The sequence below is a fragment of the Lissotriton helveticus genome, chromosome 8 (assembly GCF_964261635.1).
Source record: "Lissotriton helveticus chromosome 8, aLisHel1.1, whole genome shotgun sequence".
NCBI lineage: Eukaryota > Metazoa > Chordata > Amphibia > Caudata > Salamandridae > Lissotriton > Lissotriton helveticus.
In genome coordinates this window covers 673,180,531-673,252,619 of record NC_136069.1, presented here as the reverse complement: position 1 = coordinate 673,252,619, position 72,089 = coordinate 673,180,531, and positions in this window count along the sequence as shown.

Genomic DNA, 72,089 nt, shown 5'->3' with positions numbered 1-72,089 from the left:
AAAACCATAGGAGAAGTGATCCAAACTAAAATAACAACGTAAATACAAAACGGGATTAATTAAAATCACAGGAGCTGCACAATGGTAAAGCGCTGCAGGAGAGATGCGCTAAGCTGAAAATTGATTTGCAAACGTGGCAATGTAATTCATAAACGGATATGTCGAACACTGCACGTGAATGAATAACACCATAACAAGTTGAGTACATATGAAAGAGTTAACATGGTATGACAAATACAATGGTTGTAAAAATATTATGCTGCTACCGATTGCCTCTGACACAAACAAACAGCTCTTCTAAGTACTAGAACGTTTTTAGAACGTTTTTACATACGTAAGGAACTTTTGAGAATGCATGTGGTTTCTGAATGGAAAATGTGGAACAAATCATTGGGTATTTTATTGTCACCCATAACTTAGAGCTGGCCCCAATAGAAAGAAGATGCAAGGCCTTATTTATGAAGCCTTGCAACAGTTTTGCACTTCCGTTGCGTCACTTTTTGTAACGCATCGGCGGCGTAAGACATGCCCCCTATTTACAAGGCATTAATTTTTATGTCCTGATGATGATCCCATATCTAAAGGGGATCAAAACGTCGTCGACAACTTACACCTGATTATTTGAAAATTTGTTTATTACGAAATCACACAAAGTGTACCTAATTGTCTGTTTTAACTGTGAATAATTGACAGACCGTTTGCTTTTGCCTTGCATTTATATGTTTTCCTGTTTGTATTCATGTGGTAGTTGGACACAGGCTGTGTCCTACTTGGAAATCGTTGAACAATTTCACTACATTTGAATATAACAACTATTAAATATGTCCGGCTGGACATTTAATATAGATTTCAATTTTGGTCTATATTTATTGTTGCCTTGTTATCTGATCTGAAGTTTGGGACCTCTGTCTCTTGTAATACCCTTATTTACAAAGTGACGCATCTGAACAGATGCATCACTTTGTAATTCCCTGCGCTACATTATACCTGCGTCAGGTATAATGTATGCACGGTGGGCAATCCCACGTAAGTAAGTCTCGTAGAAGTGACGCAGAGAAATCTACGAGATTTCACTGTGGCACTTCTAGGGTGCAATTGCATCAAATTCATACGCCTAATTCACAGAAGGCATAAGACTCACGCAGGCCCTTTTACATGGAGCTTGCCCCATGTGAAAGGCTACATTGCTGGAGTTGTGTCACTTTTGAGACACACTCCAGCAATGTGTCACTTTTGCTCCTACAGATACGTCAGAAATACTGACGTATCTGTAACTCCTTGCGACATGATGCGTCATACAGTAAATATGACATATCCATCATGTCGCAAGGAGGGCACACTGACAAGTTACGCATCGATGCCTCACTTCTCATAAATGAGGCCCTGAGTATTTTTATCTAGACTATGACCATTTTTAGCATGTTTCAAATAATGATTATTGAACAACGGTAAAAAGATAAACATATCTTTCATACTTCCCTGAAAATGGTTGAAGTAAAAAATGTTTTCCTATGTGTCAAATTATCAAAGATCAGTTATCTGATTTACATTGCTGATAAACAAAGGCAATGATGTCCAACAAAATGTAATTTAGGTATTCCCAGAAAGCATGGAGACATACATGATAGAATTAGATTCTTCTTGAACTAATCATGCATTTATTTTTTGTAACAACTTTTTCTTTAGCATTTTGTTATAAAGAAACATGACACACCTTTCAGAGTCATCATAAGTAAGACAATTATTCTGAGGAATGTGGTACACATCAATGAGCCTAACATCTACAGAAGGGTTGATCAAGCAAAGTCTAACATTGTTCCTCGACCCACGATTGCTGCCTCTCATACAGATTTGAATATTACGTATTATGGAAAAATGTACAGCAATAGAAAGCACCAGCAGAGCAAGAATGTATCTTGCTGGCGGCAAGCTGTGTAAGTGTTTGGTTCAAGGTGGCTCACCCTGTGTTTCAGAGGTGGGCATTACCCGTAGTAACGAAGCCCTCAGTGTTTTGGACATCATTAGGTGTAATCCCCCATTCTATGCTGTAGTAGTATGTAAGTGGTAAATGGACAATACGTTGTATTGAATTTCTTTCTCCACCACATATTAAAAGAAGGTGCTTTAGGCTGCTTTCACATCTGTACTATGCACAGTTGTGCTGCTAAGAGTAGGTGGTTAAAAAGCCCCCCTCGTGGAGTTGAAGTGTTAAAGAGCATATCTGCTTTGGGATCGCCCAGGAGGACCAAGAGTGGATCGCGGGACAGTATACTTTGCCTAGGACCTCGTCCTAATATGTTTAAACACTTGGGCATGTCCATCATGTGTGTGAAAAAGTACCCTGTTCCCTGCATCCCTCCCAACATAACTCCAAGATCCAAAACATTCTATGCAAGTGCACTGGTGTTGAATAACAAAGCATAAGAATTGTGTAGGACTTCTATTTGTAGAAGAGACAAATGAAGAACTTATACGCCGTCTGCCATATCGCTCTCCCCAAGTTTCATCTATGATATCTGTGGTCAATTCCCTTTCGCATTGCTTGACGTAGGCATGTTTCTTTGTTGGGGTGAGATTGAGTATATAACGTTATAGCCACAATATGCCCCTATGCTTAACATTAGTGAGGTATAAGGATTTTATAGAAGTCACTTCCCTTTGCATGGCTAAGCAGGTGGAGGGTTGTCCGGACCAGTGTAGTGCTTGCCAAATCTTATAAACATCCCGTCCAGTCAAGGTGTATGTTGCATCAAGGTCTACATTGGTTCTCAGGTCCCCATCCTCGTAGAAGTCTCTCATCTTGGGAGATCAACCCAATCCCAACAAAAGGAAACGGGGTGGGCCCTGCCTGGGGGAAAGTCTTTATTGTGAGCTAGAGGGGTAAGAGGAAAAGGACAGGACAGACAAGCGTTCTCACCAGTAAGTTAGTGAGAGGAGTTGGCCTAAAGGCTAGGGCGGTGGACCTCAAATCTGGGGAACTGGGTTCCAGTCTCGGCAATGACGCTGAACATCCTGTAATTCTGGGCAAATCACTTAATCTCCCCGTGCCTACCAACAACAAATGAGTCCTCATGTAATGCAACTGGTGCTATGTAAAGCGCTCTGACACCCAATTCGGGTCAAGTTCGCGCTATATAATAAAACTCAGTAAAATAAAATAAAAAAGACAAAGTTAGGAGTGTGGAGGTCAATGCAAGAAGTAGGGGGGCGATGTCCAAGCTGACAAAAGGAGCCACAAGAGGCAGCCGTGATTGTGATACAGTGAGCTGCTCTCACCCACCTCTATCCCAGTACTACCTTACCAGCTTCACTAATGACAGCTACTGCCTTGTGAAGCGGGCAGTCTCCTCTGCTCTTTGTTAAAATCATAGTCCCCATCATTTCCCTATCTGTCATCTCTCTCAGGCCGAAGCTAAGGTGTCTCCGCTGCTTCAATAGTCCCTTCCCTTGGGCCATTAGTAAGAGGCCCAATGCAGCACTAGCACAGTCCCAGCAAGAGAGCATGGGCCGCAATGCAAGCAAAGAAGGATAGCAACGCTGCCAAAATGGGGATTTAGTTGCTATCTCACACTTCTGGGCCTCTGTGTCAATGTATCTGTTGCACACATGATATTTACAGCCCTGCAATGCAGGCTTCCTCATCTGTCCCATCCACAGGGCCATCACTCCTAATCCTGAAGCCCAAAATAGGCTGCCTGTGCTTTTTTGTAAGAACAAATAGAAAAACACATCTTACTCCCTGTTGCTTGGGCCCTGTGCCACAAAGGTGGCATGGAACCTAATTCTGGCAAGGAAAATGGGCCCCCTCCACTTTTGTCAGACACCACAAATGAAGTGCAGTGGCCCCTTCAAACCCTTGGTTTCAGTGCCACTGCACCTACTACACTAACAGTAGTGGTGGCGCTTTGTTAAAAAGAATTTTCCTCCATATCTTGTCACCTTCCTCAGGGCTCCTATCTGAGAAATCTATTTCTGTCTTTTAGTAGACTAAAATATTATCCCCCAGATAGCACCACTCCTATGGACCATGTATTTAACGTTGTCCACGTATCTCGCTCCATTCCTCTCTCGCCTTGGCCATTTTTCTGAGGCCTCTGGAGTCTGGACAATCAGGGCTCTGCTTCAGAATGCAACCCTGCTGGCCTCCCTGTCATCCCTAAGATCACCTGAAAGGATCTCTGCATGTTGAGGTGGCCAGGATATATGGGGCCAGATGTGCCCTTGCTTTTTTAATTTTACAAAAACTGTTCCACAACTGTCCATGACCCGGTAATGCAGACCTTGAGGTACCTCTGGGAGAAAGTAGAAGGGGAGAAGATGGGGGTGTCCGGTGGTGTGAATGCAGAGAATTTAAGAACAAATAGATCTTCTCACCAAGGTGCCATCTACCTGAAAGAAATGCAGATCTGCGTATTTAGTTAATCACCAAATATATGTCTGCTTGGGAACCGGTATAGACTTTAATTGATAAAGTCACATGAAGTTTAACGATGTTAAAGATTTATTCTCTCTGAAATGTGACATAAAGGTTTTGGGGGTATATTATCAAGGGGCTTTATCTCCGCATTTTTGGCTTTAAAAGCCAAGAAAGCGGAGATAAAATTATCTCCCTATTACCAAGCTGTCGCTAACACCAGTTAGCGACAGCTAATAGGAGATAGTGACCATCTTGGGCCCCGCTTTGCATGTCAGTGATATTTATCACTAATGACATGCAAAGTGGGCGTGCCAAGATGTTAGCGACTGAAAACAGTCGCTAACATCGCTATCTCCTATTACCAACTTTTGGAGATATTCGCGCTAAGCGCGAATATCTCCAAAAGCTAACACCTGCCCTGAGCAGTTCTTAGCCATGTTAACCAATGGGAGGTGGATAACATGGCTAAGAGCATTTGCTCGATAATGCATGAATATCGCTGACTTTTCAGCGATATTCATTCATTGCGGCCGTTTTTTATCGCATTTGCGATCAACCTTGCTAATAGCAAGGTTTATCTGCGATAAAAATCGCCGATGTGCGGCGATAATTTTTGTCTCTAAACAAGTTAGAGACAAAAATTATCTCTATTGGTTGGTAATATACCCCTTGGTTTCTTGAAATTATCCTTCTAATGGACGCTTATAAAAATGATTACTTTAAGTAAAGTGTGATTACCTAATACTTAAAAAAATACTTTGAAAGCACTTGTTTCATTTTGAATATTTAATAATTTTGTGGCAGCTTATCTTATACTCTGTGTAATTTTGTTTTAAAATAATGACTTGAATATTTATTCATAGAGCTTTCTGTTCCAAACTGGGAATATGTAGCATGGTTGTGTTAACCATTTTGAGGTTTAATAATGTAAAAGACTGTTTCACACCGATAAGTTTAAATTGCATTTATTTTCCTTTGAAAGTGTGGGTTATTTTATCTGCTGTTACTGGAAGAAGAAAAGTAGTTATAAAATATTTTTTTCTTTGTAGTGATGTCTTTGACTCCACCACCAAGATCACAATTTTCATACTCTTTTTTGTTTGTCCTTCAACTACTGCTTGTAAATGAACACATACAGGAAATTGCTAAATGGTCAAAGTCGCACTTCCAGGTCATCTTCATTCACAAGTACTAACTGAGGCACTTGCACCCTCCTGGGACAACAGCCGAGGACCCCCGGGGGACGCAGCCCACGGTTTGAAAAGCTCTAGAATATAGAGATCCGTGGCTAAGAGGTTACATGAAGAATGGTGGAAGCAAAATGACTTCCTTGTTCTCCTGCCTCCCTGAGATATGTCCAGACAAAACAGATACTAAGTCATGAAATATAAACAAAATAATACAAATTTAGCTACTGGGCGTATCAGTACCTTGCCAGAGCACTGGCATACTCAAAATATATCACTTTTTCTTCTTAGAATGCTACACATTTTTTGTCATTTACATTTAGTTAGAAGAAGATCTAAATGCACACATTGACATATTACATTTATATTTATTGTACTATTAATCTAACAAGGCTGCCTATATTTTATGTGAGACTGTTAGACCTGGCACCATTGGCGTGGACCTCCCTTCCATTTTTTCACTGTCGCCTCCGGTGTTTTGCTAGGTTTTTGCTCGTCCAGATGCTTTGGGCACTTTGCCACTGCTGTTCAGTGCTAAAGTGCAAGTGCTCCCTATTCGTAATCGTAAATATAGCTTTATTCGATTTTCATATAAAATCATAAAAGCACAGCACATATATCAAGTCATAATCACAATTAATAAATACTTACATATGCACATACAAAATAAAAACAAGTGTGATAGTCGGACAAGTAAAAGAATTTCAGATGCTAAACATTTTAAAGTGCAATATCTGGTGACTGAAATGAAGAGCAGGGTAGGACCCACAAGAGGGATGCTTTACCACATGGATTTCCGCAACTTTATGACAGTTCTTAAAAAACAAGATACCGCAAAGATCACATGCTCATCTTCAAGTCTTAACAATCTTGAGAAAACTGGCCTGCAATTTCTTATACCCCAGCGATTTAGGAGAGGTTTCAAGTAAAGTTTTCTGGGGTTAGAATAAAAAGTGCAAAAAAACATTATGTGCAGATTAGACTGTACTGCGATATTGTCGCATGTGCAGGACAGCTTAGTGGTTGACCAATTGTTCATATCTGGTAAAGTTACCATGCGATAAAAAAACCCAAGGCGTAAACGGGACAGGAGCATTCTATGATACGGACTAGGATCAACATTTAGGTACATTTGCAATCCTTCGTTGGGGGTGATTTCCTGGAAGTTTAAGATGGTTTGTTTATGTTTTTCAGAATTCCATCTCAAAGTTTCCAGATGGGTGGCTAGTGTTTTTTTGAGAACTGATCTTGAAACCCCATCCAAAGATCTCGGGTTTTCATAATATTCTGGGTGCCCTATCTCGGTAAGTAAGGATCTTACATACAATAGCCATCTGAAATTTGCAACCCCATCTAGGGCTAGGCAGTCTTCTAGAAGGTCCCTGTTGAAACTGGCTTCACTTGTGGTCCATACCTTGTGCCATAAAAGAATAGGGGCCATCTTAATTATATCGCTCAGGTGCTTAACTCCTGTCTCGATATGCGTCATGAATGAAGATGTGGTTTTTGGTGCTCCCAAAAGATAGCTAATAAATTGATTCTCACAGCCCTGCAGGGATTGATCCTTCTCGATGCCCCATAATCCCGCCCCGTAGGTGGCTGTGGACACGCACTTCGCCCGATATATCTGAGTCAACTCTTTGATTGGTTTGCCACCCACTCTGTTGGAAAAAGCGCGCAGAGCGCCTATGGTGCGAATGAAAGCCAGTTTCCTAGCTTCAATCGCCTGTTTCCAACGGCACTGCCTGTCAAAGAGAACACCCAGGTAGCAAAACTTATCTACAGTGGCTATATTCTGTTTATCCAGGGAAACATTACAGGGAGCCCTCTTTCGCTTATTGGTGCATGGCATAGTATATGTTTTGGAAATGTTCACTTTAAGTCCTCTATCCTGCATATAACCCGCAAATTTAGTCACCGCCCTCTGCAGTCCCACTTGAGTCTGGGACATTAAGGCCGCATCATCGGCGTACAGAAGTATTGGCACTGGTAAACCTTTCACACTGGGGTAATCATTTGGGAAGAGGGAAAGATGTTGACCCACTGAGTTTATGTAATATGTGAATAGCCTTGGGGCCAAAATACATCCTTGTCTAACCCCTCTTGAAAGGGCAAATTTATCGGTACATTCCCCCTGCTTGCCATATCTCACTCTTGCCCCGCAGTTGTTATACAGCTCTCTAATAAAGGTGATTATACGGGCATCAATACCCATCTCGCCCAGCGTGGACCATAATAACATATGGTCCACGCAATCGAAAGCGGAGCTTAAATCAACGAAGGTTATAAAAAGCGATCCACCCCTCGCCTGAGTGTATTTAGCAGATAAAAGGGCCAAGTTTAAGCACTGCTCGGCTGTCCCTATGCCTTTCCTGAACCCATATTGAAGGTGTGACACAACATTGTGCTCCTCCTCCCATTCCTGAAGTCTCTTTAAAATAATCCTGCCTGCTATCTTCATTACACCATCCAATAGGGATATTGGCCTGTAGCAGGCAGGATCGTCTCGGCTGCCCTTTTTAAAAATGGGGACCACTATTGCGTCCGACCATGTATCAATAAACCCCTTTTGGTTACCCTTATTCAGCACGTTGGTAAGCAGGGGAGCCCAGAAGTCCGGTTCGGCTTTATACACGTCTACCGGGGTGCAATCGGGCCCCGCTGCTTTACCTGGTGCACTATCCCTAATTGCATCCTGGACTTCACCAACTGAAAAGATTAAGTCAATCTGGAATGAGCAACTTGGGGGATAAGAGTCCCTACTGATTTCTGTAGTTTGGGCTACAGTGGGGCTCGGCCCTAGGGGTGTAATAGTGTCAGCTGGCTTTGTGTGCTTATATAGTTGCCTAAAGTGGGTTAGCCATCTTTCACCCGTTATTGCCAGGTCTATTTTGTTACCACTGTTATTTGGGTGGTATAAAGTTTTGACCATCCTCCAGAACTTAGTGGTGTTTTTCTGGGTGGATGCTTCTCTAAGTGTAACCCAGGCTTGCTTTTTTAGAGCCAATCTTCTTTCTTTTAATGCACGTTTATATAATTGCCTGGCGCTGCGGATAATATGAGGGTCCCTTAGTTTATGGGCCAACACTTTTTTTAAAGCTTTTAGTGCTTTCGTGCACTTCACATCGAACCACCCTTCACTAGATGTGTTATTGTTGTTCACTACTCGGGTCAGCATATCTTTGATACGATGTTGAATGTTGACAAAGGCTGACATGACAGTCGGGGGGTCCGCGTGTTCCTCCAGGCAAACATTAACATCAATGGCACACTCAGAGAACAGTTTTTTCAGGAACTCACTTGGTACAATCTTCTCCCATTTTACCACATAGCCATTTGTTTTAGATAACTCAATCCTATATGGATACGTGGGAAGAATACCTTTGTTATCATACCGCCCCTTTACGTTTACACCAATTGAGAGGGGATAATGGTCGCTAAAAACATCTTTGCCAACCGGCCACGAGGTCAGAAACCCAGGATTAACAGTGTTTATCAATATAAAATCAATGGTTGAGTTACAACCTCTACCAAAGAAGGTTGGCTCAAACTGCGCGGGTGCGAAACAGGTCTGATTGGCAAAACAAAGGTCAAACTTAAAAACAAAACCATTTAACAACATCCCCATCTTTGTGTGAGAAAAATGAGTTGGATTGTCCGCCCCGAAGTCTGCGAGACCACACAAGGAAGAATCAGAATGTGAACAGATCGTACAATTGAAGTCCCCTGCCCATAATATTATTGCCCCCTTAAAGTGGTCAACGATACGCGTCAACTGGCGCAACATATTGGACATGGTGGGCTCCATTTCACTATCGGACATGTTATTATAAAAGTTTACCAATACAATTTTCTCATTCGTGCCCCAGTTAAAAGATAGAATTTGAAAATGGGTACTAGACAGAAAGTTATGAATCTTAACCTCTGCCGTTATTGAGACATAAACACAGAGTCCACCCTTATTATGGCCCTGTGCTGACGGCGTAGCTGAAGAGTAAAAGGTTTGATACCCAAGGAGGTGCAGTTCTTCACAACACCATGTTTCTTGAAAACACAGGATGTCGTGCATGTGTATGGCGTCTAACCAGGCTTTGTTGGAAACTTTACTAGCTAGCCCCGCCACATTCCATGAAAGAAGAGAATTGAAATAGGGTACCTTGCTAATGACCACATGTGTGCGGCCTTCACTCACAAGAGATCTTTGTGATTGCAGAGTTGGTGTGTTTGAAGTAGCAAGAGGAATCATAGGGGTAGGGATGGTGCGATTATAGGGAGATAATTGGGGCTGATGGAAAAAGATGGCAGGTATCAGGAGATCCCCCTGAGAATCTGTCCCCTCCCACGTATTGCCATGATGCCTTTTAGACGGGCTGGATGCCGAATAGTGGGCAGAAGCGTACTGACGGTTCTGGTAGCCCACATGCAGCTTTTCTGTGTTAATAGACTCGTAAAGTCATTCGTTGTCGTCCAGTCCAGCGAGAGGGTTATAAAGGTTGGACAAGGGTATGTTCCAGGAGTCCTTGGGGTTGTAAGAATTTAAATCACCCCAGTGCGGAGTAGGGTTATGAACATTTTTCGGTGAAAAGGGTAGCTGGCATGAGTGAAAACAGAAATCATTGGAGGTGTCACGATGATTCTGACCCTTTGCCATCAACGTGTGATCTAATCTGTCGGGGACATGAGGTCTGTACGGTATTGGAGCATGGGCGAGCATATAATGGGGAAGAGGAGTGTTAAGGCCCGTGTGATATCTTTGGAATGGAAAAGAAGGTGTTGTGGGACCAAGAGGGGCTTTTGGGCGCCATTTACTACCAGGATGGTAAGGTCTAAACCGGGCTGGTGGATGCCTCATCATGGCCTCAGGGTAAAAGTAGCTTAGGTTATGGGTTGAGATTCCCCCCTCGCCCGTCCCGGGATACCAGTCACTGATGTATGTGACCAGTCTGTGATCTTTAAAGTTGACTAAGATCACATCACCTTCGATGTCCTTGGGTCTAGTACCTACCCAGTGGCATCGCCTGGCCGAGACGATATCACCATTTAGGTGTGGGGGAAGTAGTCTATTTTTCCTCAACCAATAGATAACCTATAGTGCTCCCTATTGTAAATTGATGTATTGGATTAGTGACTCCATGATTGGTTTATTTGATTTACTTGTCAGACCCTAGTACAGTGCACCATGTGTGCCCAGGGCCTGTAAATCAAATGCTGCTGGTGGGTTTGCAGCACTGGTTGCGCCACCCACAGAAGCAGCTTTTAAAGTGTGGTTCAGGCCTGCCATTGCAGAGCCTGTGTGCAGTCTGGGAATGCCATGTCGACTTGGCAAGTGCACCCACTTGCTAGTCCCTAACCCTTCCCTTTTCTACATATTAGTCACCCCTAAGGTAGGCCTAAGGCAGGGTGCATTGTATGTAAAAGGTAGGACATGCCCTGGTGTGTGTGGTATTTCCTGATAATAAATTACAGGCAATTTCGTTTTTCACTATTGTAAGGCTACCTGTTCCCATAGGCCAGGATGGGCAGGTTGATTATAACGTCTTATAATCCTAACTGACCCATGGATCAAGGTAGAAATTCGAGTTTAGTGTGCCTGAATTCAGAATGTTAAAATACATCTTTTAGTCTGGGTGATTTTTACATTCTGTGTTTGAAAATACCACTTTAAGAAAGAAGATATTTTCTTGCCTAACCATCCAGCATGCCTCTGCTAAGTTTGTGTATTCCATGTTTGGTTTGCGATTTACAGGGGGCTGGAGAGGACCTTGCCTCCAGCAGTCTGATGGGTCATGGCTGGGCCGAATAGGACCTGCATTAAATAGAGAGTAGGGGGCGGAGGTTTACTTTCACTGACCTGAGCCCTTATAGAATAGAGAGTAGGGAGAGGAGATTTCCTTTCAGCTACCTGGGCCAGTTCTGCTCTCAAACAATGCTGTCTTCACCTCCTGCCAGGAAGCTGCACGTAGAAGGACAGAACTGGTTTTGGCTGGGCACAGATTCTCTCTGCCTTCAGAGAACAAAGGATTTACTGGTATAAATATTGGGGCCCAGACCCCAGAACTTTGTATCATGTTACAATCTAGCAAGTGATTAATGCATCCTCTCTATTGATGCCCTTTGCCTTGCTGCTCAATCTATGTGATGTCATCTGAATGTTGAGAGTGTATGAGTGGAAGAAGGAATCATTTGTTGTGGAAGGGCTGAGGGACAAGGAGGCTGCTCCTGGTGGGGCATAGTATGAGTCATGACTTGGATCTTATCTGAAGAATAAAGCTGTGATCCTAATATACATCACTGGACTAAGTATCTTTCATTCAAGTGTAACACTCACGACGATTTTAAAGAACCTACGTGCTACTTTTATGGAGATTGGACTTTTAAAAACAAAGAAATTGAAGGAAATTAAAGTAAATGAAACTACAATCTGTGGATTTGAAGAAACCTGGCTCCCCTAAGGCCCCACCAGTGACCAGAACATCGGTCAGTCCCATCGTCGAAGTGCCAGTTAATGATGGACTTAACAACTAACACCCTTGAGGAAAGAGGTATTTTCTCTGCCTTGTGGAGGAAAGCATTGTGTTGAGGGAAGTTCTCATTGTGCAGTGCCTACAGTTTCTAGCCCTGTTACCGGTGTGTGAAGTAAGGCTGAGGAGATTCTTTGGCATGTCTTGTGGAGGAGCGTCCGTTCTTAGGAGTTCCTTATGAGTGGCATATCTTGAAGCGTTGGTAGTGTCTGCCATCTGGAGTTTTCACACTTCTGGTCAAGATTTCCCGCACTCCCTGGGTGAGGGGCATCATGTGCGCTGCAGAGTTTTCCCCCCATATTTCCTGCAAATTGCCAACTGTACAGTGCGGGGTGTGCAGTATTTGGTGGGACACTCCCACGTTGTTGTCTTGTTGTTGAACTTATACACAACCAATTTTTCTCTTACTACGGGTGTTTTCAGTGACAGTTTACCCGTGGTGTAGCTGTTTAAAAATTGAGGTGCGTGTCATGTTTAGCACGCGCAGTCTTACCTGCATCTCGGACAGCTGTGATGTCTCCATGGATCCTCTCCGACATTCTGGACAGTGCCCTGTGGATTCCTGTTCTAAAGCCTGCATGCAGCAACGTGCAGAGAGCCATCAGGCACGTCGTCACCTACGTACCGCCATTTTAAGATTAAAGTTTTGAGATCCTATGACTTTCCTGCATGATTTTCATACGCGCTACCGCTACGTTGTTGTCCGAGACAGCACAACTTCTTCAAGAATTGTCAGTGGCATTTTTCGGTAGCGGCGATATGAGAACTGGTTCAGGGCTCTTTCAGAGTGGCGGTGATTTTATCCACGGTTACCGGTGGGCAAGCAGAGACACATAGAAGTTTCCTTTTCGTTTTCGCTTGTCATAAAATGGACCAGTCATTTTGACTGTTTTTCTAAACTTCTTGAATGTGACATCCATGTTTTTGCCATGATGTCTAATGCCATACTAATGCATTCTTTGATTGTTTCCCATGCCTATGAAGCTTTACTAAGTTGTGTCAAAAGTATTCAAACTGATGGTTGAATGTTATCATATGTATGTCATAAGGAGTATAAGGTGCATGTCCTGTAATTGTATGCAGTAGGAGGGATTAAATACGTAGTATCCCAAGTCCTGCAGTTTATGCAGAGGAGAGGGTGTTGTTCTCTCCCAAGTCCTGCAAGTGTGTGCACCACAGTTGTGTGTACGCAAGTGTATGCACCACTGTTTTGTAGTGCAAGTGTGTGCATTAAGGGGGTTATGTAGTATCCCTATTCCTGCAAGTGTGTACAGTAGAGGGTTTGTCCCTAGCCCTGCCGCTGTTTTGTAGTTTTCCTAGTTTTGCAAGCGTGTGCAGTAGAGGGTTTGTCCCTAGTCCTGCCGCTGTCCTTGGTTGTGGGTTGTAATAGGTTCATCACCCTGTAAGCAATGTGTCCTGCAAGTATATGCAGCGCAGTTTTGTGTCTGCAAGTGTGTGCAGTAAAGGATTTGTTCCTAGTCCTGCCACTGTTTTTTAGTTCCCTAGTTTGGCAAGCATAAGCAGTAGAGGGAGTGTGATGTGCCCCTGGTCCCTGGTCCTGCCGCTGTTTTGTAGTATCCCTATTCCTGCAAGCATGTGCAGTAGAGTGCTTGTCCCTAGTCCTTCCTCTGTCCTTGGTTGTGGGTTGACGTAGGTTTGTCACCCTGTAACAATGTGTCCTGCAAGTAAATGCAGCGCAGTTGTGTGTGTGCAAATGTGTGCAGTAGGGGGAGTTCTGTAGTTTCCCTAGTCTTGCAAGCGTATGCTGTAGAGCTTGTTCCTAGTCCTTCTGCTGTTTTGTAGTTCCCTAGTTTTGCAAGCGCAAGCATTAGAGGGAGTGTGATAAGTCCCTAGTCCTGCCGCTGTTTTGTAGTATCCCTATTCCTGCAAGCGTGTGCAGTTGAAGGTTTGTCCCTAGTCCTGCCAGTTTGTCACCCTGTAGGCAATGTGTGTCTTTATCCCTTGTGGTTGTAATGAGAGTTTATGTTCTCTCACTGTTTGGGAATTTGAGAAGACTCCTAAGCTTCTCTGGATTTACCATTGTTTCTGGGTGGGGGTTTATCTAGTACCCTGTGTTTAAGGGTTGTAAAATTACCCTTAGAGTGTGAGCCTTGGTGTGTTAGGCATGCGATTAGAATACAACACTTTTGTGTTTCTCTCATCTTTTCTAGATCAGATGGGGATGTGGTGTTTGACGATGTTCTTGAAGATTGATGTTATTCTTGAAGCTTTATGTTATTTTTATACAGCTTGTTGATTTTCCTTATGTGTGAATGTCCACCTCCGCGCATTTATTCATTGTTAGTCATATTTCACGTATGTACCATGATCTTGCCTGCTTGTAATTTTACAATTTTGATGAGGGGGATGTGCTATAATCTAGCAAGTGATTAATGCATCCTCTCTATTGTTGCCCTTTGCCTTGCTGCTCAGTCGATGTGATGCCATCAGAATGATGAGAGTGTTTGAGTGGAAGAAGGAATCAGTTGGTGTGAAAGGGCACAGCGGCAAGGAGGCTGCTCCTGGTGGGGCATAGTATGAGGCATGACTTTGATCCGATCTGAAGAATAAAGCGGTGATCCTAATATACATCACTGGACTATGTATCTTTCATTCAACTGTAACAGATCACTTCTGGGAATCAAGACAAACCTTTGCCAAGGAGAAGAACCAAGAAACCTGAATGAGGTGACTGCCTCTGTGCTGTGCTATTTCTGGGGTTGGCCTGCAGTGGTTACTATATTTGCCAAGGAAAGGAGAAAAGGACTTCTGTAAACTTTTCATCATCTTGAAGAAGAATCTCCATGGGCTTGAAGTGTGCTTGCCTCCTGCCTGAAGTCTCAGGGTTACAAGACTTCATCACCAGCTTCCCTGAATTTCCTTGCTGGGAATTCAACCTGCAGAGAGGTGCCTACTGTTGTTTGGGCCCTCTGAGAACACTGTGTGTCCCTGGGAGCTGGAAGCTCGACACAATGAGGAGAAGTGTGTCGCCGCCGCAGCAGTTGCTGTCGTGTTGCCAAAGAACCGTGCCGCAGCTGTTTGCCTTCGCATCACCAACGAAGCGTGTCTCATCACCGGAGAAGCATGTCACCGTCGCAGAGGTCGCCGTCACATCACCGGAGAAGCATGTCGCAGGGCCTGTCACGGCTCAAAAGTTACCGAGTTCGACGCATGGCCGTTGTACGTGCACGCATTGCATCCAATGTTGTCTCATCGCATCGAGGGGCCATCTTGTCTTATTATCACCAGGCGGCAGTAAGAAACAACACATCAATTCCTCACACAGTAAGGAAGCGACGCATCACCTCCCCTGCGCTGCAGTAAGGAACGAACGCATCCACTCCCCTGAGTTTAGGGAACAGTGCATCAACTTCCCTGAGACCCTTTTGTTTGTATTGCGTGACGCATCCCAGGTACTTTGAGAGTAAAGTGTCACATTTACCATCTACATTGAACTAAGCTATTTTCTACCATTTTTAAAGACTTATTTTAATTACAGTATTGTGGATTTTTATTGTTTGGTCTTATGTTAAGTCTAGTAAAGATGACTTATTTTTCTAAACTGGTGAAGTGACCATTTGTACTCTTTTCACTGTAGTACTGTATGTGTTCACAAATGCTTTACACACTGCCTCTGAGATTAGCCTGTCTGCTCTTGCCAAGCTACCAAGGAGGTGAGCAAGGGTTATCCAGGAGTGTACCTCCCTTTCCCTGACTGGAAGCAAGTGCCCCTACTGGGTCAAAGGTACCTATCTCTGCCAACTAGAGACCCCCCATTTCTAACAGAGACCATAGGACAGATTTATTACCACTATGAGCTGGTGCAAAGTCACATGAAGTGAGACAGAGACGTAAAGTGTTGGTTGATAAAGAATTTACTTTGCTGCGTAAATCGTTTTTTGCCCTGGAATGTAACCCTAAAAGTAAAGGAAATAGCGCTTTAGATTACATTGCATTAAGAGGGCATTGCATCTGTGGTACAAAGGCATTCCCGTGCAACCACACAAGGGGGCTTTTTTACAAGTCCCTTGCGCCACCCATACATCACTTTTTCCCATATTAAAAGTGACACCCTGGCGGTGCAAGAGGCTTGTAAATAAGCCCCATGATTTCTGATGCAAAATCCTATCTACTAGCAATGTTAGAAAAAGCGTTGCATCAAAAAATAACGCTTCCTCAAGGCAGGTGCTAACAAGGAGAAATTATTTTTATTCTCCTAACCTTTCACACATTGCATGTGTGCTGCATTATACAGCACCCATACAATATGACGTGGGAAACATGTTAAAAGTATTGCACACTGAAAGACTACCCTTGTTTTGTTTCCTATAGAATCAAAGCTTTATAGAAGGGACAGAGAGCCACCATCCAGGGTGGTTGAGGAAAGTTTCTGCTACCAATTGTTTCCCTGCACAAAAATGTTGTTAATGTAAAAAAAAAGAGGTTTGGACATTTGGTCTGAGGGAAAACAAGCAATACCGCTTTAGTTGTGACCTATATTTCACGGCAGACCCTAAGAGCTTTTTTATAAATGGTTGCTATATTGAGCGAGCATTGCCGGATGCCCTTGCAAACTGTACTTAACAAGCAGGCTCATTTACAAATCCCTTCTGTGATCTTAGAAGGAGCTCAGTGAAGACGATTACGTTTAATCAGTGGAATGAGTAACACAAGAAGAACAGTAGCTGAATAAGTCTATCAATCAAAGTGAGATAAATTGTCATGCATGATTAAAGTCCTTAATTGGACAGGCATTATCCAGGTAAGCTTAATTTAGGATGAACAAAATAATTTCCCTGAAACTTGTGTGAAAGAAATCAGACTTTTATTTGACTAGGACTTTAGGGTGTTCTACCTATGTTATGAATGAAGCGACAAATTAAGGGGCCTTTTATCAAGAACAGCATTAAAATTATTGCCGGTTTAGTGGCAGGAAACTGCCGCTAAAGCGGCGATAATAGGCTTGATAATTCCCATAGAAACCTAGGTTCACACCAGAACCTGGGTTTTTATGGGAATTCACAAGGGCATATTATCAAGCTCATTATCACTACTTTAGCGGCAGTTTCATGCTGCTTAAGCACTGATAATTTTAACGCCACTCTTGATATTATGCCCCTTACTTTTTTGGAGCAGAATTAAGACATACATTCCTGAATCAAGACAAGGGCAGAAGTGTAGCAGTCAACAGGAATTGCCAAAAATATTAAACTAAAATGATAGACAATATTTGACCCGAAATTAATACATAATTGAGACACAGTTGAAACGCAATTCAATCGGCAAGTCATAGACAAACTAGGAATGCGGATAGACTGATATTTTAAATGTACTGACCACAATTTAAACATAATGTTCCTTTTGCGGAGATAACAATCAAGTCGCAGATTTACAGGAAAGTGACGCATCTTTAGAGATGTGTCACTTTCCCTGCGCTACCCTGAGAAACCCATACGCCATCATGGATGTGCCATATTTACAATATAGCGCACAATGGCGCAAGGACTGACAGATGCATCAGAAGTTTTGACGCATCTGGTTCTGATGCATCTGTTGGCACAAAAGTCACACATGGCTGGATCGGTCTTGCAAGCATGACGCAACTCCAGCAATGTATGGGGAGGCCTATCCTCATTGTGCTGCGTCAGCCCATATGCCTTCTCCAAGCAGGCGTAAGGTTTTGATGCAGTGGCGTCCTAGAAGTGGCGCAGTGAAATCTTGTAGATTTCACTGCGTCACTGCTACAAGGCTTTTTTTGCGAGTGAACGCCCACCCTGCATACATTATACCTGATGCAGGTATAATATGACGCAGAAATTTACAACGTGACACATCTCCCTAGATACATCAGGTTGTAAATGGGCCGCATTTTTACACTGCCTCTGCGTCACAAAAAGTGATGCAACAGCGGCGCAAAAATGAAGTAAGTGGCTTGTAAATCTTCCCCCAACTATTTAGCTCCTCGTGTGGGTCTCAAACTATAGAACACATCCAAATGGGACTTTATAATCCCATGAAAAGGTTTCTCAACAGACAAGGAGAGATGTAATCAAGTATTGACATTCCTTAATCTAATAATTTCTCAAAGGTGTTATATGGATGCATAAAAATAATAGACTGTAAATCAAGGGACAATGCAAATAAACAATAAAAAGCAGTGTCTGATTTGCTTAATTTTCGGCAATTGCGTTAGATACATTGTCGACCTGTAACCACTGTTAGGGGCTTACTTACAAGCTCCTTGTGCCGCCAGTACCTCACTTTTTAAAATGCAAAAAAAGTAATGTACTGGCGGTGCAAAGGACTTGTAAATAAGCCCCTTATTAATGTGGCGCGGAAACAGTCCGCAGTCGAATCCATCCGCAATAGTTTGCTCACAAATATTCATCTTTTGGATTGCGATTCCGATGTAGAATTTTCCTCCAAATTTTTGAATAATTCACAATACTACCAAACTAATCTTTGTTTTATATGGCATTGTGCAATCATTGCTTTGTCAAATGCATGCGCATTATCTACAATTAGTTGACGCTCAAACCAAAATCTCTTCCCCTGTCGATTTTAACAATTTTCTTGTGTCTGTCTTGTCTCCACTTTATCTAACTCATATTGGCTTTCCCCAATGTCTAGTTTCATACTTCAACCATATTGTATTGAGGGACATTTATCCTTTCACTTTTTGCTGCCCTCTCGACTTAGAACTAATGTGTTATATCAAACCACCTGTCCAGATACTTCTCCCCTTCCAAATTCGTCTACTTGCTTTTTCTTTTTTCTTTCTTCCAGCAACTTTGAGGCACTTTTACAAGAAAGTGATGCATCTATAGAGATGCGTCACTTTCCTTGCACCACACTAAAACATGCTTGCACCACCATGGATGCACCATATTTACAATACAGTGCACTATTGCGGAAGGATTGACAGATGCGTCAGAAATTCTGACGCATCTTTGGGGCAAATGTCTTGCATTCCTTGAATTGTGCAAACTAGTTGGATGAGAGGCAATCTGTAAATACGAACAATTTAAGTACATAACAACACATCATTAGAGGCAATTGCAGATAGTCAAGATAGTCGTCTCTGGTCTCTTTATTTTCAGATGTGCTCCACAAGATAGAACCAGGCAAAGCATTTTGTCCTGTGACCAGTAGGAAAGTTACTTTCCTGCTGGTCACAGGACTTTTTCCCAGGCACGGCTCCCTGACTGTAGATGGCTAATACTGCTTAAAGTACACCTTATCACGTTGAATCATAGGACAGCGCTCTACCATGAGCTTCACCAATGTGCCCTAGCCCTGAAGAAGCCCATGTTTGGGCAAAACGTGTTGGCTGGTTCTATCTTATGGAGCACATCTGAACATAAAAAGACCAGAGACGACTATCTGCAATTGCCTTTATTGATGTGTTGTTGTGTACTTAAATTGTTCGTATTTACAGATTGCCTCTCATCCAACTAGTTTGCATAGTTATATTTATGGTCTACGAGCAGCAGACCATTTGAGGTGGGCAGCATTTTCTACCTTTAGTGACGAGTTCAGGTGGTGCAGTCATCTATGACCCAGCTGCTCCTTCTCCCTGTTTCCCGTTGCTGGAGTTGTGTCGCAAGCACGAAGCAACTCCAGGAATGCATTTTGTGGGTTATTCGCACTACACTGCATCACTCCTTACGCCTGCTTCAATCAGGCGTAAGGTTTTGATTCAGTAGCGTACGAAAAGCGACGCAGTGAAATCTTGTAGATTTCACTGCGTCAATTTTACGAGGCTTTCCTGTGTAGGAACACCCCCCGCATACATTATACCTGGCGCAGGTATAATGTGACGCAGGGCTTTACAACATGACGCATCTCCCTAGATGCATCATGTTGTAAATAGGATGCATTGTTTGCAACGCCGTTGCATCAAAAAAGTGACGCAATGGCGGCGCAAAGAGGCTCAAGGGTCTTGTAAATCAGCCCCTTTTAATTTTTTTAAATGTAACCTTTAGCTTATATCTGTAACGTACCCTGATTTATTTTGAGCATTTCCCCTTGTTAATGTTGCAAGCCAGTTCTCCGGACATTTTAATTTTAGGGGCCACTGGAGGCTCTCTAGGTGATAAAGCTCAGCATCCCTACCAACCAGTATTCAAGCTACTAAGGGGCATATATACGAGTGGGGTTATTTTGTGCATAAACCTAAAATGTGATTTATGGAGCAGCACAATGCCATCTTGTATGGCCCTAAGTAGCTTTATAAATTCAGAGTAATGCAATGATGCGCAAATAATTGTGTTGCTCTGAGCAGGCGAAGCGTTCCCGGGGTGTTGTGCGGGTGTTATCAAGCAACAGCAATTTTTTTTACTCATTCCTAGAAAGTGGTAGACCTGGGACTGTGACACAATGATACCCCTTCCCCAGGTGAGGGATAACGAGGTGAATTATCTTTATTTCTCCTCTTTACTTCATCTTTCTATGTGGGCTGCAAAAAATGCACCTTCCACCACAGGCACCCTTTCACCAAGGTGCAAAGGACCCTGCGTTGGCGCTAGGCAGCCAGAATGGCGCTAGTGCAGGGACAAAGGTAGTAATGCAGGGTATTCTTTTGAATACAGCACATTCCTTCCCTTCCATGCTGTGCTGCATAAATATGGCCCTGAATTTGTAACCCAACTGGGCCTCATGGAAGCATCCTTATCCCTGAGGGAAGCATGGGTGAGCATCCTCTGACTACATCAAGGGAATTGTTTGGTGTGGAGATTGAGGGGTTGCATAGATTTTCATAAACACTAGTAGAAATTAGAACTGATTCCTCAGAATGGCTAGGAATGGCCGGGACTTTTAAAATATAGCAAGGTAGGAGCCTGGCCAAGAGCTTCAGTTTACCAAGAGGTTGCCCTACTGCTAGATCTAGAGAACACAGTGGGAAAAATGATCAGCAGAGTGGAATTAGGACAGAAAAAGATGAGTTTTAATGCATTTTGGAAACACAGGTGATTGGGTTCCTCCCAAAGGGAAAATGGGAGAGTGTTCCTTTGTTGGGCAGTGATCACTAAAAAGCAAGTCCTCCGGTTTTAGCTTTCCTACATTTCAGTACATTGTCTATCAGGGCCTTAGAGGAATGTAATTGTCTGGTTGGCATTTAATAAGGTTTGGTTACATGATGTAAGATACCGCCTCACTATACAGTATACTAAAATGAAGAACACTATGTACAGAATGCGAGACATCCCCAGAGGAAACTAGTTGCAGTAAGTAAATAATAATAACTCTATTTTTGTGGTGGTGTGGGCGAATAGTTAGGCTTTTTAGGGGACAGTGTTAAGCATTTGCTGCACTCACAGTGGCAATACATGAGACTCACACTGAAGAATAAACCGAGACCAATGTGGTTTAAAAAAAACACAATTTTTATGTAAGTTTTGAGGTTGCAAGACTTCAAAATTTCAAATAAATACTTTAGACAGTTTTAATTCTTCAATGAAAGCAGTGTAAGTGAGAGAAGCCATTTCTTTAGTACTGTAGCACAAGTCAGTAAATACTAAGTATGGGCGAAAATTTGCGAATTCGCGGTACGCGAATTAGTGCAAATACATATTCGCGGTCTGCAAAATTCACGAATCTGTGCAAATTTGCGGATTTTTTATTTTTGCGTGTTCGTGGATGTTGTACATCTGCTCCCCCCAGGGGCAAGAGGACAGAGGAGGAGGTAGCAGTGCCAGCGGAGCAGGAACAACAGGAAGGCCAGGATAGGTCCGCCGAGGGCTCCTCTTCTGGCCCCAGTAAGTTTTCCTGTTAATATTATTAATTATACTTCCCTATCTTTTACAGCACCAATTTATTCCAAACGTTCCTCATAATTCAATTTTTTCCTAAATCGTCTTTGATCTTCTTGTAGACTGTTTCTAAATTCTTATCCTGCCTCTACTATGACTGTCTGTGCAACTACTAGATTATTATTAGTCTGTCTGTGTAGCTAGCTAAGCTTGCACAGTTGGCAAAAGGTGTTAAACAAAACACCTATTCAGCAATAGCTCTAGGCACTGAGTGCAGTCCTCTGGGTTGTCCATAATGTCTTTTGAAGTATTCTAAATGTTTATGCTTTGACAATTCCCAACAATAAAATGTCAATGGCCACCAAGAATAAGATACTAGTTTACTTTTTGATTGGATAGGAGGACATACTACTACTGTTGCAGGGACTATTCTGCACATACAGAACTATGGACAAGAAATAGGGCATTGGTGAGAATAGGCGCAGTTAGACTTTCCACATACCTCAGTCATGACAGAAGTTGAACCCCCTATCTCCTTACTGACTAGCTAGTGTGTCAGAGTTCCTATTCAGCTCCCGAATGCAGCGATGATCCCCAATGATTATACAACCCAGAGCATAAGACTACGGAGTCAGAGTCCCAACCTCTCAGAGTCACGGACTCATGCTTGCAAATTGCAAACCCTTTCGCTCACTCACTCATGACCAAAAACCACAGAGTCTATGTAAGTTTTAAAGCTTTATAAAAAGTAAAACAACTAGCTCTCTGTGTACTCTGTAAAAATTTTAATTGTGCATTATATAAAAACATTTATTAAAATCAACTTATATAAGATAAACGGTGAATGAATGAAAAGTGGCTGATTTCACACATTAATTGTGGGGGAGCCCTCACCTGGTTGGAACTTAAAGTCTTGGTGGGGATGAATCGTTGATGACTCCGACTAACATTCATGATCTTGCTCTTGTTCGTAGAAGGGAAGCTTCTGTCTGTTAGGAGAAAAATGGTGCGTGTTAAAAATCAAGCATTCATCAGTTGTGCCAAAAAGTGTAGCATCACGTTATGGCTAATCATAAATAAAAAACGCCCTTCTGTGAAGAAAGGGAGATTTTTTGTTTAGACTAGAGAGTCACATGTTATTCAATTTGTTTATGTAGTACTAGTATTTTTTTTTATTCCTAGACAAAATAGGGAGTGGTGTATATGGCATTTAAATTATTAAATGTATTTTCTAGGCATAACACCATCGGCACAGCCATCCACCAGTGCGGGGGCCAGCACGGAGGTGGGCACTCCAGGGGCAGATGCGGTGCCACAGCCAGCAGGAACTGCTGTGGGGAATGCCACGGTAGTGGTGGGCAGTGGTAAGCTATTATTTTCCTTAGTTATTGAGATTGCAGAGTGGGTTCTCTACAGGGGTGTATATGTTGCACAGTACAAGTACACTTTACTGTTAAGAAGACTTACAAATTTAGAGCTAAGTTTTTGTCAACCAGGTAGAAGACAGTCACCCTTGACTTCTCATTAGCAATAGAATTAGCGGCTAGGGTTGACCAGTGACCAATGGCCTCCTCTAAATTTGACTTCAACTCAGCTGTGAAAGTTTTATCGAGAATCCAAGTGAGATCAGAGATGAACTTGATGGATGGGATGAACGAAAAGGGAAAGAAGGGTGTAAGGAAGGACAAGCGAGTTAAAATTAATGACTGACAAAGAATGATACGTGTTTTTGAATGCTGCCCGAGGTGGCTGGGAATCTGATGCATGGCCGGTTGAAGGCAGAAGCAAGGATGGGTGGAAGGAGAAAGAAAAGAGGACTGCCTGGGTGGGTGAAACAGAAACTGTATGTGTGCGCAATATATCCTTTGGTTCAAATTCAAATGCAAGTCAAGCACGGATGCATGGCTGGCGGTTTACAAAATAAAATAAAAAGTTTGTTTTTCCGTGAGAAAAAGTAAGGTGTGTCCAGTTGAGACATTATGAAGATTGATTGAAATTTACTTTGAATGGATGGATGCCGGGATGGTATCTTCCTAATAGATAGCATAGGTGTATGTAGACAGAGTAGACGGTCACTGGATGAAGAGTGTTACTTTGAAGAGCATGTAACACTACACCTCCATGCCAGAGTAGCAAAGCCGAGGAAAGAAGTTGTCATTTTTCAAAATACTACCATAACTAGTAACAGTAGTTTGCAAGCACAGCGGGGAGTCGGGGACCAATCACTACCTCTGTTAATAATTTTTGTACAACTCTGTCATTGACATTGATGTGTGACCTATCGGTGTTCAATTAATCAAAAACTAAGCACCTAAAGTCATCCCTTATGTAAGCAAATATCCTGTGAAGGGATAGATGATCATATTATCTTCTTCATTTTCCTTTTGTAGTAGTCAGGGGCAGGCCAGGGTGAAAGTTAAATTAATTGAGCAGTAGCCCTAGTAACAGAGTATGGCCAGTGCCATCTGTATTAGAAAAGTAAGAGCTTCACCACCTGCATGTACTAGACTGGTAACAGTAACGCAAGTCTGTGTCATCATGGCTTGCGTATGTTTTTCTCGGGTGCAAGTTGACTGCGCTGGCATTATGCCGGCTTCCACAAGTTTACGTACCAATTTCGCTACACAAGAGGGAAGAAGAAGACTGGTGTACTGTCTGAGTCTAATGTAGTGAGTCTATATAGTGCTAGTAGAATTCCTGAAACTCCCACTAATGTTAGAGCAGAGGCCGACAAAGTAGGAGGTTAGATAGATACATGCCAAAAATGTTATGTACTGTGCTTGCAAGTTGCTAGTGCTACTGTGACACAACTTTCTGCTGCAGTATGTTTTTCTTTCTTCATATAGATGCTCCTTCCACACTAACAAGGAAGGAGTTGGCTAGACGGGCCCGGCAACGGAAGCTGGAGGCAATTATCACCGAATATCAGCGGCTGGTGGCCCAGGAGGAGGAGGACATGCAGTCGCAGTCGACAACATCCACGACAGCTGCATCCTCCTCCGCTGCCCCTGGGTCATATGGTCCGCGCAAGCCTTCAGCGGTACGGAGCCGTGGTCCGGCAGCCACCCACCGCCCCGAGCACCAAAAAAATCAGCTGCCCCCCAAAGTACCTGCAGGTGCAAGGCTCGTGTGCACCGCTTGACCCTCAGAGTGTTCAACCTTGGGCAGGAGGTGGCGAGGCAGAAAGCCCCGCTCAAGGACCTAGAGAGAGCTGGGTGACCACCTGGCCACAGGACACCGCTGGCGAAAGTAGAGGAGAGACTGTCCCTTGCCCCTTTTTTAAAGACTTTTGGGGGGGGAAATGGGCGTTGGGGTTTTTGGACTTTGGGGACTTTGATTTCATGGACATTCGTTGGGGTTGGGGAGGGGGGTGAGTCGGTCTTCTTGTGGGATAGTTTATTTTTGTTAGGGCTCAAATAATTATTTATTTCAACTGAATCATAGAATACACTTTTTTTACTGTTTTGTGGGGGAGCCAGGGGGGGTTAACTGTACGTTTGTTTTCCTGAAACTTAACTGGCGGGTTGATTCAAATTGTCTAATCGCCCAGATTTGTACAAAAGTGCCACTGACAGACTTAGTGAATTCAATTGTCCTACTACTTTACTAGTACTACTGTCAGTCTCTCCTCTCCTCCTTATCCATTATTCTTCCTCCCCCAAATGCTTATCTTACCTGTGATTCAAGTTTCAGAATAGGGCTAGGCACAGGGCTGGCTGTATGGCAAATTGCGATTAAGGTTGGCTATGGAATCCTAGATGGATAAAATGTCATTGTTGTGGTGGAAGTGGTAGTGGTACACACTGGCAGTAGCAGCATATGAAAAAAAGGAAATGAAACATTTAGTGGCCTGAGTAGAGCATTAGAACAGTACGATAGATAGTACAGTACACAAGAACAGTGCCATACATTGTAGCATAAGCAATGATAAAGTATTCAAAATATAACTACTAGTTGCATGGAGTATGGCTACTACAAGAGATAGTACTGAAGTTGAAGGACACAGCAGTGTAAGCATTCGTGAGGTGTAGGAGGAGGATGTTGATGGTGATCAATCCACTTGATGGCACACATGAAATTCTGATTTGATTTGTAAATACTCATGGGTGTGTGTCAAGCAGAATAAGAATAATAATATATCCTTGAATTCCTTCACCAGCCTTGAAATTGATTTTCTGTTGCTTTGACCTTATCCTCCCCAGCAAGTGTGTGGAATTATTGTTGTCATTTAGTCACACATAAATGAAAACCACACAGCCCGGGGGAAGAGGGTTAGGGTTTGAAAATTGGATGGGGATGGGGGTTTTTGGGAAAGTTTTGTGGAGAGAGGAAAAAAACACATTATGGACAAACAACAAATAAAGAAAAACAAATGTTTGGATACGAAGATATCCATAAATCTTTTAAGGGAGATAAAGGAAGTGCACTGCAAGCATGAAGTTGTTTGCGAAATGGATGGTCAGGTTACTGAAAAGTAGTACTTACTACAACTTACTAATTATAAATAATCAATTTGACAGTATACAGGGCTGCAGTAATTACGCAATTTCACTTGCCTATCTGCCCTCAGAGAGAATAAACACTTATTAGTACATTAAATTATTTTTAAAAATAGCAAAGAAACTTATCAAATAGCTGGAGGGATGAATTTGAAGCAGAGAGCAAGCGCACAGAATCACACTCATAGAAGTTCACAACAATAACAATATTTAAAAGATAAGGAGAAGTGAAGAGGATACTGTAACTGTATGTTGTAGTTGTCCTGTTCAATTTGGGAAGTTGCAGGCATCCAGCCATTCCTCTTATTCGCGGTACTCCTCTATTCCATCTGCCGCTCCGTTGATCAATCTTGGTGACCAGACACACTGTTCACTGCCTGCCTGGCAGATGGGGAATTGCGGATTGCTAATGGTAAGCCTGAGTTAATGTTTTTCCCATTGCAACAGGGTAAAAGCCGGCCTGTCATTGTTTAGTGAAAAACAGGAAGTGATAGTAAAACACCACGGAGAAAAAATATAAGGTACGGTGTGAAGTGCAAAAATAACACTTTCAGTTTCAGAGGCAAAAGTATTACATACAACAAGCATCATTTCTAAAGTGCGTACTCTGAGTCTCCTTTTCAAGGCTGTGCGCCAAACACGGCACTCTGAAATAGCCACCATCATTCATATAATTCATATATTACTGCCATTTTCCATGGAAACATAACCAATCAAGCACTTTCTTGGATGCAGCCATTTAAAGACCTTACTGTTAAACTCCTCCAAAATGTTTACTGCAGTATGAGATTTCTCCATGGCAAACATGGCTACTGTTGCATGTTTCCGACTAGCTTGAAAAATTGTGGCAGTGTCAACACCTGCAGATATCTTGTCTCTAACCCCTGCAAAAGAGACCCAGTATGCAGTGATGCACATGTAATCAAGGGCTTGGCAACTGGTCCACATGTCTGTTGTCAGGTGGAGAGTGTGAACAGAACTCTTCTGCAAAGCTGCCCCAATCACCTCCAGCACATCTTGATGTAGTGCTGGAACCGCAACTCTGGCAAAATAGGACCGGCTAGGAACTTTCCATTTAGGGCAGACTGTTGCCACAAATTCTCAAAAAACCCACCCCTTCCACAAAAGAAAAAGGGAGAAGGTCCAGCGCTAACATTTTAGCAAGCATTGCCGTTGGGTGGTTGCGTTCAAATGGCGCCTCCAACCCAAACATGCTTTTAATGGTGGTCTGGATCGTTTTCATATGATATGTGATGAGGAAGATACAGACCTCTTCAACCCCGTTAAGCTCATTGATGTACTTTTTTGCATTAGTGTCTCTACCACACTACTGTGCCACCCTGATGTTGTCGGGGTAGAGGAGGGTGTGGGCGCTACCACTGCAGTGCTGCTGCCAAGGGTACTGTGTGTACCAGAAAAAATGTCTCTCGGTTGTTCACCTCCCCCCTGCACGATCAGCTCCTCTTCGTCATCAGATGCAATATCAATGTCTACGTTTGGATTTGTACTTTTGGCTTTCCGGATGTTACTTAGGTGCGCCTCCCACTGGATAATGTGTTGTTTTTTGAGATGACCTGTGGCCTCCGGTACCATAGTTGGCACCAAGCTTACTCCGACTAACTACTTGTTTACAAATCAAACAAATGACTAAGTTTTCCGCCTTTTTGCTAATACTAAAGAAGTCCCAAGCTGGGGAATGGAGATTTCTGGTGGTGGTGGAGGTGCTACTTTCAATGCCAGATGAAGTGGAGGATGGGCGTGGCTGAATATGACTCTGTTATGCACTTACAGCACCACTACTTGAGGTAATGGAGGTCGAGCTGGATGGAGGTCCCTGCCGGCTCTTCTGACGAGAAAATATGTAGCTGTAGGTCGTGTTGGTGTAGTAGTTACCTGTGTTGGTGGTAGTACCAGTGCCACGCCTCCCACATCCCGCTCAGCAGCAATTCGGGATAGGGTAAAAATGTCTGTCTGCTGCATGCCCGCTGGAGCTGAAGTGACGACTGTGATTACTGGGTTGTCATCGTCAGAATGTTCATGAGCAGCAGAATACACCACTTCTACTTCTTGTTCGTCTTCATCACCCATAAGTGAAAGCCTTGCGGGAACCTTCCTTTTAGGCTTAGCTACCTTTGTCAGCTCATGGCGTGCCTCCCTCTCAGTCTGCATTGGTGGTTTCCAATCAAGATCTAGATCATCAGAAGGAAGGGGGCTTGAAGAAGAACTTGTACTATCTCTCCTTGACCTTTTTCTTGCTGGGGATCTGGAAGACAATGGATCATCAGGAGGAGTGGCTTTCTCGGATGATACCTCCGCTTGAATCTCGATTTCCTGATCTGCCCCTACTTCTGGAGGAACAAGCATTGTGGGCCTCCACCAGAGCCGGCGTACCAAACTCTAAAGCATTATATCCACGATGAATACAATGGGGTAACTCACTCCCCACAACAGATGTAGATTACAGATTGGATCCTATACTACGGACACAAGCTTTCCTGCAGTACCAATAAGAATATCCTCTGCCTAATGAAATAATGTCTCTAGAACAATACAATTACATCATACACACTGATGGATTTGCCCAGTTTGCTGTAGGGACTAAGTACCAATATTCAGCAGTGGGCACATCTGTGAAAGGGCGCGCGCACGATGGAGCATTCCATCCTGAGAAAACCTACATGCAGTCCCTTGGTGACTGCAAGGCACAGTTGGTTGAAGTAAAGGCTCTAATTCTGGCCCTGGAGAACACAAGTTCTTGATTCACCATATTTATAGTGCTTGATTCGTATTATTGTGTCAAGTCTTACAATGAAGATCTACACTTCTAGAGACAGAAAGGATTCAGCGATTCGAAACGTTGCACAACAAAGCACAACATGTTTTCATAACAGGTGGCAAAGCTGAAACACTGCTTGACACGGACTCATGTAATACACCTATTGAGTCATCAAAGCGCTGACGTTCATGTTGCAGGGAATTCCATGGCTGATGAAGCCACGAATGCAGCAATTGGCACTGCTGCAGTTACTGCAATTATTCGTTCATGTACAAGGATAGACAATGACCTGATGGTGGCTGTCAGTGCTGCATGCAATGACACCCACCTGCCATGAAGCTTTATACTCAACTACTCCTATGAGTTAGATGCTCAAAACAACCCACATACTCACATTTCTTGAGAGGGGATAGATTAATACGAAACACTGATCACACGATGGGTTTAATACTAGCTACTCAGGAAGGTCTGGCATCTGCTCATGCAGGGGTGGTTGCGCCAATGCCACTACTGCAGCAACACTACTGGTGGTCAGGTCTTTACAAACAGACCAAGTACTTTGTCCTTAAATGCGATATCTTCCAGTAGATGAAGTTGGGTGTCCACCCCAGACACCTCAACTAATTTAAAACAAGCATCCCTCTCGTATTTATTTGGACCATTGCGGCCCTTTGTCATCAGATGGTGGTTACAAGTATATCTTGGTCGCAGTAGATTCCTGCTCTAAATTCCTGTGGGTATGGCCACAGCCATCGGGTGATGTCCAAATTGTTATAAAGGATCTGCAAGTCTTGATTGGGACATTCGTAGTAGGCACATCACATTCCAACTCAGATCTGGCATTTAGCTCTAGGGCTTACAACAAAGAGACCATGGGAAGTTTGGGTGTGACCCTGAGTTTCTCTTCTCCATACCATCCTGAGGGAAATTCGGTGGTGGAGATGAAAAATTGTGACTTAAATTAGTCTTTACCAGATAGGGTACTAGGCTAAGGCCGTGGGTGGATCCATCATTTATGTTGGGTCCAAAGGGCACCCAATAACCTGCCTAAAAAATCCTATGGCGGTGGGACTCCCCATGAAATCCTGTTTGGGGTAAATATGCATGCCCCAGACCTCGGCAATCCCAGCACAGTGGCAGCAGAAACACCATTTGATACCAATGAACCTTTGGCTATTTTACAGGAACAGAATGATTTCTGGGACAAACACAGCAACACCCAAGTAAAATGCACCGCCACTGGGGAAGTGAAGAAAGTGCTGTCAGGACCCACCTGGGACCAGAAGGCTGGGGATCTGGTCAGGGATAAAATTGTGGATACGAAAGTATTTGGGCTATCTTACAGGGTGCCTGTAACTGTCCTGGCTCTTGAAGGTACGTAACTCTACTTCGTCAGCTTCTTGCGGGTCACAAAGGCAATAGATTTGTCTCCATCGATCTGATCAAACCAGGCTATGTGGCCAATTCTCAACAGTAAGCCACTTGCGCTCTTGGGAAGCTACCTGCCTTCTCTTACTATCATAGAAGAAGTTCATATGGAAACTTTGATAACTAATAAAGAATCCTCTCTCCCACGAGAAACAACAAAAAACAAAAATGAAGAATGCCTTCTTACTGTTGCTACAACTACAACAACTTTAAAGTCAACTAGTGGAGAAACACAGATTTTGGTTCGGAAACCTGAAAAGAACACAGTCTACGTCAATGTACAACAGATCAAATCCTCTCCAAGTTCTAAAAAACATGCTGAGATTCCAAACATAGATTGGACTACCTCTGGCTGCTTCATCGAGTTTTAGCACTTCTCTCTGGGTTCATCTGATCCTCCACCACCACCACCTCTACCATTTAGGCTGAAAGTGCATGTCTTTATATTTAGTTTAAAAGGACATATTTCGTTACTCCCTGGCTACAACTTCGGATTATAATTGTGTTACTTTCCTGGTCCTATGGGTTGGTTTTGTGACAGTCTTTTTCCATATTCTGAATGCAGAACTACTGGTAAACTTGGTTCTTAAACCAATTTTGTCATCACATCGAGAATGAAGAGGCCTTTCCATAGTAAACATTTCAACAGTTCCAGTTCCTGACGGGATTGTTTGAGATAGAGTATTGTATGATGTGTATGGTCCAACTGAACTTTTATAAATTCCATACCTGTTTAAAATATCATTGAATGATGTCATTACGCCTGGTACTGTTTCTAATGATTGGGACATTGATACAGTGCATGAAATGCTAGAAGAGATAGACCATTCTATTGTGTTTTCTTCTAGAGAATTGTATGAAGGTCCATCTAATTATGATGAAATGTTTTGATATCAACATTAAGGCCATCATTTTTGGCATAAAGCAAGTATTCAACATACTGTTTTCAATTACACAAAATGGGAACAATGCCCTACACCACCACGGGGAAGTTCAAAAACCTTTGCACAGAAGTTTGCTTACTTTTCTGGAATTGATACATCTGACCCTGCCTCTTATTACTATAGGCTTGCACCTTCACCTGCAAAGAAAAATATGCTGACCGACACCAGCTGATATATTCAGCTTCTTTTCTTTCTCAGCTGTCTGTACAAGGTTTTGACTTTTGGAGGGACATTATAGATGTGAAATCAATTTGAGGGACAAAAGATTGGCATGTTCAGAGGACTGAGGCCTTGTTTAGAGCATGCGTAATTCCACAATAGATGATTTACCTGAACAAAACTGTGCAATAAACAACATGTCTTGGATTAGATAAAATGGAAGATTTGAACACACCACAAATTCCCATATTCACAATTTTATGAAAACTAGCAGCAGTTTACCAAATACAGTGAGTATACATTAGACGCCATGCTACGTAACGGTATATAGAATTCATCAGAACCCAATTGGAATGGATGGTTAGTTTGGATACTAGACACAGGTAACTCGTTCACCCCGCTTGAGTTACACCACGATAAACGCATCCCGCATGAGTGTATAACGACGTGACCAATCCACCCCCCCACCATTCTGCTTTTCCTACGTGACTATGCCTATGTACACTCCAAGGTTTTGTGACTCACCAGGAGTTTTCATTGTCCCTACAGAGAATTTGTTGCGGATATACCCAAACCTTCTCTTCACCGGCTGGTGAAGACCTCCCAGATTCATTCTACGAAGGTATGTACACTATCCATAGCCGGCCCCACCACCTCACCTGAACGGGCCTAGTGTATTGATCAATGCATACATTTCCCTACAGAATACCCAAACAAAGGACTTGGTACCTCTGGTGTCGGCTGACACCCCCCCTGCATGGAAGCTATTGAAGACGTGTATATTTCATCGCTGCTCTCAGGTTAGAAAATCAACTGACCTCGCCTTCTATTAATTAATCATGTAATATCTACACCACGCCTAAAAGCCATTCTTTACAATTACAGGCTGTCCCTCATTCCCCCTGTCCTGATCAAGACCTGCCACAGATGCTAATAAATCAGCACCAGATTTTAGGGTTGAAACGTCGACGTTGCTTTGTCAATCTGTCCATAAGAAGCCACAACTCTTAAAAAGAAAATAGCACTGCTCTGTTGTGACTATCTTAAAAATGGACTGATGATTTTTTTTTGCCTTTGTATATAAATGTGTTATTTCACTTTCCCCTGTACAGCACGATCATCACTTGTCACCTTTAGCCACTTAAACCATTGCACCTCATATGTGATTACATGTCACTTCTGTCCTTGACAGCCGTCTTTTGCATTTGATTGATTCATGCAAGATATCGATAATAAGAAAATTCTTTTGAAGCTATTCTTGCATGGTGTTTTCTTGAACATTGAAATGTTTATTATAAAATTGCATGAAAAGTATCTAGATTTATAATTTAACTAAGAAATTGTCTAGTACATCCTACAGAACCATTGTTTTTGTTTATGTATCAGCTTCATGGCCATCAGCCTTTTGTATTCAAGTCTATGAGCATGGTTTACAAAGCTGTTAGCTAACAAACACACATGCCCAATGCTTCCCATTTAAAGAATGCAAGCTCAATCAGACTGTGAAATCCACAGACGTATTATTATTGGCAATTCCGAGGCCAAAACAAATCGGTAATAGATGTAGAACTTTTTCCTCTCAGGATGCAACTTACTTCAACCCTCTTCGACTCATATCAATAAGCATATTTGCTAACGTTTTCAAAAACTGCAATAAAATGGCCTTTTCCTGTCAACTGTCTTTAATTCCATCGCCATGGTGTTTCTATAGCGTGCTGGTGCTTTATGGTGTCAGTGAATTAATTAAATGCAAATACAAACAAACTTTTGGGAATATGCCTGGCCCATGGCACCTTCTACAATCTTCGCCCAGTAAGAGCCTGATCTTCTTTTTTTGCTTTGCAATAGTCTTCTATTGAGCTAAGCTCAGGGCGATATGTGATAAACTGGCATACGTTTTATCCCTTTATTTATATTGACTGGACCAAGGATTGGATCATCGTACTCCCTAATGAGATTTTCCCTATGGTTATGAAGATGAGAAGAGTTTGCTTGGTTAACTAAGCCTGGACAGTGTTTTCCTCTACTTCTCCTACATCTGAAGATTTAAAATGATGTTAAAGTGGTGGCCACTCTACCCTGCATTTTCTGGTTCATGTCATGTAGGATAACATGTATAGCAGTGGATCATAAATACTGTATCCATGGCTTTAGTCACTAGGGGCATATTCACAAATGTAGAGGTGCAGGGCAGCGCAGTGCATCAAGTCACCTTGCTTTGCTTCCCTGTGTCACAGAAAAAGGGCAGGAATGCACCATTTGTATCCAATTTCCTGCATTCCTGTCCTTAGCCCCTTAGATAGTGTCATTTTGGCAGCCTAGCGCCAATGATGGCACACTTGTACCATGGTGCAAGGATGCCAGTGTTGTAAGCAAGTTTTTTTTGTGCAGAGAGGGAAAACATACTTCTTATTATTACACTTCCCCTAGGGAGGTGCAGCTTTTTGGCACATTCCCAGGTTTACAAGGTCTTGTAAACCTGAGAATGTGTAAAAAACCATAGGACTTGCCTAGGATCACCCCCACAACCCCTATGGAACACCTACCCAAGGCAGAGGAGCTCAACACAGTAATTCGCACTGTGCTGCTTTACTCGATCTTTAGGAGCTTGCACTTGTTTGACTTCACTAAAGATTTAGTATTACCAGGATTGATTACAAGATGAAGGGCAACTAAGTAAAGCTTCTTTGCAAGTGTTATCTCTCTTCACACTTCTCTGTAGATGCATGGCCATCATTTGAAGAAGGCCAAGCTTCTTCCTTCTGGTGTAATGCTCACTGAGCTCCTGGGGACTTTTTAAGAGATTGGCAGGCAGAATACCCTCTCACAAACTTGGCTGATGTCCATTCCTCTATATTACAAGTCCAGTGTGTTGAATGGCACTTTTGATGCAGTGGACCTGGCATTTGGCATGGTTATGAGGGGACTGTGTTTGCCAAACTGTTAGTAAGGCAAATAGGCATCAAAAGAGGAACAGAAAAGGATCCCATGGGCATGCAGATTATTAATATAGTAAACAACGTACCTAGGGATAGTGGCAGCTCCTCCATAGGGGTGTGGGGGCGTCGTCCAACTGCTTTCTTGCAGTGCGAGAAGCAGAAACATAGAATGATAAAACTACCATTTTATATTTCTGCTTCTCGCACTGCGAGAAAGCAGAGGTGCCTGGTTGGGGGCAGGTGGGTGAGCAGTCCTGCTTAAGGGCAGGGGGAGTGGCTTGCCCACTTTTGTGGGTACTGACTGTTTGGTTGGCCCCAGGCTCGACCAACCTAGTCATGCGCACTCTCCCTTTTTCTCTATGTAGGCTGCACGCAGCCAACATAGAGAAAATGGCCCCCAAACAGGCACCCGGCTGGGGCGCTCTCCACTGTGCCTTCTCAATCACAATGTTGCCATTGAAGGGTTGTGATTGGCAGCCAGGAGCAGAGGCGGCGGGGTACCCAGCGGTAAGGTACGTTTTATCTTTATTTTTTTATTCCCCACCGCGTCCCCCCTCCTTTCCTCCTGTGAACATGCTGGCTGTGGCTGTTGACACAGCCAGGCAGCACATCATATGGGCTACACAATACAAAAAGTACCATATCACCTTCCAAATAGATTACTTTTGAGCTAATGACGTGATCTGCTATGTATTGGCAACATAATGTTTTAATCCCAGCCCTGCATCCCGTCAGTCCTGAATCAAAGAGACATACAATCCCAGTAGTGGGTTTTCCATTATTCTTCAATGTAGCATAGCGCTTCAAAACATTTTACAGCCAAAGTAGAATGCTTCATTATATAGCTTCTTTACAACATGCTGGAATGTCAGCAGTGTAACCCTGTGCAGGCTTGTAGCAATGCCTTCCCGACTCTGGCGAACCAATGCGTGTCCTGCTAGTTAGACAACAGAGTGGGTTAATGCTCCTGCCTCACAATTCAGCTAGAAAGCTGTCAGTTACTGGCTGAAACATACGTTTTCACAAAGCACTTGTTGCGGCTGGCTTAAAGCTTAGCGAGCGACACTATAAACAAGTGTTGGCATTACCCTACTCAAGTTACTTATTTTATCGACCACTGAAGGGCGAAAGGCTGAGTTAGTGACAATCACGATTCAAGTTGCGCCTGGATTTCTACTGCAAATGGATTAACCATTCAAGTATCGTGAATACTTAGAGGGTATTGAGGATTAAGTTGAGGGGGAACATGTCAGTGGAAGAGTCTGGTTTGTTCTTAGGTTCAGTCTATAGCGGCTCAAAGCCCTGTTGACACCCTGTGTTCATTTCTGGCAGTTGGCCAGTTTTCGAACCCAGACTCTCTGGGATGCATGAGCTGTGCTCGTCCGGATGAGCTCCGGTGCCAACTGCACGCTCTCTCCCTTCTTCTCTTGGGGGTCGCTGTCTGGTATTCGCATGAATGTTCGCCCCACTTGGAGCGTGTTTTACCCCACAGATTGATATTCAATGTAAGAGGGAAGTTTATCCCGGCATAGGCTGCAGATGGGTGCCCTCGAAACGTACATGCTGGTGTTTGTGCACAACAAGTAAAAACCCAATACCAACTTGTCCACACTTAGGCTCACCTGTACGCCAGGGCAACGAGGGGCACACACGTCAGAAGTGGTTTCCATGCATTCATTATCATGGCTAGACGCTGCGACCATGGGGTGGAAATGGACAACCTAGAGGGAGGGGGCACTTTTTAATATTGTGTCAGTGAAAAGTGAAGGACGGGAAATAATTTATAGATTGGAGTATACGGATGGAAAGGAAGACAGAGGCAGACTCCAGATCTAACAGCGCACACACCCACACTAATCTCTGTTTCCTGGGTGCACTCATCTATCAGTCCACGAGTAATGTAGTTCCCAGATGGACTTTAGGGTTCCCCAATGCACCATCTCTCTGTTAAAGGGAAGTCTAATTAATGGCTTGTCTCAAAGATACATTTTAGATTTTCAATAATGACAGACAAAGGGCTGGAGTTAAAGATTGACTTAGAATAATTATGTAAAGTACAAGGCACATACTAATCAATTAGCAATATAGTCAATGTGCCAAGCCCAATTGCAGAATGTTGACAGAGATTCACCTTCTAAGAATGGGAACCTCCTCCTTACACTGTAAATCACACTATTTGTATAGTCTTTTAGACAAAAGGTTCACACATTCACTACATTAGTACATGATTTTCAGGCTCATAAGCTTCAAGATTCAAGCAAAAAGAAACATTTGCAAACAGAAAGACATTGAAGGATTTTCTCACTATCACATTACATTGGTTTCAGTGTTCACCACATCTGGTACATAAATACAACCATCACACAATGAGTTACATGGCCTGGGAAAGCTAATATCGTCAGAGGTACTCTGCAATGCATTATATCTCGAAGTCTGTTATGAAGCTCTGTGGTTATACTGAAAATGCAGCTACCTATGTTATATGCCATCTCTTTATTAATATAATAAATGCACTTTCACAATTGCTTTATTCACTTTCCTGCTTTCCCAAATTTGCTTGAAAATGCACCATTTGTCCACTCTTTTTTCAGCATTTTTTTGGCAGGCGAGGTGGCGTCCAGGGTTGATGGCGAGAAGGATGCTGACATCATAGCGGTGGAGTGTCCAAGAGGAAGGCTCCTTGATGCTGAGCTCGGTCCAGGGCAGACGAATGCAAATGGGCTAGCCTATGGGTTGCCTTTGGCACTAGAGACGTCCATTATAACGCAGGCAGTACATCGTTAACAATGAAACTCCAACAATGCAGGTGCTTTTACATCTCATTTGATTATAACGCATTGTGAGGTCATTAATGAGGTAATTTCAACATTTTTGAGTGGTTATTGCTTATGGATGTCGGATAAGGAAACTGAGGTGTGTTTTGTGGTAAAATATGAAATTTGGGGTGTGTAATGGGTTAAAATATGAAAATCGAGGTTTGTGATGGGGTAAATTATCAAAATTGTGGTATGTTATGGGGTAAACTATGAAATTGGGGGTGTTTTTTCTTGGGCAAATTATGAAAATTGGTTTTGATTTTGGGTGTGGTTTTGGGGGCTCAATAAGAAATTGCAGTGTTAACGGTTGAGTTTGGGGTACAAAGGTAAGTTTAGGCTTGCACTCACTGAAGTGTGAATAGTGATATTTATGTCTCCGCTATGCGACACCTATCCTACTTTTTTAATGTGCCTAGTATTAGTATGCATTGGAATGGAATGCAATGTCATGGCATGCGTCGTAACTACGTATGTGACTTTGGCACATGAGTGGTACGCCCGTGGTGCATGTGTGCACAGCGGCAGCCATTGAGAAGCGCAGGTGGCTTAACAGCTGTGGGGTGTACACCGGAAAGAATACTGGATAGTGGGTGGACGCGGGGATGTGTGTGTGAGTGGGTGTCATAAATATTGTAAGGAGGGAAGTCTTACCTCGAAGCGGGGCCCCATGTCTTCATAGCTCCTGCTCTACTGCGCCTGCTTTCAGGAACAGGAATTGGGAAACAAGGATCCCTCCCCTGAGTCAATCACAACGCCGCCATGCGTATCTAGCCTCCTTTTCATGGGAGCAATGATGTGTGCTACTCTAGTCATGCTGTGAGCTATCAGCTGTGGTCCTGAGGCGTGGCATGGAGTTTGAGACATTGGGGTGGGCGAGCTACCACATTAAAGAAATGAGCCGCAGTCAAGCCAAAGGTCTGGTTTGCTTTAAGAGCCCCTGTATGAGCCGAGCCAAGAAATGTCTCACATGTACAACATGCAACAAACATTATGTAAACATAGGATATGTATTGTGGGAGTGTGTCACTATAGTAGAGTAGATGATATCAGTGCAGTGCAGATCAGAGGCAAATATTTGAAGTGAGTACCTAAAAATGTACTTAGGGACTTCTGCCCGGATGAGATGCAATGAGCAAACCATGAGAGGCAAGCCATGTGTTATGTGCTCCTTATGTTTGGCCTAGGGTTTTATTAGGAATAATGCAACATTTGTGTCTACTTAACCACCTAAATAAAGTTGTTTATACAGTACACACCTTGAACTGATGTCTTTTATGTAAATAACTAGGATCACAGAATACGATCTAGGGTGAATGCCAGGATTGATCACACACTTTTCCTGGTTCCAAACTTCAATTTAACCCCTAGATGGGTATTCATTCCCAGTTTTACTTCTGCGTTTATTGATGTCTGTTCAATTCATTGAGGAGCTAAACCAGTACACTCCTAAACACGTACAGTACTACATGCTGAATCCAGTTGGCAAAAGTAGCCATTCTGTATGAACTGACCTAAGGTGAGGGAAGGCTGATTCCTCCTAATGACGTGACCAGCTTCTCCTGACATAAGGAGAAGGACTTCATGAGAGGCTCAACACTACAGGAAAGACAATTAATTACACGTTAAGCAAAACAAATGAAGCTGGAGTTTCAGTACCATGAAACCTCCTCCCATCAATATAGGTGAGGTACAGCAGCAAAGCTCTCACTTAAGTGGCTCGTGCACCTGCCTTGGCACTCTGATAAATGTGTACAAGGGCACCAAACTTGTAGCTGGAGGCACGGAATGTGCCCACAACAGAATCACAGAGTAAACTGCAATTTGCTTTAGGGCACGCAGCATGATGCCCGCTGACATTGCTTTAAATGGGCCAGTACTGTCAGGTACAGAGTACCAGCAATTTTTTACATTTTGAGAGGAAGAGTACCGGCACTTCTCAAGAGAAATGCTATACTTTTAATTGGAGAGTCCCAGCACTTATCAGAAACAAGCAGGTTCTCTGGTATAGAGTACCTGCACTTCTATTTTTTCATCTCAAGCACTGTGTCCGCAGATTAACACCATACACTGCAGCAGTGTGTGTGGCAAAGAGCACGATGCACATGTAGTGGCACTGGACTTTGATATGGTGCTAGGGGCACAGGGCTTTGAGGTGTGGCCCGGAGCATGCTACACACGGAGTGACACAGCAGCCGGTGATGAAAGGTTGGATACATGGAACACACTGCATAAAAAGTCTGCGGCATACTGCACAGGAAGTCTCCCTGTGAGCTGGGATCAGGTGCGCATGCATACTGAGGAGGGGCATATGTCACTCTGCATGGAGCCACACTATATTCTGACAACTGATACTAGGAGCACTCTTCACAGAATTACACTGTGAGTTGGGGGTGTAGGCACAACATGCAGCACACAGATGTGCACTGTGGGCTGGAGGAATAGAGCATGTTTCAATCAGTCACACACGTGAGTTGAGACTGAGAATGGGGCATGGAACATGCTAGACAAAAGGTGGGGCTGGGAGGGTGGAATATGCTGCACAGACATAGGACTGGTGGCATGGAACATGCTGCACAGTGGCCCAGTGGCACTGCAAACTGAGACTGGAACACGGAGCACGCTTCCCAAAGCCACAATGTGAACTGAGAGTGAGGGCATGCAGCATTCTGCACAGTGTCACACTGTGAGCTGAGGCCTAGGGTGAAGCGGGAATCTCTTTGTATAGAATCACACTTGGAACTGGGGGTGAGGTGTGGAACACGGAGTCACTAGTGGGGTGGGGGATAGGGTGCAGAGTCTCACTGCAGATTGTGAGCAAGAAGTGGGGGCAGTGCACAAGCTTCACACAAAGACCTTGACCTGGGGGTGTGGCCTGGAGCCCCTGCATGGAGTCAATCACACTATGACCTTGGGTAGTGGCAGAGAACGGTTACACACAGAGTATTATTATTGACTTGGCATGCAGGGGTTCGGGCATGGTGCACAGTCACCCGCAGACTGCTAGTAGCCACAGGGCAGGCTGCAGAGCGCCAAACTGTGAGCTGTGGTTAGTGGTAGAGAGTAACACTGTGAGCTCAGCTGGGACGGTGGAGGTGGCGTGTGACACAGTCCCACGGTGGAGTTTGACCTGGAGACACTGAGCACGCTACCCCCAAAGGCACACTGGGAGTTGAGCTGTGTTGCATGGAGTGTGCTGCACAGTGTCACTATGGGGAGGGTGAGCTGGGGACTCACGCTCTGAACGTGAACCGTGTACTCAGTCCATGTGGATTTTTTCCATGTTTATGCACCTCTATGGAGCCGTATGGACTGCGCCCGTCCTAGTGGCGGCCAACGAAGCAGCAAGGATGTGGTTCCATACTGAGAATTGGGCTACACCACATCTGTCATTGTATAGGGTGCCACATCCACCACATCTGTCATTATATAAGGTGCCACATCCACCACAACTGTCATTGTATAGGGTGCCACATAGACCACATCTGCTGTTTTAGATCGACCCTGGGTAATAAAATACGACATTCTGTAGCTCATGCGTTGTTCTCACTGGGACAGAACTTTAACCCATCTTTGATTATATAGTGAACATGCCAAATGCATCTGCTATTATACAGGCGCATTCTTAATAACGAATAGATTATTGCATACGAGCTTCAAGTATCACACATTTGATTCAATTGAGAAGGTGTGGTTTACTTCCCAAATTTTTCTTTGTATCACAAATCCTTTCTATTAAATCAGGCTTCTAGATGGATTGAAGAGTCTCCCACATTCTCTCCTTTGTGGACAATGCTGAATTGGCATATATCTCTCCCTTTTCTTTTCTGGAGTACCTTTCTTTTTCTCGTCAACCGCAGTCCATTTCCATTCCGATCCTTAAATACACTTCTAAAATTTTGCCACCACCGTTAATTCCTTCCTTTTCTGAACAACCTATTTGGCATAACTCATCGATTTTAATAAATAATAAACCATTTTTTTGGAAGTCTTGGAGAAGTCGTGGTCTCATTGGTACATCAACTATTTCAGCAATCTCGTATTATTTCTTTCTCAGAAGCTGCGGCATCTTTTGATCTTCCTTCTTCTTTTCGTGCTAAGTATTTCAAACTAACACATGCCCTTCAGTCAGCATATGAATCGCATATCATGTTGCCTTCCACGTTACCCCAGGAATCTCCTACCATATCTCAATTGCGCACTCAACCAATTAGAGGGACTAGGGCGTCCAGGATCTATTCTTTGCTACACGCTCCAGCATCACCACGCACAAAGACTAAAGTGGAAGAAGCATGGGAAGTAGATATAGGTATCTCATGGTCTGTTGAGTTATGGGATAGGCTATGGGTACGGCTGCGGAAATCCTCCAGGGCTGCAAATACTGTTCAGACTTTATTTTTTATTTATAATGGACTCTTACTTTCCCCACTTACTCTTAGCAAAAGATACCCTGACTCGTCACATGTATGTTGGACTTGCTCTACACCTCATGCAGATTTGCTGCACTTGCTTTTCAATTGCACCCCGGTTCATACGTTTTGGATTAGGGTGTGGTGTCAAATTAATAATATCTTTTCCACTACACACCCGTTTCATGTATCTCACATTTTTTTAGGTAGTACTTCCCCCATTTGGGATCATTGCACTTTCAGCATAAAAATAATTGACTTGCTTATTGCAGTAGCTTTTCAACAGATTACTAAAGCTTGGAAGGATCTCACTAAACTCTCATACCAGGCTTGGTGGTACGCTGTATGTTACAACCATAGGCTAGACACAACGTTTGTTTACCCACTCGCTTTGGCTCCAAAACGAAAACAGTTGTGGGATCCAGTTACCTCATTTTTTGATTCTTGTGTTCTTTGCTCTCTGCCTCAATCCCCCTTTCAACAGGAAGTTGCTAAGCCTCCTTAAGTTCCCTTCATTGTTTTATCTATTTTCTATTAACAAATATTCTACCATCCTTTAGAATATCAACACATAAATACTTGTTTCGTGCTTCATTATAGCTGGTTATATCTACAGTATATTTCCTTTGGATTGTTTCTTTTACCTATTTTATTGTATATTTTCTCTTTACATTGATGTCTTTAATCTGTATAAGCGATTTATATGACTGTCAATAAACTATATTTTGAACTGGAGAAGGTGTGGTTTACTTATAACACCTATGATACCACAGAAGAAACTGAATAAGAAACATGATATGACATATTAGATGACAGCTGTGATCTTGTATTGTGGTAGTACAGAAACAACTTTTAACACATTTTATCAAGGACTTATTGCTGGGAGAGAAGCAGGGACTTTTCTGCCGCTATTTGGCCGATCACTAGTTATCGCCCGCTAACGCCGGATTGCCTATGGCCATCGTGCTGATGTTAGCGGGAGTTTTCACCGCCGTTCCCTGGTATTATCATCATGTAGCAACAGCTTGATAATACGCCGCTAACATGGTGATAGTTTTCAGGGTTAGACGGAGAAAAAATACTGTCTCTAACTGGCGTTGGAGATAGGTATCGCCAGTCCTTGAGAATATCCCCCTTAGTGTGCTCCATCAAATCAACAGGCTATCAAGATCCTAGACTATGTACCTAGTATCCAATGATCTCTTTATTACAATTAAGAGCTGGATTTTGTTTATTTCCCTACAAAGGTTTGCCATATATTCTTCCTGCCTTCCCCATGTATATAATAAAAGTAATCCAAATAGAGCTCACTGTAGATTTGTGACTTCTGCAGTGGTTTGTGTTTGTTTAAGTAAATGTCTTCTAATCAACACCAAAATGGCCACCCTAAAATACTGAAAAGACTATTGTGATGTAAATGGTGCAGACAGGTGATATGCTTAACAGATTTAAGGCAGCCATGCCATATCTTTCACTGTGTTCAAAAGTTCCTTTAGTCGTAAAAGACATTCCTGATTTTCAGAAGATGCCATATGGGTTTCTGGGAAAATGTCAGATGCTGCTGCAGTGCTTTTAATAGTAGGTGAAGTGTAGAAATTATTTAATATATCACAGATGAATATTATTAGGGTTCTTACTCAAAGTTGGTTTGCAGTACAGCTCGAGATTCCACCTGTTAATTTGACAACTTTTAAATTCAGGTAATGTTGACAAATTTACAGCTATTACAGAAAATTCATTTTGCATGTATCGCGAGTAACTTTTCTCCTGAAGGGTAAACCTTGCGTAAACAAAAGCCACATGAAAAACACAACAGGATACTGATTTGATGAGAACATGTTCTGCTCATGGTAACAATGTTTGTCTGCTCGAATTTTTACTTAAACAAGTCTCCCCCAGGAAAAAACCATGTAAAACGTGTGGTGGGTAAAATGGTGAAAAATTCGCACATTTAACCTAATCAAATATTCAGAAATCATGGAAGATAATAGATGTTATATTGCAGGGCGGTGCTGGAAAGTTTGAGATCAACAAGAATTTAAAGAGCTCGTGTATTCTTCCAGTTCGATGCAACCCAACCCTGGAAACGGACAAAGATTAAATCCTATCACGGGCAGGTGTAAACCTGTTCACTCAAGAACGCGGATTTCCGTGAGAGGAAATGTATTACTTTTTTTGTGAGCTAGTGCCTAATTGTATGAAGCTTAGCAAAGTCGCATTCAATTATATTTTTTTCTGCCAAAATCCCTGTTTCCAGGAAAGACTTCAGTGAATAATAAATCCTCAAGTTCTAAGGCAATATTGTTCGAAATGTAGGGGCATAATTATGAGAGGAGTTGCATTTCTTCTGGTCCGCACAACATGTTGAAAAGCCACATAAGTGCAAAATGCAATTTATAAAGCCACTCAAGGCCACCTTGTGAGTGGCTTTTAAAATCAGAAGTGACGCAAGGCAGCGTAAATCGCTGTGTTGTGTTACTCTGCCTTGGGAAGGCGTTGCATGGATGCAGCCGCGTACCGGTAGTAGGTGTAACTGCAGGGCGGTGACATGGGAGGGGGAGGGGCAGGGTGGGGGGTATTAATGTATGGATTACGGACTTTAACAGGTAAGTAAACATATAAATAAATAAAATGAATTTCGTTGTGTGAACTGCATCACCAAATGTGATGCAGTTAGCGCAACGAAATTCGTTTTATTTATTTAAATGTTTACTTAGCTGTAAAAGTCCGTAATCCATACATTACTACCCCCCACCCTGCCCCTCCCCCTCCCCATGTCACCGCCCTGCAGTTACACCTACTACCGACCGTGGCTGCATGGATGTTCCCACGCAACTCCCATGGATTTTGCTGTGGTTGGAAATCTTTTTACTGCAAACACCAGAATAGCAGTACATCAGCAACGCGGCAGTTTACATTTAATCAGACCCAGTGGTTTACAATTTCTTTTTTAACAGTGATGTTCCCAACCAGTAATACTACACCCTCCCCATGTGCTTCAAGTCCTTGTTACAATCCCCTATTGGTTTCCCACTGCCCCCAGATATTTTCCCATTTCCTCAGACAGCCTTTGTTATAATAGATAGTGCATTCCTGCTCATGGATTTTGATGCATTCCTAGATTTACCAAAAGTGGTAGACCTGGGAATGCACCAAAAAGATTCTCCCTCTCAGTGGAGGCCTAATGACTAGAATTATCTTTATTTCTCCTTGTTACTTCCTCTTTGTATGAGTGCTGCAGCACACATAGAAAGACAAATGTGATCAACTGATTTTTTTTGTGATTCTGAAGGTGTCCCTTCCCGCACAAAAAACAATCCTCCCTACAATGCAGGAATCCTTGCAATGGTGCAAGGGTGCCTACGGTGGCACTAGGCAGCCAAAACGGCACAAGCACAGGGGCAGAGACAGGAATGCGCACTATTATTTTAAATACAGCACATTCCTCCCCTTTCCCTGTCATGCAGCACAGGGCAGCAAGGTGACTTGATGCGCTGCACGACTTTCTAGTAAATATGCCCCTAGGTTTTCATCTTTCAATGATACTTGATTTTCAGTCTAATAACAATCACATTTCTATTTCGTGCCGGGCATGGTTATGCAATACAGAATACGCAGAACAATTTATTAGCATATACTTTGGCTAAAGAAAAATATGTAACAACAATATCAATTGAAGCCAGCATAAATTGTTCAAATAATGCTCGTCTTTGTCAGCCTTATTCATATGTCAGAAAGGAATTTTCATGGAGTGCCAATTAATAACCTCAGATAATTAAATCAGCAGTAGGCACAATATTTTCTCACGCATCATTGTGAACCACATAAGCTGTCACTTTTTTTCTGTAGCTATTCAAGAGTAATTAATTTGTATGATGCAATAGTAAGAACGTTTGAAATGAAGACCGATGTGTGATTTGTAAAGAAATAAGTGCTGAGGCCCAAACTTTTTTTTCTCAGCATTCGGCTGCTGAATTTCAGTGCTTATCAAAAACAAAGGCTGTCTAGAGTTGATTCCACATCATGCCTTTGTCTTTCACTTCCACCCACACTGTGCCCGTTTTCCTCACTCTTACAGGTTCTTTTTCATTCCTGTTCTTTCCCATTGTCACTGTTATTGTTTTCACTTCCATCTTTTCAGCCGTTCTCTCTCTTGCTCTGGGTCAAAGTAAGGTGATGAAAAAGAAATCATGTTTGCTAATAAGTGCTGGTGGCTCCACCAACAAACACTGGCTCAAATTAAGCACTTTATATGTTTAGTTCATGTGTTTTTTCATTCAGACAAAATAAAGGTTCTTGTAAGAAACGTAAAACTGTGGGGTATATTCACAAGAACGTGTGATAACTACCGCAAGATTAGCATAATGCAACTTTCAAAATCGCAGCCTATTCTGGGAAAAGAATCCTGTGTCAACGTGGAAATCACAACAAGGCGGTAGCATGGTATAGACACCAGATAACGCAGCAAATGTCCACTTGAAAATGAATGCCATTCCGCAAAAATGCGATATGCAAATGCAAAAAAAATGCTATGAGACAAACGTGAGACAAAAATCAGATAAAACCAGCAACAGGCCTGCAAATCCCACGCGTCATGTAGGAAAATGCGCTATAAAAGAAAGAAAAAGATATATTGGACCAATTCTAATTACGTAACACCATGGATGCACCTTGACCCAGTGCAGAGCACAAGCCAAACTCCACAAGCCCCATGGAGGACCAGCATGGAATCCCGTGTTCGGCGAAGGGCAAAGAGAAGAGGAAGAGGAAGACTGGGTTCAGTGTGCAGGAAGACTGGATCATCGTCACAGAGGTCATGGGACACCATCAACAATTGTTTGGCACTGCCACTGCGGCACTGGCAACCCAAGCGGAAATATGGCAGGCCATCATCACCAACGTCAATGCAGTCGGAGTGTCGAGGCGGTCACTGGAGGAGGTCAAGAGGCACTGGCATGAAGTGCACAGTCAAACCAAGGATAAGCTCTCCGCCAACAGGAAGGCAACTGGAGGTGAGAGTCCTGCGACACAGGAGGAGCTGGATGACCTGGAGGAAATGCTGGCCACAGTCAGCAGTGTGGAGACGGTGGAAGGAATTGGGGGCCTGGACACAGCACGATACTACGTGACCCCACAGCAACAGGGTGAGTAGCGACCAGGGATGGAGTACAGGGGGAGATGGGAACAATGGCACACATGCACTAGAATGTGTAGCACACTGCACACCCACAATGATCGTGGAACATGTCACTGATAGCCTTGTCACACTGCAGCACACATAGAAACACCAAGTAGGCCCCAGTCCACAATGTGCACAAAGTAGCTCCCCTCCATATCACCAATACCACAACCAACCCATGCACATTTGCTGAATTCAGCAAAGCAGCGGCTCTGTGACCCACATTGACTATGCAAGTAACACTGCATGCCTGATAGCATGGCAGCAGCCCAAAAGCATGAGATGGCCCATAGATCGATATGGAGGTAGCCCAGTGCGGATCACATCCGTAAAGGAGCACGTCACACTCAGACATGTCCACGTGCACACACAACCCATACCGTACAATACACGCAGCAGATGATCAGTGCACCAGGACAAAAAATCTGTCCAAGAGCACATATGACCCAAGTCAAAAACAAATCAGGGTCCGAAAAGCACACAATTCAAAGGAACACCGCCTCAAAGGAAGAAGGACATACACAATCTGAGCTGCAGGGGCAACTCCTCCACAATGCAGTGCACCCACATAGCAATCACAGAACATCAGCAATGATGGCAATGTGGAACACCAACAGTATAGACCACGACTCACAACGGGTCCAGCACGTGTGTAGTAACTGTCCACTCACATCTGGCATTGCCTGACACTGTGTGATGAAAATGCACGGGTTCTACCACACATCCGTCATGTAGTCGAAAAACACACTGACTGCCATCAAATAGCTAGCTCAACCAAAACTGTGACAATGTATTTTGGCATGCAGTCTGAATGTAAAACATCTGCAAAAATCCAAAGTACATGTGTAACTCTGTTAACCTACATCTCACCTTTCACATTGCAGAGGGACAAACAACAACTCATGCAGGGCACACCACACTTCACTTCAATGATGATGAAGAGGACAACCTGCACATAGGTTAAGACACCCTCCAAAGCATAATGGACAGCCTCCGCACCCCATCCCCAGGAGCAGGGAAGGCCAGCTGCCCCGAGGTGAGCACAGACCACACAGCAGGAAACACACACCACCACAGCGGTCTCCCAGCTCCCCCGACCAATACATGGTGTTCCAACTAAATGTGTGGATTTTCCAGCTGGATTTGGCTGAACAGCTGCGGGTGGGTTTCGAACTCATGGCAGCCAAACTCGATGCCATACATGGGTGTCTGAGTCTCATCAGGGAGCACGTACTGTTCCTATCGGACACCTCCTATACGCACCATGCTCGGTCACAGACCTTGGCTGATCTCGCCGGGGCCATGAATCTACTACAAGAACTGTCTGCTCAGACAGGCACCAGCGATCACAGCACAGAGTTGGCACAGATACGGGGGCCATTGCAGACCATGGAGCAGATGCAGGCTGGAAGTATGTCTGCCACGGCTGGACACCAGCAAGGAGTAACGAGGAACTTTAATGCCCTGCAGTGCTTCATCTTGCCATTGCTGCCACTGAGACGCTCCCAGATGACTGCAGTGGGAACATCGACACACACAGCTCCGAACCCTGATGTGTCCGTGGCACACAGTGATGCTGCCCCATCACCCTTGCAGTCTGTTGTGTCAGTGGCACACAGTGATGCAGCCATCACCGCGCCACACACACCGGACACATAACCCGTATCAGGGGAGTAAAAAGGGGATGAGAAATACTGTGTGAGGAAAAAGGCAGGACCATCCATCACCACCATATGCCCTGTCCCTGTCTGGTGAAGACCTATGCATCATGCCCTTAGAAACACCTCCTCTGACCCCCGGAACACTCAGCGACATGCATCCAGACTCCGACACATACTCAAATATCATCACTGCTGGCCAATCTAACACCAATCCTGCTGTGGACTACACCCACCCACCTCCTAATCACTTCCCAAACGCCAAAGGACTGTAGTTTACCCACCACTGGGCTTCAATGTGATGTGGGCTTGGATGGCCATGTACAGCTCCAGGTCCGTCAAATACCTGTATGTGAATTAAACGTTCAGAATAACACAGATGTGTCATTACCATGTTCACTAACGTATGGATGAATGGCTAGATGTAGGGACAGTGATTGCACATGAAGGTAAACCATGGTAACTGACATCTATGCGCATGTGTATCCCTGAGACACACGGCAAATTGGATGACTGTGAAGGTGAGTACTAGCTGTGGCCCCATTGCACATCAACAACAATCTCACGAACCCACAACGTAGGCACACGTCCATGTGTTGAATAGGGCTATGTGTAGGAATAACCAAATCGGTAGCAGGTCAGGAGTGATGTCCTACTTCACATGTGACAACAGAACTTCACAAAGCATACCTACTTACACCTATCTGTGTGGACACATTCTGTTATGATATTTGACATTGCTCCACATGGTCAGAGGTTGGACACCATACTCACATTGCTGAAGTCACGTCAGTGCACGTCGGCCACCACCTATCCCAAAACAATGTCTGGCTCACAGAGGTTGTGCTTGCAAAAGGGACACACCCCCATTGCACATGCGTCAGTCAGTTCCTCCCTGTGTAGGAATGATGCTCATTGTGGCACATGAGTGGACAATCAAATCAACACACCTCACAGATAGACACCAGTGGTGTGGCATAGATTTTATTGGGATGTGTGTTTCAGTGTGGACAAGGCAACGGTCACAACAGGCAGGGACATGCTTAAGACACATACACACAGCATGGGTACATGTCGAGGGTCAGGGAATGGCGGTCCAAAAATGTACAACAATCATCAGGATGGCAACGCTCCCAGCCCACTTTGCCTTGCTGGATGAGTCGAGTGATATGTGGCGTCTGACCATTGCCCCGTGTGAGGGGCACGACTCACTGCCCATGGGATCTGCATAGTGCTCTTCCACCGGAGTGCTCCGATTGTCTGCTCTGCTGACAGTGTTCAGGTGAAAGGGTCCGACAGGTTCACATGTTGTGCTACATTGCCATGTGTGTGCTCTCCCCCAGCAGTGTGTCCAAATTGGCAATGTTTCCAAACGACGATTTGTTGCTCCGACCATGGACCTGCATCACCCTGCACAGGTGTGTGTACACACGTGTTGTGCAATGCACATGCATCCAGAGTCCGGACGATAGCAGACGTGTCCTCTGTTGTGGTGGGATATGTGAGCAATCCCCACGATTCATTAAGTTGTTGGGACATGTGCTGTGGATAACAATCAGATGTGGCTGGAGGGACGTAGTTACTCATCCATGAATACCCGCGCTGCTTCATGTGCAATGCGTTCCAATAGTACGTTGTTGTCCTGTTCAAGGAACACCAGGGTGAGCCAATCCAATAACTGGTCCAAGCAGGTGTGCTCAGCCCACGCCGTTTCACCAATCCGTAATACTGCCCAACAGGGGAGGGCCTCTATGTGGTCAGTGCACACGAGGAATTGTGCAATCTCCCATGCACAACTGCCAGTACATACACAGTATGTTAAGGCATCTCATGTATGGCTGTCTCGGTTGCACTCCTGTTTGTGTTCCAACAGGGGGTGCACACTCAAGTCATAGTCCAATTCATCTACGGTTGTGTTGGATAGGTATACATTCATGGGACACTCGAATGAGCATGTTCGGCAGTGGAACCAGGACTGTACGCAGGTGGCGTAGGCAATGCGGAAGCTGAGCAGGTAACTGATCCGCAGCTCTGCCAGTGGCACTGTGCCCAGTAAATGCAGCATACATGCACGGTAGTGTTTCACGTGACGGGGGTTGTGCATGTACCTGGTATGGCATGCAATTGCCTTGGTGCGTCTCATGGAACCGGCACTGTTCTCAACTGCGGCATTTGTGTGGAGGATACGCCACAGCTCTGGGCAATGATTCAAATGTGTGTGCAATGTTGGGCTGAATGGGTTTCTGTTTCCATGAGTGTCAAGGGCATCCCATGCGAGGGTACCTCTGACAGGGGCTTCTGTGTGGGGTGTGGATGAGTCCGATAGTTTATGTGTGCTATGCGTGGTGTGGGTGTCGTCCACATCTGCCATGGCATCTCTCTTAGGGTGTTCCATGCACGTTCTGGACCAAGGTCAGATGTGCAGGTGTCCTCCCGCCTTCTGCATTGGGACAGTGGAGATTTCATCCCTGATGTTTATCTGTCTTCTACTTGCATTTTCAGAATGTGATGTGGCTTTGGCGCTGAGATTGGGACACAGCCTTGGGCTCATGGTGTACGGATGGCGATGCACACACACATGTTGGCATAAGGAGCCAGGTGACGTGCAAAGCTTTGCGCTACTTGTGCAATTTCACTCCATCTCTCTCTCCCTCACTTTCCTTTGTTGGGTGTATGGCACACCTTCTTCTCATGCGTTTAGTGATCCAGGCTGTGTCCTATGGATTTTCCAGTGAGGACCCGCTTGGTCTCATCCAAATGGTTGTTTTGGCCTTTGTTTGTATGGTGTTTTGTATTGGTGATTGCATTGCTGTATGACGGATTTTGTATTTTCTGGTCACGCATGCATGTTGATTTTCCTGCTTGTGCAACATCATGCAGAATATTTGTTTTGGGATTCGTGGTGTTGGTGTGCAGTTTCTTGGTCCGGAATTGGGGGTGGGCCCGGAGGGGGGTTTTGCGGGTCTGGGTGTGGTGTTGGTGGGTGTTGTGGCCCTCTTCGGTGTCCGTGCTGCATGTTCAGTTGCTCCATGGCATCTGTTTGTCTTCAGGCATGGCTGTGGGCTGTGCTCCCTTTTGTGGTGCAGGCTGTGGTCCAACTTTGCCCCGGGTCAGAGCAGGTGTAAAATTCCTTCTGCTAGCACGCCTTATCGCATATTTTGTGTTCTTATCACCGATCTGTCTGGTCATTGTGAATGTTGAGGTGTGATGTTGTCGAGGCTTTGGCAGGGGAACGCCTACTCTGCATCTCATTAGCGATAGTCGTGGGGGTCCTCTGTGGTGATCTTTTTTGCATCTGCTATCGCGGGTAAACTGGTGCTGAGGGCTGTTAGCACCAGCTTGTGAATGGTGGTGTAAATTTATCATGACTTTGACTGCGATAAAGTGCTGTTAATTCGGCGATAGCTCCTTAAGAATATACCCCTGATTTGTTTGTCTATTTCACATGAACCAATTACATTTCATCACTGAACATAGTACTCCACTTTGGAATTCAAATCTTATTGTTGGAATGTAATTATTTCAAAGTTTCCTCTTAGCAATATGAATTTACACCCCAGCCTTCTTAACAAAGACAGCTATGATATGAAATGCTGAGCAGTAAAATAAAACTGAACTTTTGAAAATTACATCGCAAACTAAGGGAATTAAGGTTTCAGCTTCACCCAAGTAAGCCTCTAAAACCAACGGAAACAAATACACATTTATTTTATTGTATTTAAATTTACTGTCCCAGGTTCAAACGTCTATAGCACTGCACTGCCCGTGGACTTCATTACCCCTGCTTGCTGAACCCCCCCCCCCCTGGAAATAGGCCACAACATGGCTTTTTTTTGTTGTTAAATACTTTTTATTGAAGAAAAAGAACACAGAAATACAAATATAATAATGCTTTCAGATGAATAAAAATGTAACAAAAATTGTACAATAATACCATCTATACAAAATCAGCTGAAGTATATGGAATTAGAAGATTGCATAAATATATAGCAATACTCCTAAAATTGCTAATAGGAAAAAAAAAAGAAATAGAACAATTATAAAACTGAACTTTGTAGTTAAAAGCTGTGTCCTTGTATAAATGAGTAAGGGTAGAATATATTAGTGATATTTAATAAAAAAAAAAAGAAGTAAGAGGGGAAGAATTATGAAAGAAAAAGAGATATTACAGAAGAGGGAGTAAGGAAAAGAGAGAAAAAGAGAAAGAAGAAACTAAAAATAGGAAAAGAATTATAATACAGGTGAGCGTGAAGACAGATAAGTAGTGAACGGCATCCGTGGTAGATCATATTTCATCTTTAAATGGATAGATGAGTGAGATACCAAGGCAATTCTGTGTTCATCACATATTAAATTCCACCAGAGTAAAAAGGATATTTTAGAATTGCCTTTCCAACATATTAGTTTAACCTTAAAAGCAATAGCAATAAACAAATCAAATAAAATAGATTTGGAAACAATTTGGTCAAAATCAGGAGATAGAGTACCTAAAAATATATTGTAGATGTTAAATGGAACATCATACGAAAAAATTGATAGACATTTTGACTAAACAGTTTTCCAAAAACCAAGGACTTTAGGACATTAGTAAAGTAAATGTATCAAAGATCCTTCAGTAGTAGAACATGACCAATAGGATGATGAGATGGATTGATTAAATTTATGAAGGCGAAAGGGAGTAATAACAACTCTATTAAAAATAAAATAAAGGGATTGTGTGATATTTGCAGCCTTGGAAGTCTTGAAAAGTTTTTGCCACATTTTGTCCCATTGAGGAATAGACAATGTAAGAGATACATATTGCTCCCTTTCTAATTCAATATTAGATTTATCCTGTGTGCAAGTAGATATAGACCGATTTTTATATATAAGGTAGCACTTGGAACAGAGTCAGTGGGAACTTGGTATAGGGGTGATTCAGGTATGAATGAAACTGGTACTGGGTTAAATACAAAATTTTGTAAACAGGACTTGAGAGCTCGCATTAAAATGTATTGTTGAATACATAAATCGGGGAGATTACATTTCTATTGCAATTACTGAAAAGGCAGAATCGAATTGTTAACAATCATTTGATTAACATAAAAAAGGCCCTTTTTTCTCCAATGTTTGTAGTAAAATTATTTGTGATGAAATTTGATATATTTATTAAACAAAATAGAGGAGGCTAGGAAAGATTGATATTTGTCAAATTCCTTAAGGAAAAGAGTATTTAAAAGGTGTTGCGAATATTTCAAAATTGGGTATTTAGAGATAAAAGTACAATTGGTCATAAATACAACATCCTGTAAAGAAAAATCATTTAACAATGAACATTCAACAGTAACCCAAGAAGGTCTAGGTAAATCATGATAATCTTTAGACATAGCATAGAACTGACAAATTAAAAAAGCATTATGATACAATCTGAAATCAGGAAATCGAACACCACCTTCGGTTTTAGGTTGAATTAATTTAATTAAGGCAATACGTGCATGCTTATTATTCCATAGAAATGTAGTACATATAGAATTCATCTGTATAACATAATAATTGGGGATTTTGAATGGTAACATGGAAAGTACGAATAGTATCTGAGGAACAATCATCTTTTTAATCGTATCAAGTCTGCCCCACCAAGATAAAAATAATGGGGACCAGGACGACAATAAATTAGTAATTTTATGTTTTAGAGCAGTAAAATTGTGGGCCAATGTGTCATGAATGTTAGATGAGAACCATGTTCCTAAATATTTCATCTTTTGAGGGCACCATGAAAAATTGGTTGAATCAAACATATGTTGATAACATAATGAATTTAGAGGGGTGCCCAGAAACCTCGTATTTTTCTTGTGTGATCTGAAATATCCAGCTTAGCTATATATCTTATCGCCAATATCCAGTCCATTACTTTAGGAGAAAGCGGCGAGACCCACATTTTGCACAACTCTCTGTGGGCTAACAAAATAGCATAAAAAATAAGTTTGGCATTATCATCCATGCTTTTTCCCTCTAGGTCATATCTCCCCGTTATTACTAGTTCGGGGCTTACCTCAATCTGCAGGTTCAGAGCTTGGGACAGACAGCTACTTACGTCCAGCCAGAATTGTCTTATATTCAGAAAAGACACAAACATGTGTAGGTAATCTGCGTTGGGGGTCTTGCACTTAGGACATTTCACCACACCACCAGCTTTAAATTTCGAAAGTCTGCGAGGTGACCAGTATGCACTGTGAATCGTAAACAGATGGTTTTGTCTTAAGTTTGCAGGTTTGACTATTTTATACAGCAAAGCCATTGTTAATTGCCATTGGTTCTCCGTTGCTATCTTCAGCAAGCATTCATTCCACAGAACCACCGGAAGCAGGAAAGGACCATCCTCCAACTCCAATATCATCCAGTACCACATGGCGACCTCCTTCTTAAAGACCCCCTCTGATCCGAGCTTTATTTCAAAGTAATTTGGACACAAGAAAAAGACGAGGTTTCTGGGCACCCTTTCTTTCTCGTTTTGGGTGAGGTAGCTGCCGGGGAATGTGGGGAACAAATAAGAAAAAGTCCAATGATTAAGCCTCCGCCTATCTCGCTGGTAGTTATTTCTTTTGAATCCAGGTCGTTATCAGAGGATGAGGTGGCGGCACTTGTTGAGAAGGACTGTTTTGGTGCGGTGGTCATGCTCAGATTGAATGTCTATCTCAATAACAAGTGAGGCGTATGCTTCTTTCCTCCTAACGGCACATGAGATAAAAAGCCCAGTGGTGCCCTTGTTGTTAGTAATGGGTGGCGAGAAGGCGAATGAGGATAAAAAAAAGAAAAAAAAAATAATGAATTTAGAGGTAACATTTCAGTCTTGGAGAAATGTAGCTTATAATCTGAGACATTAGAGAATAATGAAATTTCCTGTAAATATGTTCTCTAAATGTGATGCCAAAATCTTTGCAAAAATGTTACAATCGTAATTGATTAGAAATATGGGGCAAACATGTTTGCAAAAAAAAGAATCTTTGTCAGGTTTGGGGATAACAATAATAAGCGCCTCTAAAAAAGAAAGACAGGCTTTAGAGTTGGTTAGGAATGAATTAAAAAGTTCTGATAATTTAGGGGCAAAAATTGAGGAAAAGTTTTAAGAAGAATTCAACCGAAAAGCCATCAGGACCTAGATAGATTTTTTTAGGGATTTGAAAGCATTGGATATTTCTTGTAGAGAGATATCCTTTTCCAGTGGTAAAAAGATATCAGGGAGAGATTTAGGTTTAGGAATATCTTGGAAGAAAGATGTAAAATCTTCTTCAGTTGGATTAGTATTTTCAGTATATAAGAGACTGTAATATGATTTAAAAGTGTCTATAATATCAGAATCAGCAGAGATGAGTTTGTTGGTGGATTCTGAATGAACAGGGCTGATATTTTTACGTTCTGATTCAATCTTTAAATAATTAGCTAACATTTTTCCTGCTTTGTTTTGGCCTCTGTGAAATTTTGATTTAATCTTTAAAAGAATGTTACAGGCATCCATGGTGGCTATTTTGTTTAAGGAAGATTTAGCTTTAATTAACTCGTGTAGTGTTGAGGAGGATTTGGATGAAAAATATTTATGTTCCAAAGCTTTAATTTGGAGCAGAGCATCTTTATAATTAGCGTTTAATGGTTTGTTTTTTCTTGGCTGAGTAGGCAATAGTAAAGGCTCTAAACGAAGCTTTAAAAGCATCCCAATTGTTGTGAGTTGAGGAATCTAAAGAATTGTTGAGAACAAAAAATTCATTTATGAAAGTGGTCGCTTCTGCTATAAAGGTACGGTCTGATAAGAGGTGATTGTTTGGATTTAGTGAGGGATTAATCAATGGAGGTGGAAACAGGAGCATGATCAGAAATAAAAATAGAACCGATTTCAGATGATTGGAGGCAAGAAAGTAATGATTTAGAGACTAAAATGTAGTCAATATGGGACATTATATGGTGTACAGGAGGAAAAAAAAGAAAATTCAGAAGCATCAGGATTACATGTTTTCCATACGTCAAATAAAGGTCGAGATGAAATGGCAAACTGAAATGATTTGTGGGTTTTATCTGGTTTAGTTTTACGTTTAGATTTTCTGTAAGAGAAAGGGTCCAACCAGTTATTAAAATCACCAGCAATCACTATAATGGGATTAGAAATAGATAATAATTTCAATTTAGTAGAATGCCAAAATTCAGGATCTGGTTTACCTGGCTCATAAATATTGAAAAAGGTAATTTGCATTTTGTTGATAAGAACGTCCACCAGTACCCAAGGAATCACCTTCTGATGATAATATTTGGGCACTAATTGTGAAATAATATCGCAACCCCACCATGACGATCAGTAGCAGAAGAAAAAACAATTTGGTTAACCCATTGGCGTTTGAGTTTAAGAAATTCTACATCATTGCAATGAGTTTCCTGTAAAAAAGCTACTTTGGCATTGACTTTAGCTAAATGAGACAGTACCTTTTGAAGTTTGACAGGTTGACCTAGACTACGAACATTCCACGAGACAACGTTAATCATGGTGTTGTGTTAGGGATTACATGATGAAACAGGAACATGAAACTGTAGTACCAACAAAAAGAAAAAGAAAGACACCAATTATTATGTGATGAATAAAGAACATTACAAGAAATAAAACATTTCATGAACAGCAAAACCACAAAAGAGATAAAACGTTAGCTATAGTAGAGAAAAAAAAAGGAAAAATGAGAGAAAGATAGAAGGAAGAAACAAGTAGACAGATCAAGGAGGAAAATCCAGATCTGTAAAGAAAAGAATATTCAAGATGAGTGGAGCATAATGACGATGAAGAACACTGGCACCAATAAGAGAAAAGAACGGAGAAAATGAGAACCTCATGAAGAAGAAGATAACCAACAATTAGAAAATAACAATCAAGCAAACCTTTGAAAACATATTAGCGATCCTGAAGGATAAGAAAAGTTAGGTATTAATATCCATGCCACAAGAGGAAATGTTATTATGAAATAGTTTAAGTTTATCAGGATCATCAAAGGATCGTGACCGTCCATCATGTGTGAATTTACAGAGGCACGGATGAAGAATTCCATATTGGATGTTGAGCTGTCTCAATTGAGGGTGTAAAGCAAGAAACTCTTTGCGTTGGGCATTTGTTGCATTAGAAACATCTTGAGATATAAAGATATTGTGGCCCGACAAGGTAAGACGACATGTAAGCCTCTCAGCCCTCAAGACGTGCATAAGTTCAGTAAATTCCAGGAAAAGCATTATAATTCCACGTGGTTTGTTTGAAGTGGATGTAGACGACCCAAACGATTTGCTCTCTGTATTTTTAGGGAAGAAGTCGATGACTGAAGATCTAAAAGTTTTGGAAGGAATTTCTGTAGGAATGCCACCATGTCAGGACCTTCAATATTTTCCGGGAAGACCATAAAGGCGTAGATTATTTCTGCGATTGCGATTTTCAGGATCCTCAGTGTGAATTTTTAACTTGTAGATTTCCTGTTCAAGTAATGGAATCTTTGAAGAAACATCTTGTATGTCACTCACCTGTTGTTCAAGTTCCAGTACTTTTCCTTTCATAACAATCCATCTTTCCTCAATCAGTTTCAATGTTTCATTGGTAGTTGACATAAAAGGTTGGAGACCACGTACCTCATCTAAATATAGAGTCCAACACTGGATTCTGTGAGGAGAGGATAGGAGAAGGCTGGTCGTTTCTATGCCTTTTCAGTTTTGTACCAGATGAAGAGGATCTGGCAAGATAAAGATCATTAGCTATAGTTGATTACTGAGAGAAGTAATTTATGTTATGCTGCACATATCAAGCATGTCAGAACAATGTAGAGAAAAATAAATCACTTCTTATGTTGATGGAAAGTTTATCTACTCATATTCTTCAATATGTGTCAAGTAATAGAAAGTCAAAAGTGAGCAATAGTGACTAATGCACAACAGTATAAGGTCATCCAATCTTCAAGCAAAGATTTGCTAAGAGAAAAAACTAACCCAATTGCCACACAAGAATATCAAAAAACAGTAGAAAAATGGCCTTGTTGTGAGGTATTTAAAGTTCAACGAATATTTCAGGTAGAGGAGATATATATAATAACATTGTAGCCCACTGTAGCTTGAAAACTGCAAAAGCAGAGAGTCACTGAGAGGAAACATTGTCTCATTTCCACACAAGAATATCAAAAACTGGTAGAAAATGCCATATTTGTGCAGTAAGTATAGTGCAAGGATTAATCCAGGTGAAGGAGATATGTATAATCTCATTGTAGCCCACCGTAGCTTGAAAGCGTCAAAAGCGGTAAAAAAGAAAGAATGCAAGCACCGCCGCAGCATAAAATGGCGGCCGCTTGCGTCTCTCTGAGGCATAAATCACCGCTGCGGCATACGGGCTCAGAAGTGAAGGGAAGCACTCCATAAAATACACGAAGACTTACCGCACCTTCATGGAGCCGCGATCATCACCTTTTGTGGAAACAGCAGTCAAAAGAGGCTCGAATAGTGCAACAGAGTCCCGCGTCAGAGTGGAGCTCACATCAGGTCTTCCAATTTTGCTCCAGCGGTCAAGCCACACCCCCCCCACAACATGGCTTTGATTATATATTTTTTAATCCCAGTGGCTTCGATTCCACCATACACTGCTGAACTTGACCAGGGCAGTAAGAGTTCAGAGGTAGACATGTCAGTTTCTTTTTGTAAACCCCATACAATACTGCTCAAAAGATTTCCTCTTGACTTGGCTTCTCCAGGGTCTCTAAGAATAATACACTATGCCTGAATCCTAGGTATTCTCATTGTCTAATTAATTCAATGAGCCGGCTAGGTAACTATCTGGAAAGTCATTGGATGAACTATAAATTGCTCTGATTAAGTTCATGGCAACTATTTCAAAGTTCCAGGGAACTTGTAACCCGCAAGTACTTGGCTTCGATTTTCAAAGTTACTTAAGCAGACACAATTCCAGGCGTTAGGATGTCTAAATTTAATCTATTTTATTTATGGTTTTGGCCAAGACAATCCAAATATCCTAATCGCAATTGTAATTTTATTGTTTTAGTATGAAAATCTGTTTTAGCAGGTATTCAGAATAATTAAGAATTAAACAGTATGTAACACTATAATTAACACAACATAAAAAATATTTGACTTCCTAATTGTATTCACCCAAAGCATCAATGTCACATGACAGAAATACCTGTTAGCTACCTGTGACCCATAAATGTTACTCTATATATAACCTGCCACCTCACGTCAACTGAGATAGATGGGTTTCTCCCTTTAAGTAAATCCCAAATGCATTGCAAGTTTATATAATACTCCACCACTCAACAATTCAAAAAAGCGTTTGATGATGAGTGATATACATCATATAATTCAATGACCTACTTATTAGTAACTCTCTGGTCATATAGATTTTTCACATCTCTATATTGTGTATCCAATGCACCAAAACGTAATTCCATAACAAGTGCCACCTCTGATCTGATCAGATAATCCAGGGCAGCTAGCATATATAAGCTCCAGGTACCTGGCTCCATATTACCATAAGGGCACACTTTCCCTTAAAACAGATACACTGTGAGCAAGCAGGGAAAGTTCACCCTACTCTGGTGAATGCACTGACCTCAGGGAAACCACAAAGTTGCACCGCCCTGGGGTAAGTGCACCCAAGTGAAATACCAAATGGCGGCATCAAAGGCACTCCGTGTTTCACAGTGCAGGTGGCAACCCATCTGCACATTCAAGAGGGGAAAGAAATCACCTCGCAGGCTGGTGCAGTGAGTGACTGCACCCACTTGCAAGGGGGTATCTGGCAGGGGTCCATGGGACCCCCTTTCTCACCCCAGAGAGCTGCCTTTAGGAGGTGCTCTGAAAGTGAGCCAGCTTTTTGTGATCGTAGTGGCATATCTGCCTCTACGCTCACATCCATAAAACTGCTTAGGTAAAGAGGCAAAGTGATTTCCTCATTTGCAAGGGGACACCCCCCATGCAAATGAGGAAATTCCCTCTAATGATGGCGCTGTCACAACAGTAGTGCCAGCACTATCTGTATTACAGAAGGGGGCACACAACCATCTGTGGCCCGTTCTGAAATCCCAAAGTGTCCCGGGGATGCACATAGTGGTTGTACATACCCGTTGGCCCCTCAGGGCATTATCTGTAATATGGACCCTAATGGCCAAATTACGTAGATTACATAAGCAGTCGTCACAAAACCGAGAGCCAACAATGCATTTTTATCCTTCAAGTAAGTTACCTTTCAAAGCCCTTAACACTTCAACATCTCTAGGCAATCTACATTGTTTAGCTTTCACTATAAGCTGTCCTTTTTTACCCGATTTAGGAAGCTGTTAATCAGTTCAGCTGTGAGTAAGTATGATACTGCTTGAATAATTCACTAAATCACATTTGGGGACTGTTTAAGATTGCCTACTGGCCTGAATATCCTCCACAATTAGGCACAAGAGAGTCATGTGGAATGTGTTTTAATGTCAAGAAATATAACAAAACGGTTTTACCAGACAGAATTCTATTACACTTTCTCACGAGGTCTCGCCTAAAAAGCGTCTGGGGTGTACACTTTCTTGAATTGAAGATGTGCTCAATAGTTTTGATTGAATTGCATCAAGTTGCTTCCTTTGGGTAACAGCATGGAACAGCAAAATCTTTGATGTGTTTCATGAAGATTTCACAAAATTTCATTACGTAATGCTTTTAGCAAGAAATGTGGTCCACTGGTAGGTTGCATGACTTTTATACATACAAAGTTAAATGACATACTAACAAAATATTATTTTGAGCAGAAATGTCCTGGCATTTTTCGTGTGAGCCGGTTTCGACTGGGAATAAATCAGGCAAACAACATGCAAAATCACATAATGGTAACATTTGAGAAATGTTAAAAATGTAATGTAATGTAAAATGTATTAATTTTGCAAATGTCAGGTGCAAAATTTTAATTTCGTCAAAGCCTACTCCATTTATTTTACCAGAAAATTCTCTTAGCATTGGCTGAACTGATGTTGTAGGAAACCTTTAGTTTAAAGGTTTCGAACTGCCACTGACTGCAAAGAGCCTTCACAGTAAGGGTCTCAGTTTGCAAACTACTTTTAAAGTCTAACTGAGTATTTTACAAAAGATCGAAAATGAAAAAAAAGGTTCAAACACAATCTTAAAAACTGAGGAAAAGTACTATTATGGAAGCCTAATACCGGTCGGTAACGGCCGAAATGACCGACTTACGGCCGTTACCGACCGGTATTAGGCTTTTCAGATGTAGGGGCCTAAATTAAGGATTTGGTAAATTACCGAATCCTTAATGTAGAAAGTACTCAAGTGAGTGCTTTTCACGTGTAAGGATTTGTTATTTACAACCAAGTACAAGTTGGTGGTAAATATCGAAAACCCTAAAAAAAAGCAATTTTGTGCTTTTTTCAACTGTGCCACGTGGCAGGCATGTATGTGTGCCACATGTGCACCCATGCACTATCCAGGGGTGCAACAGGGTGTCAATGTGACACCCTGCCACCCTTGTAAGTCTACCCCCTTTTACCGATTCGGTATTTACCAAATCGGTAAATCTCATTCATTCCTATGGGCCTTATAGGAATGAATGGGGAATACCGATTCGGTAAATACTGAATCAGTGTTTAACGAATTTTACTGATTTGGTAAAATTTACCGAATCATTAGCTACATATCATTTACCGATTCTAAAAAACCGAATCGGTAAAATGCGGTATTTTAGAATCGGTAAATTACATTTACCTACGTCTGGCCCTATATCACAAGCAAACACAAATACAACAGTATGAAAACACACAGATAACTTAGAGAATCCAGCAACAGGAACTCACAGAATAAATGGTAAAACTTTGCACGTAATTCAAAGACTAATGTAAACAAGCACATATTTCATGCTATTCAAAAGTGCAAAAGAGACAGAGTAAAGTGTCTTGACAGAAGAGTCATGTTCTAGAACCCAGATGCTACATACGAAAACAATTAGCCAAAATTTGGACATCACAAACATAATGGACATCAAGTCTCTCCGTATATTTAATTCCCATGCGATTGAACCCAAAAACTTACTTTTAAATCTTTGCAAATTGCAAAATGAAGTAGTTTGGAATATAGACTCTTGTCCAATGACTACATAATTTGTCACGTTACGTATCGCATAATGGTTACTTTTACTGAGTAAATAGCCATGCACACTTATGTTAACTAATCACAGATCCTGCCACTGCACTGGTATGTAGGCAAACAACGAAGCATATTTGAAAATAGGACAGATGTATGTGTGTGTATAAAACATGCTGCTGCTGTCCCTACCTATATAGCGCAAAATGTATGCCAGATAATTTGATCCAAAACTGGAGCCTTGTATATATACTGAGTGCAATTCTCATATATCTGATACAAATATACTAACTTACTTATCACAGTAATCTTTTGGACAAACATGAAAGTTGTCATTTTGATGTGTTGTATGTCATACACCATGAACAATATATGCAATGACACATTTAGGTTGAACATACATGTGTAAAGCAATGGTCAACAGTACCTAAGGCATAACTGTTAAAAGGTAAAGAGATGTGTATGAGTTTTCCTGCATACATAACACACCTAGTTAGTTATGTGTAAGTAACATTGTACCAAACCAATAAATGTTGGCATTTTCCACTTTTGAAGTGACCAATGATATTGTTTGCTGCCATGGATCGTGACCATATCAACAACCCCAGAGTGATGGATAGAAATCATTTAATTTGGCTATGAACAGAGCTCAAACTGTTGTAGAGGAAAAAGTCCTGTTTCCATTGCTTTCACAAATCAGGTGGAAGACTTCTGTACTCACCTCTTATGGCCTGCCAGATTATTATAGTTTATGGATTTTTGCAGTACATCTGTCTTAAAACAAATGTGCCATGGGACTATGAGACTGCTATCCCAACTGAACACGAAGAGTACAGTGAAACTGATAAAGATATTGAGGACACAATTGCATGTCATGTGAGATGGGGCCAAACTGTTGCCAATGTTTTTTCATAGTCTTTTGAAAACCCATAATCGCTCAGCCCTGATTTCTGTGCTGTAAAAATAAACGTAATCCATTTTCAAACATCAAAAAATCTTGTGCATCATTATATTTTGCATGAACATTTTTATCTAAACACTGTTACAATCATCAAAAAGATGTGAAAATGTATCAGATTAATATGTAAAATACCATGGTAATTTGTACGGGCAATAACTTGAAGTCATGCATGGTGAGTGTGTGCCATCAGAGGCACTATCAATAAATACTGATTGGATAGCCCATACATAGGGGCTGCCATAAATAAATTTCCCTCAATGAATGGATCTACAAAATTATAATCCCATCACATCATCACGATTGTTCAGCTGTCAACGCTTCACATACAAGTACCATTTGCACACTTTAACTCTGCAATGTAAAATGACTGTGCAATGACTGGAACCTTGTAAAACTGTGAAATATCTCTAAATTAAGTCCCCATGTGGCCCATCAAACATATGACACCCATAGGAAATCTTGTCCCACTTAGATTGAGATATGCAACAACCAGCTGTGCACTGAAGTGATAGTCACAAAGATACTGGATGAGAATGCCTATCACACAATGAGTCATGTAAATGTGTGTGCATCCATCTGTCCATATCCATGTTGAAGGTGATCATGTAATGGATACCACACTTAGGTATGAGGGCAATGTATATTGCAAAAGTTACACTATTGGTGGAGTATTCATCAAATTAACTTAAAAAGCACAATGTACCACTAAAGCTCTATCATGGAAATACACTAATAACTACTGAAGTCAATAGAAGACAAACAAGTAGGGCAAAAAGTGAAACACACACAGGGGTCGATTCCGATTCAGGATTAAAATCTGTGTTACGATTCGTATTCGTACCCGTTTACGTACGAAAAAAAAAAAACATCCGAATTGCGTAGTACGATTCGAAAACCGCAAATACGTACGAATATCTGTGACCCGTACGAACCACATTCGAAAACCCGTACGAAAAGTCGTCGGAACTTCAACCTTACGATTTGTAAACATGCCGTACGAAGTAACAAGTACGATCCAGACCCGGAACCAAGTACTCGATTTGTACGAGCAAACGTCCCGCATGAAGCACGATTCGTACGGAAAACATCGCGTATGAGCGAGCCGCACTAACAAATACGAGGCGCACACCCCACTATCAAGCGTACACGTACCACGGCGATGATACAGGAGCCTAACTGCCAGACGCACTAACAAATACGAGGCACACACCCCACTATCAAGCGTACACTTACCCCCTGCGACGATACACGAGCCTAACTGACAGACGCACTAACAAATACGAGGTGCACACCCCACTTTCAAGCGTACACGTACCCCCGGCGACGATACACGAGCCTAACTGACAGACGCACTAACAAATACGAGGCGCACACCCCACTATCAAGCATACACGTACCCCCGGCGACGAGACACAAGCCTAACTGACAGATGCACTAACAAATACGAGGCGCACACCCCACTATCAAGCGTACATGTACCCCCGGCGAAGATACACAAGTCTAACTGACAGATGCACTAACAACTACGAGGCGCACACCCCACTATCAAGCGTACACGTACCCCCGGCGACGATACACGAGCCTAACTGACAGATGCACTAACAAATATGAGGCGCACACCCCACTATCAAGCGTACACGTACCCCGGCGATGACACACGAGCCTAACTGACAGACGCACTAACAAATACGAGGCGCACACCCCACTATCAAGCGTACACGTACCCCCGGTGACGATACACGAGCCTAACTGACAGACGTACTAACAAATACGAGGCGCACACCCCACTATCAAGGGTACACGTACCCCCGACGACGATACACGAGCCTAACTGCCAGACGCACTAACAAATACGAGGCGCACACCTCACTATCAAGCGTACCCGTACCCCCGGCGATGATACACGAGCCTAACTGACAGACGCACTAACAAATACGAGGCGAACACCCCACTATCAAGCGTACACGTACCCCCGGTGACGATACACGAGCCTAACTGACAGACGTACTAACAAATACGAGGCGCACACCCCACTATCAAGGGTACACGTACCCCCGACGACGATACACGAGCCTAACTGCCAGACGCACTAACAAATACGAGGCGCACACCCCACTATCAAGCGTACACGTACCCCCGGCGACGATACACGAGCCTAACTGACAGACGCACCAACAAATATGAGGCACACAGCACAATAAAGAAGGCTACAGTCTACACAGCATAGGAAAACAATGTCCTTGGAACATACAAACAAACAAACAGAGGGCCCAAGTCACAAACACCCTTTATGACACACCCACAAAAAATTCAAAAAAAGCCACACCCACAAATGGACCAATAAAAGGGCCCACACATACAACCCATCATCCTTTGCAACATACCTATGCTTGCCAAGACACAACCATCACACCCACAACTGCAGCCACACACCTTCACACATACACCCTATCTCATTCACACACACCACCCCTTTCACAATCAGACCTACACACCCTCATCCATACACACCATCACCCCCCCAATCACATACACCCCACACCATGACCACATCAAAGGGTCCAAAGTTCACTAACCCGGAGATGGAGATCCTTACAGATGAGGTCATCCGAGTCCATCCGCAGCTGTTTGGTGCATTGTTCAGAGAGACCAGCATAGCTCAAAAGACACGCTTGTGGGAGAGGGTAGTTGAGAAGGTGAATGCTGTTGCACCCATCAGGCGCACCAAGGCGGTTTGCCAGAACAGGTGGTATGATCTGCGGAGGATGAGGACTACGCCAACGCTCATCACACTGGAGGTGGACCTCCCCGCAGACCTGCACAATACCATCCCTGGGAGGAGAAAGTCATGGCCACGCTACCACCGGTGGGAGTTCACGGAATTGAAGGAGCCGTTGAGACTGGTGAGTATACAAACAACTCATGTAACATGGGTGGACTCCCAGCAGTGTGGGGGTGGGGTTTTGGGGGGGTGTGGCCATGACTCCCAGCAGTGACCACCAGTATGGGGGTGTGGGGGTGTGTGTTGGGGGGTGGGGGAGGTGTGGCCATGACTCCCAGCAGTGCCCAAAAGTAGGGGGGTGTGGGGGTGTGTGTTTGGTGTGGGGGGTGGCCATGACTTCCAGCAGTGCCCAACAGTAGGGGGGTGAGGGGGTGTGTGTTATGGCCATGACTCCCAGCAGTGCCCAACAGTATGGGGGTGTGGGGGGGTATGTTGGGGGGTGTGGGGGGTGTGGCCATGACTCCCAGCAGTGCCTAACAGTAGGGGTGTGTGGGTGGGTGTGTTTGGTGTGAGGGGGGTGGCCATAACTCCCAGCAGTGCCCATCAGTATGGGGGTTTGGGGGGGGGGTGTTGGGGGGGGGGAGGTGTGGCCATGACTCCCAGCAGTGCCCAACAATAGGGGGGTGTGGGTGTGTGTGTTGGGGGGTGTGGGGTGGGTGGCCATGACTCCCAGCAGTGCCCACCAGTATGGGGGTATGGGGGTGTGTGTTGAGGGGTGTGGGGGGGTGGCCATGACTCCCAGAAGTGCCTAACAGTAGGGGTGTGTGGGGGTGTGTGTTTGGTGTGGAGGGGTGGCCATGACTCCCAGCAGTGCCCAACAGTAGGGGGGTATAGGGGGGTTTGCTGGGGGTGGTGTAGCCATGACTCCCTGCAGTGGCCAACAGTAGGGGGGGTGCAAGGGGAGTTGCAGAAGGCAGCAAGGGGGAGGGGGAGAGAGTGCAAGATGTATGGTAGGAGGCAGCACTCAACCCATATGGGCCAGGTACACACCCATGCACCATGTTCAATGCACAGGGAGTGTGAAAGTACTGACAAGATAGCTGACCCTGGGCCCTGGTGTAGGCAGCACATGGGCCTCCTGTGACCAGTACAAACACTAACAACAGGACAAGTGAAGATATCTTGCACAGGAACTCACAACCACTATAATGGCAGCATGCTAAATGGGGGGACAGACACACTATGAGGGACGCCCACTTGCCAGTCACACACACCCCTTACAGAAACTGAGCCCCTGGGGACAGACAATGGAGTGCACCACTGTCACAATTGTCATGTCACTAAACCCCAAAAATACTGATCTGATAACGTATGCAAACAAAAAAAGCACAGTGCAGAATCACAAGTCCATTGTGCCTCTCACACAGTGCTGTTGCCACAGCTTGGTGAAGCTGTGGATGCACTCAAGTAGCACCATGGACATGGGTATTGACAAGGTAATGCATCATAGAGAAGTGGCACGCCCTAAAGCCCTGTGCCTGAAGAGGGTGTGCTGCTCCTGGGGGGTTGGCAGTGGGTGTCTGTCTAGGCCCTGCAAACCCTCTCTAAAGTAGCATGATAAAATCAGCTAAATTCAAATCAGTCGCCATCGTAAACATGCAGCATAAAAACCCTGTGCATGCTTGCACCAGCAATAATTATTCAGACTGCATTGTGCAGATTGGGCCACACAGAGCACATCTTGAACTGTGTGGTGCTGTCCACACAAGCCACAGCAATGGCTGGGACTTTCATCAAAAGACAGTACCCAACATGTCAAGCACCCCTGATCACATGTCAATCTCAGCCCACAACATACACATACACAAGTGAACACTTTCTAAAATACGAAGCAGGGGGAACATTGATAACGACTATGTATATTACATGTGGATGTTGCATGATAGTGCATTAACACTGTTTCTCTCTCACACCCACAGGAGAACGTGTGGAAACTACCCCCAACGAGGGGGGAGAAGGATCCCATTCCCAGGCTCAGCATGGCAGTGACCCCACCGTAACTGAAGCCTCTCAACACACTGTGGATGACCCCAACCAACCAGGCCCCTCTGTATCCCAAACCCCTGCAGTAGCTGGAACAGAGACATCTGTGCCAACCACCACACCCATTCCCGCCACATCCCAGCAGACAGGTCGGAGCCCTGCCCATGATACACAACAGAGCCTGTCTGACAATGAGGGACATCATTCGCCGGGCACCCAGGAGGTGGCAGACGACACCTCCACTGCCAGCACTCATGGGTCCCGTCGACATGATGTGCCCACAAGCGTCGGACCGGCTCGTGTGGGCAGGGGTGGTGGGAGTGGCGCTAGCCGGAGGCGAGAACCTGACCAGCCAGCTGCAGGGCCTGGTATGTCCGAACTCTGAGACATCATGGATGAATACCGGCGGGACACCAGGGAGTTTAGCCTGGTAGTGGAGGCCCTCAACAAAATGACAGAGCAGCAGGCCCAGCTACATGCCAGTCAAGAACGACACCAGGGACGGTTGGAGGCAAGACTGGATGAGCTTGTGACGGTGCATCGGGAAATCAACCAATCGCTCCGTCTGATCGCTGGCAACATGCAGCACCCTCCCTATGTCACGAGGCCAGAAACATTTAGGCAAAGACTAACAACAGGCACAGGGAGGGAGGAGGAGGCGGAATTGTCAGACGGAGATTCCCATGCATCGCCAAGGCCTGCACGTGAGGGTCCCCCAAGGAAGGTTGGTCGTCCACGGTCAAGACGTTGAGAGGCTTAGGGCCATGAACAACTCCCAGGTCACCTGGTCTGGCATCTTGCCTTTGTGTGCAACAGCATCACCCTATTGACTTTAACACTCTCCCACATTGACTTGCTGGTCGCTGTGTGCCCAATGATGCCAAGCACTGTGGCCTGGACTCTGTTGACCCATACTATAAGGCATCACATCTCCCGCTGTGAACTTTGGATTCCCCCCGTCTTGTACAGCACCTACTCACCTTACAGGCACAAGAGTAAAAAATAAATCTCACTTGCACTAAAAGCATTGATGTATTTGTATGTACTCAGATTCTAATACATTTGTGAGGTGAAATGTCTTCAAATGCCACCGTCTCCTGCAAACTATTGCCATCTACACACATGGATTTTATTTAGGCAGTGGAAATACATAGGTCACAAGATAGCCTAAATTACATACATGAATAGCAATACTCACCTGTGATGGTTACTAACTGCAGAAGATGGGGTTTGCTTGAAATACTGTAATGACACAGTTATACAAGAGTGTGTGAGGCGTCAAGAGCATGGCAAATATGCCAGGTGTCCATGGAGGGAGCACCAGGATCTGTCTAATGAGGAATGAGAACTAGCAGCCACATGCTGTTGTACTGTGGATGTGAAGATTGATGGCCTTGGCGAGGGTGCCAATGGGGACTGTGGGCAATAGGGTGTTAGATGTTAGACGTCCATATCATTTATTTAGCCTGGGTCTGTGGAGTGCCGAATGTGTGTGGCTGATGAGTATGAAGGTGAAACTGCATTTGACTGTGGGACCATTGTAGATATCTCAGGCGGATGGTCATGTGGCAGCAGCAGGGGACGTTGAGGATGAGGTGTGTGCATGTACCCTGCATTTCCACAAGTACTCCGTAAGTCACGTTCTTGTTCCTGTGTAGAGGTAGTTGCTGTTGTAGGGCTGGCTGGTGTTGTGGACGGTAACCAGGCTGAACACCACCTTGCCAACAGACATCACCATAGACATACCTGAAGGAAATGACAAATCCCGCTAACACCACACTGACAGAGTGGTAGGAGGAATTCCCATCATCCACACTAATAATCCCATAGTCACTACCAACAACAACGACACCCTCCACATCACCTAAAACATGCATTTACTGAACCACACAAACAACACCCTCTGAGGAACACTCATCTACATACCACCTGGAGTCCCAACACTATTTACCAACTCCATTGCTCACCTCATCAGCATGCATGCTCTCGCCTACACAGACTACATCCTCCTTGGGGAAATTTACTATCACCGAAATTACAACAATGAGGTAAACTCCACCGCCCTGATGGACAACCTTGCCAACCTTGGATTACAACAACAAGTGACAACCCACACCCACAACGCTAGACACACACAGAACCCCATCTTTGCAGAAACTCCACACATCTAATCCAACAACAACACCTCACAACACAGGAAAGACCACAGAAGCCTACACTTCACCTTCAGGAAAGCAAACACAATTACCCTGCACACAGACCATGCCACGCAGCTGCTGGTGCAAGCTCAACAAGGACTAACTGACAGCCACCCTTACCCTGGGCCCACAAGCCAACACCACCAACCCCCACACCACTGCCATCTTCCTCAAACAGTGGATCACCGACTGCGCATACACCTTCATCCCAATCAAGTCCTCCGCCACCTGACACAACAACCACATTGCCACATAGCACTGAGCTCTTGAGGCGGAAGCCGGGAGCGAGATACCTTTTTAATCTTGATTGTCACTTGTTAAAACTGTTGTTTTTAAGAACTTACCTTCTTCGCTCATGAGTTGTTTCGCGCAGCGGATCTAGCGCTGATGCGGCACCTTAATACAAACACTCCTTGCCGCCATTCAAGCAAGCCCATAGGCCAAGCCCCTTCTCGGAGGCCACGCCCCCGCCGAGTACTACATATAGACGCCGACTGCAGGCACCTCACTATCATAGCACTGAGCTCTTGAGGCTGAAGCCGGGACCGAGATACCTTTTTAATCTTGATTGTCACTTGTTAAAACTGTTGTTTTTAAGAACTTACCTTCTTCGCTCATGAGTTGTTTCGCGCAGCGGATCTAGCGCTGACGCAGCACCTTAATACAAACACTCCTTGCCGGCATTCTGGCAAGCCCGGAGGTCACGCCCCTTCTCGGAGGCCACGCCCCCCCGCCGAGTACTACATATAGGCGCCGACTGCTGGCGCCTCACTATCATAGCACTGAGCTCTTAAGGCGGAAGCCGGGAGCCAGATACCTTTTTAATCTTGATTGTCACTTGTTAAAACTGTTGTTTTTAAGAACTTACCTTCTTCGCTCATGAGTTGTTTCGCGCAGCGGATCTAGCGCTGACGCGGCACCTTAATACAAACACTCCTTGCCGCCATTCCGGCAAGCCCGGAGGCCACGCCCCCCGCCGAGTACTACATATAGACGCCGACTGCAGGCGCCTCACTATCATAGCACTGAGCTCTTGAGGCGGAAGCCGGGAGCGAGATACCTTTTTAATCTTGATTGTCACTTGTTAAAACTGTTGTTTTTAAGAACTTACCTTCTTCGCTAATGAGTTGTTTCGCGCAGCGGATCTAGCGCTGGCGCGTCACCTTAATACAAACACTCCTTGCCGCCATTCCGGCAAGCCCGGAGGCCATGCCCCTTCTCGGAGGCCACGCCCCCCCGCCGAGTACTACATATAGACGCTGACTGCAGGCGCCTCACTATCATAGCACTGAGCTCTTGAGGCGGAAGCCGGGAGCGAGATACCTTTTTAATCTTGATTGTCACTTGTTAAAACTGTTGT